The following is a 72,089-nucleotide window of genomic DNA, read 5'->3' as shown; positions in this document are numbered from 1 at the left end:
GTTAAAACGATTTTCAAAAATTCTAAAGTTCAACAAATATGGAAGCTCGAAGTGTACAAACTAATAGCTCCGCATCAAGAGCAGACATCGCGGTTCTGCATTCGACATCCATTAAATCGTTCAAAGCGGACAACCTCGATATGTCAATTTATATCTTATGTGAATTTGTTACGTTGTGTACAAGCGATCTGCAAAACCTGTAGTTCCATATAACTGACTCGTTTAGATTCAAGTGTAACAGATAAACTTTGTTCGTTTTATATGTACTATCAGATGCAATTCACAGAATTCTGATATCATTTCTTATTGCTGAGTTAGAGAGTTGCAAACATATCCGTTTCATTTTCTGAAAATGTTCGCCTATTTGTCAATTTTTAGTAAAAAATTCACGATCTAAGTGAACAATTCGAAACCAACAGTCACTAGATTATAAGTTCTTTTTCTTTTAAATGCAACAAATATCTTCAAATTTGGTGGAGTGTTTGCCCAGAAAAACGAATTCATCTTTGAGGTGTATTTAGATAGGAGCACGCGAGCTCAAGCTTCCTCTTAAGCAGTTTCCCAGCTTCTATGCCGGCCGTTCAAACGCATGTGCAACATGAACTCTTTTCACAGATAACCACTTCGTCGATTTTCATGAAATTTGTTGTACTCGAGAGACAAGAATGAAATTGGGGTGGCTGTTGGTGGAACTTTTATTTAGGGCCGGAAGCTTCCCAATTAAAGCTTGCAAAATTTGATGTGGCTGAAAAAATGAAAATAGAAGCACAAATTTTCAAATTTCTAGTTTGGCAACCAGAGCATATATCACAGATTCGTAAACTCCATCCGTCAGAGCATCTGCAGCTGCCAGAATTAATATCTTGGTGCATTATTTGCAAGGGTTTTTCAAGAGTCCTACCGACATATTACTGGTGTATTTCAGTCTTGCAAAGCACATGGAATTTGTCAATTTTAAATGTGCTATATGATTCGATTAGCACAATAGTTATAAAATTATTAACTGCAGAGTTACACAGCTTTAAACTTGATAATTTCGTTTCGGACAAATTTGCAATTTGTAATAATGTTTATTAAAAAAGTTACGGCTTAAATTGAAAATTCGCTCACCACAGTCACTATATTATGACTTTCTTTCAAAACGCGACCACTTTACTAATGTTTAGCAGTGGTTGCAAAGAAAAAGGATTTCTCTTTTCTTATGTAGTTAGATAGCTCTTCAGCCAAAGCATCTTCTCGATCACCTTTCTTTTAGGCCTCAAAAACACCTGAAACGAGTATAACCATATAAAGCCAACAGACAATGAAGACAAGGAAAATATAGCAGAAATTAGATGATGTTGAATTGTAGAAAATTGTGAGAAAGAGGAAAGTGAAAGTAAAACACAATACGTTGCTACCGGTGGGAGCCGAAGTCACAAAGTCCGCAATGATGTCGATGATGTGTGGAGTTTTAATGTCGCAAGGGTCAAAATGACGAATGAGCGCCCAGAAGTTACATGAGGCATACGACAATCTTATAGACGTAACTTGGCTTACTGGCCTACCATATTGGCTTTCATATGCGTAAAAGATACGGCATACGTGTTAAAAGAATGGCGTGTGAAGAGAACTATGAACATAATATGTATGTTGTGAACTGGTTGTCAGAATAAAATATAGAAATAGAAATCTCGCGCTAATGTCCCACGTACTTCGCGCGTACTTCACGCCTCACGTAGGAATGTGGAACATCCGCCGAATGTTCCACAACTGCCGCCAAGGTTTGCGAGTGGTGGCACTGGCTAACACTCCCAGGGTTGGTTCTAGTAGTAACATATAAACACCCCAGTGAGTGGATCGGAAGACAGCACCGCGGTAGCTCAATTGGTAGAGCATCATACACGTAATGCAAAGATGTGGGATCGTTCCCCACCGGCGGCAAATTGTTTTTCATTCACTTTCAATTGCATTAATTTATAATTTTTTTATTTCCATTATTAAGTACTATAATTTACCCTGTGTTGTCATTGTTTGTTGGCTTCTTATGATTAATAAATATCGGGCCACTCGGTTAACTCCCTCTCTTGTCATGCAATAAACAAAGGTCATTTAAAAAGCCTATGACTTATTTGCTATTAAAAAGTGGGTTTTTGCCGAGGAACGTTGCTGGATGAAGTCAAAGTTGCTGGCGGTGAGCTAAACGAAAGGCATTTTTCTTGCAGCTTCCATTTCCCGAATTTCAAGCAATACGTGCAGGAGAGTCAACGTCTCGCCACGCTTGCCAAAGATTGGGACCCACCAGCAGTTAACAATTGTGAGCGTATGCTGTATGTAAGCACGATTCTTAGTCCACGCATGTTTACTTCGGTTTGTCGTGTTCTCGACAAGGGCGGCCCCTTCGCAAACTGTGGCGGAATGACTTGAAGTTTGTTAGTACTGTGTCCCATGAGTGCTGCCAATATCATCTTAACCCGCCGTGGTTGCTCAGTGGCTATGGTGTTGGGCTGCTGAGCACGAGGTCGCGGGATCGAATCCCGGCCATGGCGGCCGCATTTCGATGGGGGCGAAATGCGAAAACACCCGTGTACTTAGATTTAGGTGCACGTTAAAGATCCCCAGGTGGTCGAAATTTCCGGAGTCCTCCACTACGGCGTGCCTCATAATCAGAAAGTGGTTTTGGCACGTAAAACCCCATAATTTAAAAAAAAAAATATCATCTTAGCTTGTTTCGAAAGAAATGTTTTAAGACTATAGGACGGTAAGCTACATAGAAATTTGTTGCCTTTTGCAGCCATTGATGTAGCGGTTTCGTCGGCAAGCACGTTGCCCTGAATAACTCTATGGCCGGATGCTTAGCATAGTGAGATATGCTTGCTAGAGATGTACAATGTACACAGAACGGAGTAAATATCGCTAAGCGCAGGATTTTTATGTTTAGTGCATGACATTATGGATCTTACGATACTTAAGGCGTACGTTAATATAACAGCTTTTTGTATTCTTCTTTTCTTGATGTGTTTGACAGCCGACAATGCTGCATACGCCTCAGCCGTGAAGATACTCATTTCGGGAAGTAAAATGTCAGATTCGGAGAGGGATTGACCAACTGCTACGTAAGACACGCCGGCATGAGACAGATGCGTCAGTGTAAAATTGTTGGCACGAATATTTTAACCGCAGTTAGTGGAAATTCAGTTGAACATGTGCCTCTGGAGCTTGTTTTGTAACGCCTACAATTGATGTCCTGCCAATGTCAAGGTGGCAATGGCGGCGCTAGTGCAATCAGGCTATGCTCCGAGTGGGGCATGCATTTCTTCACTGAGGCTCCTCACACGCAAGGAGAAAAGGCTGTCTCACTGCAGGTCGATTGTAAGAGAGTGCGACACTAGTCATATTGTTTGTGCTAGAATGTTACCTAAAATTTGTCTCATGACCTCGAGCCTACCGGAATCTTAGAAGAACGCTAACATAATCCTAATCCATAAGAAAGGGGACGTCAAAGACTTGAAAAATTATAGACCGATCAGCTTACTGTTAGTTGCCTACAAACTATCTAGTAAGGTAATCGCAAATAGAATCAGGAACACGTTAGACTTCTGTCAAGCAAAGGACCAGGCAGGATTCCGTAAAGGCTACTCAACAATAGACCATGTTCAAGCTATCAATCAGGTGTTAGAGAAATGTGCGGAATATAACCAACCATCATATATGGCTTTCATTCATTACGAGAAAGCGTTTGATTCTGTCGAAACCTCAGCAGCTATGGAGGCATTACGGAATCAGGGTGTGGACGAGCCGTATGTAAAAATACTGAAAGATATCTATAGCGGCTCTACAGCCACCGTAGTCCTCCATAACGAAAGCAACAAAATCCCAACAAAGAAAGGCGACAGGCAGGGAGATACGATCTCTCCAATGCTATTCACAGCGTGTTTACAGGACGTGTTCAGAGACCTGGATTGGGAAGAATTGGGGATAAAATTTAATCGAGAATGCCTTAGTAATTTGCGATGCCATGATGATATTGCCTTGCTTAGTAACTCAGGGAAGCAATTGCAATGCATGCTCAATGACCTGAAGAGGCAAAGCAGAAGAGTGGGTCTAAAAACTAATCTGCCGAAAACTAAAGTAATGTTTAGCAGTCTCGGAAGAAAACAGCAATTTACAATAGGTAGCGAGGCAGTGGAAGTGGTAAGGGAATACATCTACTTAGGGCAGGTAGTGACGGCGGATCCGGATCATGAGACGGAAATAATCAGAAGAATACAAATCGGGTGGGGTGCGTTTTGCAGGCATTCTCAGATAATGAACAGCAGGTTGCCCTTGTCCCTCAAGAGAAAAGTATATAATAGCTGTGTCTTAGCAGTGCACACCTACGGGGCAGAAACCTGGAGGCTTACGAAAAGGGTTCTACTTAAATTCAGGACGATACAACGAGCTATGGAAAGAAGGATGATAGGTGTAACGTTCAGGGAAAAGAAAAGAGCAGACTGGGTGAGGAGACAAATTAGAGTTAATGATATGTTAGTTGAAATGAAGAAAAAGAAATGGACATGGGCAGGACATGTAATGAGAAGGAAAGATAACCGATGGTCATTAGGTGTTATGGACTGGATTCCAAGGGAAGGGAAGCCTAGCAGGGGGCGGCTGAAGGTTAGGTGGGCGGATGAGATTAAGAAGTTTGCAGGGACGACGTGGCCACAATTAGTACATGACCGGGGTTGTTGGAGAAGTATAGGAGAGGCCTTTGTCCTGCAGCGGGCATAACCAGGCTGATGATGATAATGATGTTACCTAAAATTTGCAAAGCTCTCGCTTGTGACACATCTTCCGCCGCTTGAGGCCCCGGACGGCGCTTCTACCTCCTCTATTTTGGAGTCGGCCGCACCGCTATTATAATTGAACCTGGCCTTGGATGATCCTACAGCGTACACAGACTTCCGCAGTCGCGTTCAGGCAGTAGCGAGATTCAGTAGCGAGTAACAGACGACCATCCCCCAACGTTTACAGAAATAGAGCGTGCATATAACTGGGGAACTCGCGCAAGGCGCCAGGAGGGAACGGGATCACCGGCATCTGTGTGCAAAATTTGTTTCATTTACATGCTCAATTTTTCCAATCACACTTAATGCCGGACTCAGAATAGGGCACTTTACCTCGTTTTGGAAGGAAGGTCACATCATTTTTATACCAAAACCAGGCCGTCCTCCTCACCTCTCTCCCATTGTCATGAACTCGCTATTCGGTAAAGTATTTGAAAGATTACTAAATTCCCGACACTGTTATTTTTCACATTCTAGACACCCCATACACACTCACCAGTTTGGCTTTCTGCTTGCGCGGACCGCCGCTCTGGCCCCGAACGTCTTGAAATGGGGACTATGTGCACTGAAAGGGCCGTCCTCCTCACCTCTCTCCCATTGTCATGAACTCGCTATTCGGTGAAGTATTTGAAAGATTACTAAATTCCCGACTCCGTTATTTTTCACATTCTAGACACCCCATACACACTCACCAGTTTGGCTTTCTGCTTGCGCGGACTGCCGCTCTGGCCCCGAACGTCTTGAAATGGGGACTAAGTGCACTGAAAGGGGTGAAAACGCCGCCAGTCTTGAATTAGTTGGACTTCACTTGCACTTCTGAGAGTGTGTGGCATGATGAGTTTCTCGTCTTTTCACGGAGGAATCCATGCCCCTCGAACCGATATAATCTTCTCAAATCGTTCCCGTCAGGCTGCAGTGTTGTATTTCGTGTAAACGCCGGCGAGCTATCGGCCCGCCCTTCGATACGAAGCCCACTGGGCTCGCCGATAAACTCTTTATTATGGAATGTCGTTATTCACTCCCTTCTTCACTTACGTCTCTCAAAGGGCGTGCACATCGAAGCGTATGCACAAAACACTATTGCTATTCTTTCCGCCTCGTCGCGATTGCAATCGCAGGTTCTAGAGCAATCTGTAGTAACCTTCGTTTAGGATTGGGTCCGTGAAAACGAGGCTAATATTAGTCAACAATAGTTATTTTTCGTCTCCTCGATCAAAGGGCACATAGGCACATCCAAACGGCGTCTGTCCATTCGATTAGCGCCGCCTTCCCAAAACACAAAGATCACATTGAACTTCTCGGCGTGTTCCTTGATGGCAAACTGAATTTTTTGTCCTTGTTGGTTACCTCAAGACTAAATCCGATGTGTTGGTTACGCGACTACTGTATTTTATTCGCATGCATTTCGCGATGCAGCCAGTGATGTTACGTCGCATATGCAGACCGGCTCTGCTTCCTGTAATTGCATGTGCATCCCCAATTGGGTGGCCCGATTTCCCAACGACGCACCTTACCATCGACACTACTAGAACATTCGCACTACACGTTCTGGCTAACACTCCTCCGCACACTGTCGAACTCAACAGATTGAGTAAATAACTTTCCCTATAAACGCTCCAGAGGTAACACACTATGGCCAGAATATATTGCACTCGAATGGTATTCGACACCATTTTGATCAGCGGTCGCATCACCCACGATAAACCTGCGGATTACGGTTCGGGCTACGCGAATTTCTCTCGTTCCGGGATACCGTGTTTACACTGACGGCACCTTTCTGAGCACTGTGGTGGGCGCTGCCTTTGACGTGTTCGCCCCGCACGGTCGATTGACTGCTCTCCGCAAGTTTCGGGTGATTAATGTGACTAGAGCGTGCAACGCTCAGGTCATTGCTTTCGCCGAGGCGCTTGTGTTGCACTGATTGCCTGTCCTAAGTGACCGCCCTTCGAACCGCCGCTTTAGGGACGCGCTCGTCGGGCAGTTTAAGAAGGTGCTCCTCTCGCCAGCCTTCGGGCGGCCTACGATTTACTTCTATGACGTCCCTGGCCACAGGGACTATAATGTTGGTAATGTGCTCGCTCACTCGGCTCCATCGCCCGCGGCGATCACGGGCACATCTGGCGGCAGTCATGCCTCGCTGAAGCTGGCCCGTGCGCGTTGCTGTCAAATCGCACGAAGGCAGTGGCATGATTATTGGCAGCGCGAAGGACAAAACACCACCATTTATAACTGGGTAGGAAGCATGCACGAAATTTCAGGTTGGTTCCCTCCTAATCGTACGCTGGTTCACCTTTTCACGGGGCACGGGCATTTACCATACTGCTTACAGCGGTTCAACCTCCCTGCCTCCAACGTGTGCTCGTGAGGCGACACCTGCCGTACCTTGCTAAGAACTAAGAAATCGCGGGTTTTGCTCCTGCAGTTTCTGCATATCATTATTTTTTCCGTCCCTCCCACTCCCACTCCTGTCTCTTCGATTCTTCCAAATGCAGATTAACTCCTCCTGTTTTCCTTTCTTTTTGTCCCTTCACGTTTCTTCTGCACATTTCATTTTCACCATCTCTCCAACTATGGCGGGATTTCCCCGTGCGAAATGGCTCTAACTGCGTGCTTAATCCTCATCGTCCTCCTTTCGCTTACCTCTCAATTTCTTTTTTTCTCTGTGCCATGATTTTCCTTCTTTCGCCTGCCCTTATTGTGGTTATAGCCTCACCTCTGTGCCTAAGGCCCTCACGTAGTCGCCCCTTTTGGAAACGATTGCCTTGACGCCTCCTGCCCTGCCCACCTCCTGTCAAACAGGAAACGTCACAACGACTGGACGGATGCCTACTTGATGAGGCTGACGTTCAGCGTGTCTGTATCGGAGCAGCTTTCCTCATTTTAGTTCACTTCAATTGCAATAAATAAGCAGCAGTGCCACAGCTGCGCATCACAGGCACCGGTTTTAACCTTTGATTTCCGAGAAGCCTGGATATACGCAATTCGCCGTGCTTATTTTTCTCAAGCCAAGTAAGGTGTATTTTTGACGGTATCCTTTCGCGACACTTAGCCGGCTACGCCTTCGAATTTTCTTTAAATAGCTTGTTTCTTGAAATTGCTTTAGGGTTGCTGTTTCAATACCTATTTATTTCTTTTTAATTGCTTTTATGCCCGTTTTAGCTATAGTTGGTGTGGTCTCATGTCGGTATACATGGTTTCTGATATACACACGACGAAATACAAAAGCAATGGGTAATATAGCGCCAACACAACAATGAGTACGTTAACGGAAGAGAACGATTAACTGTTATTTCTTTTTAATTGCTTTTATGCCCGTTTTAGGTATAGTTGGCGTGGGCTTACTGCGACCGACTCGAGATCCAGCGACTCAACCGCAGGATTTATCCTCCGCCTCAAACAAAGCTCAGCACTGAAGATGCCGTAGCTCTCCGACTTGTTCAGACAAACACCTTTCCAAACCTACACAGATACAGTAAAATGTTCCCACATACATATCGCGGCATCTGCCCCTGGTGCGGTGACACACGCCCTACACTCTTCCACATCTCGTGGTTGTGCGGGGGCAAACCTCAACACTTAAAGACGCCTAGCACGTCATTTGAGCGGTGGGAGGTATAGCTGAGCGGCGATACCCTGGCGGGACAAGAAGCTCTCGTCCAGCAAGTACATCGAGCAGCCATGGCCAGTGGAGTGCTGGAATGAGACACCACCCACTCGATGGTTCGAATAAATGCTTTTTCTCTGTCTCTCTCTCTCATGTCGGTATTTATAGTTTCTGATAAACAGACGACGAAATACAAAAGCAATGGGCAACTATAGCGCCCACACAACAATGAATACGGTAATTGCAGGGAGGTACCGATGTGTTGATCGAGCCAGCACGTAAGCAAGCGGATCGCATTGCCTACCTGACAAGTCCTCAATAGATTTCCAAGTTTTAAGAAAAGGCATTTGACAGACAATGTCAGAATACGGCGAAACTTTAGCAAGCTCAACATCGGAATTATTAATTTTACATGAAGCGCGCGCCTTTTATTTCAAGGCTTTCAGAAAAGCAACGAAAAATCATTTCACCCTAACTGCGAAGTTTTGCTAGCGGTAGTAAAGTATTCACAAGCTACACGCAGTAAGTGTTGTCGGCCGAAGAAACTGCACTTCCCGCTTTGTGGCTTGGTGCGAGGCTCCTGCAGCCCAGGACCAGATGATCCTCCTTCTGTTCCGCAGCTCCGCACGCCCGGCACTTCGCCGCCAGCACTTTCGGTTTCGGGTAATCGCACCGTCGATACACGACAGTGCGCCGATACGCTGCTCGTGCCTCGAAGAGCAGAACACTCACATTGCTGTTGTATGGGTTTTACACTTAGATGCTTGTTTGGTGGCACCTGCATTTTATAGGGACGTTCGTTTAAAGAGCATGACGAACTGCCGTAGCGTCGTCTCCCCTTGCCTAACCTGAGCCCTCGCTGCCTTCGCCCTCTTGCGTTCGCAGTCTCCCTGCACGGGACGAGGGAAGAATACAAACTTTCACTGAAGACTAGAGACGTCTACTCCAGAGTGTTTGTATAGCCTCGAAATGTAAGTGCCTGAACACCTTACTGGCTTCTTTTCTATAGGCTCGAAAGAAGAAGACGGGCCGATGTTGCCCTTAATCGCCTCGACACTGATGCGCGCATAGCCAACGTATAGCACTCCACCCAACCTCGCGCTTACTGCGTTCAATTCATCCTCGCGTCTTCACTGACAGGCATACAAAAGCACTAGCACAGGTCATACCGGGTACGTGTAACGGTTCACAGAGTTGTCACACCAACGCTGGACGGCTGCAAGACCCATACATCATCTGCGCAGCCAATGGTATGCTGTTGGAGCACCTCGTTTTATGTGGTCCTCCTGCCCCTCCACAACATTTTTTGACGGACTAAGGGTTGCACAACAGTAACGGTATACCGTTTACGATGGTTGTGTGGCACCGCTGGGAAGAATCATGCCTCCGTGAGCTTGGGCGTCGGTGAACTGCAGTACCCCAGATTGCTTGCTGCGGAATGCCGTGACCAATAGCAGAATATCCTCGACACTCTTGGCGAGCTACACGATGTTGTCCGCAAAGAGCAGACCCGGTACTGTACAAGAGTTCGACAGACCGTTTATTATGTACAGGATATCGAAGCCAAGCCCACTCTGGAGCCGCCTGTATGCCATTCTCGACACATATGTAATGGCACCCACTCCCCCGCGGCACCTGACGCAGAAAGCACGCAACTTTAGCGAATCATCTCTCGTTTTCAGGCCAGTTCGTAAGACGATTTGTCTCGCCTTATGCAGGAGTTTATGTAATCAAGTTTGGGAGACGCGTTGAAGCATTTGCTCACCGCCGCGTTTGTAGTTCTTAATCTCACTAGTTTGTGGCGGCGAGATTCCGTGGTCTTCCAGCATGACCTGCTAAAGTTTGCTTGGGCGCCCATGACAGCGTGCTCGCTAACTTAATTAATAAGCGATTTTTTAAGTACTGCAACTTTTCCGGCTGACAAAACTTGCTTCGTGCAGTTGTCTAATACCGCTATCAGTGCTTCACTACTGAGACGAAAATGCGACCTTTATTTGCTTTTGTTGAAACTAATAAATAAAAGGCCTGCACGTCCAATAAAGTTCCTTCCAGTGGTTTTCAAGGGAGTCAACATTTCGCATTATGCCGACAATATAAACGAAAAACTTGGTAATATTAACCGGGAGAGCTAATGAGGACCTGTAATGGGGCAAATACGTAGAGCTGCCAGGAGAAATGGCTTCACCAGCGCCCCGACGTTCTACTCGTTGACAACGTTTTTTGGCTACGAAGCTAAAGCTACGGGGGCGGAGCTTCTGCACATGACGGTATTCGTACGCAATGTAGTCCGGGCGCGCTCGCCACCGGTTTCGGTTTCGCCAACCTCGCGCAACCTCTCTAGTCAAAGCAGCTAGAATAGCTGGGCGTGAACCAATGTTAATTCACATACGACGTGTGCCAAGTTCTGAACAGCCAGCATCGCAGGCTGTGTCGGAGTCTGAAGCAGTCGTATAGCCACGCGCCACCGAGGCTGCCGTCGGTAGAGCCGGCAAAAAAGTCAGCTCGCTCGCTATATATCTCAAAACGTTTATTTAAAAGAGAAAAAAAATGCAGAAAGCGAGTGGGTGGAGCCCCTAGTCCAGGGCCCCACTGGCTTGAGCGGTCCGCCGTGCTTGGTAGAGGAGCGCTCGTTGCATCTCCCAATCCTCGCTGGCGAGCCAAGTCTCCCACTGCTCCCTTCCGGAACGATTGCCGGCTATTTTTGGTGTATTAATTTTGGGTGGCCTATTCTGGCAGTCCCACGTAATGTGGGCGAGAATTGGCCGGCCTCCGCACCAAGGATAGCGAACGCTGTACAGCGTTGGGTGAATGGCATTTTTCAAATAAAGGTTTGGAAATGTGTGCGTCGTTATTCGGCGCCAGTCATAAGAGTCCTGCCTGGATAGGTCAGGGTGTGGTGGACTGTACTCTCTTCCCTAGCGCCGCTGGTGCTCACGGATGTCTCGTGGTAAAAAGGGGTTTTCGTCAGAGTGGTCGGCCGCTCGGTTGACAAAAGCACGAGCTGCGCCGTCCGCTCTCTCATTGCCCTCGAGTCCTGCGTGACCCGGGCACCAGATGATCATGTGTTTCTGCATTAGGTTGGATCCTAATAGGTGAGTGGTGCTGTGTGGTAGCCTCCCGGTGAGGAATAGTCTACATGCGACTTGGGAATCTGTAAGAGTTATCGACGATTGTCCCAGAGGGTCCTTAGTTTTAATAGCTAGCGCGATGGCTGAAGCTTCTGCGGTATTCGCAGATGCAACTCTAGCAGCGGCGCAAGTCACAAGCCCTTGATTTGCGACCGCTCCTACCACTGCGAGGGCGTATTTGTAAGCACCACATCGAGCGACATCTGTGTAGACTGTATCCGGGTTTCCACCAAATTGCTGCATTAACTTTCGAGCTCGAGCACTTCTACGTCCCCGGTGGTATTCTGGACTCATGTTCTTAGGGACTGGGGCTACTATGATCCTTTCACGAAGGACTCTGGGCAGAGATTCGAGTTCTCCTCCCGCATACTGTGGACGAGTAGGATAAACCACGCGGCAAAGTAATTTTCTGCCAGAGGAAGTTAAGCTAAGCCGCTCCCGTTGAGATATGAGCGTCGCTGCCCGTAGCTCCAAGAGAACAAGAACAAGTTTCTTGTCAGGGACGACCACCTTGCAAGCCATGGTGCCTACCGTGACGCCGACTCCCTCAAAAGCTCAAGTCATCGATGATGCTCTCTCACGCAACGTTCCGTTTAAGCCAGCGCGTGAGCTTGCCGATGGAACGCCGCAAGTGTCAGATTTCGCTCAACGCTTGACGCTACGCGCGAGTAGATACACATATTTTGATTAATTTATTTATTCATCCGTTCCCATCGGAACACCCATTGTACAAAAATTTACCATATTTCCCGCTCGACCATTGCCTTTACCGTCTCCGCCCGATGTCAACTGATTTGCATGCATCAATTACACCACTCCACGCGTGCAGCTGGCGCAGATTAGCGAGCATGCAAGAACCAAACTTATATTTAGCGATATATAGTGTTATACTAAACCTTTGCAACAACATTAAAATTGCAATTTCCGTTCAAATTTAGCAAAATAACTCTTATGGAAATCGCTGTAGGACAGCAACACTTTAACGGCGATGCCATAAAACGCTGGTAAAATAGAGGGTAAACAAAGAAACGAAGCAGCGATCAACAGCATCGTCCAAGCGCGTAGCTGGCCCGGCGATCTCTGTTCAACCAGCGAAACCAACACGGACACGAGGAACAGCCGAACGAAAAGAACAAAAGGCCGTGCTGTACCTGCGTATGCGTGCACCTCCCCAAACTGCACGAATTCAAGGAATGCCCGTCTGTGAAATGACTGGGTATGTGTCGCACCTTCTACTGGCGACGGGTAAACGGCACTGCCTCTGCTTCGTTAAATTTTTTTTATGTTACAAGATGTGGCGAGGAGGATATACGTCGGTTAATTATTCTTTTAAACCACAACAAGATTCCTTATCTTGAACTGCAAAATTGCCCGTGTGCTGTGCATCGGCTGCACATTAGAGAGCTCCAGGTAATCAAAATAAACCCGTACTCCCCCACCAACGCATTCCTCATAATCATATCGAGGTTATAGCACGAAAAACTGCAGATATGCATTAATTTTACTTACGAGTTCGCCAAAAGTTTTCATATTTTAAGCCCGCGATATATCGCACATTTAGATTCATGACTTGGTGTAGAAACTCCGATGCGCAAAAACGTAGGCCAAGCGCAATTAGTGGGTCAAATGGGTGGCGCCAAACAAAATTATGCGCAAAACGGTGTTTTCTCAAGACTGCAAGCACCAAAGAATGGGCAGGCAGTGAGAAAGGTCGCAATATTTTACTAGTGTCGACCAAATCTTCAGTCGATTCCAAGCGCGAGTGAAGGTAGCTCGTACACAGTCGCCACACCGTCACCAAATGCAAGTAAAAAGGATAAAACAGGTACGTCGCACGCAAACTCTACACTACGAGTTCAAACCAAACACGTTGCAATAACAGCAAGCGCGCGAATTAGCCTGAGAACGAAGGGGAATCAGATTAGAGACGGGAATATTTTTCCGCAGCACTACTACGCCACCTATGTATTGAAGAAGAGTAGACTTTCCAGTCAAATTATTTTCGGCTATGGGACTTTGTCTGATCGCGTTCGACATAGCGAACATTGCGCGAATCGCGAGACAGCCGAAGATTAGGTAACGCAATTCTATATCGACACGACACTTGTTGAGCCGTAAAGTTTAGGCAAGTTTAGGAACTCTGCCCTTTCCTACCTGGTCCGCATCTTATCTTGCTCCTCTTGCACAACAACTTGAGAAATAGTGTAATTATATTCTTGTGCTACATTATCGGAGGTGAAAAAGAGCAGCCTCACTGCATGAGTAGCAGGCGCAAGTAGAAAATTGTGCAAATTCCATGCGAGAATCAATGTTATGCGAAGCATTTTGAAAGTACCTGTCTGTACAGTGTTTTTTTACGAGAAGAAGCAACCTATATGCGTAAATTGAGTTGTGTGTGTGGGTCGCAAGTGTGCGTGTGTGTGACAAAAGCAGCAGGACCACGACTCGTTCGAAGACGATCGTATGACAGCAAAAGGAAATCTACGCCGTCCGGTGGGCGCCATCTTTCCACATCACGATTGTTAACTTGTACGTCTACTGTTCTAGGTTCTAGAGGACGAGCGCAAGTGAGAGAAACGCCTATCATGATGTCATCAGCAAGTACGCGTTATACAATTGTACGTACTTATACCTATGCCATGCGGCGAATCAAAGCGTGACCTGTCACAAGAAAATAAGTCGAAGCAGAGGCAAGTGACGCACGAGGAGAGTATTTCAAAAAAGTTGGCTGCCTGGGGAACGACAGAAATCTGCGTTACATTCCAAACAGATTCGTCATGTATATTCCTCAAGCAAAAAGCACCAGTAAATTACTCGAGTGAGTTGAACGTGTAGCACGGAAAAAGAAATATTGGTACATTCCTTTTCGTATTCTGCAAACAGCTGTAAGCTTCAATTAGCTTTACTTCAAAATGCTGCAGCTTATAACAAACGCGTGAAGAACCGCCTCATTTGGAGAAGCAGTTAAAGAGGGAAGTGGTGCTGGTAGAATCTAAACTGGTTAAGTCATCGTGTTACTGGCGTGCGTTTCTGTAAAGAAATACAAAAATTCAATATTATACCATGAACTTCTATACTCGTCGTGAGCAAACCTGTTTTAGAGGATTAAAATCAAGGTAACTGTTTTAGAAGTCATATATAGCCAGCGTTTCTGACATACTTGTTGCACCGCGGCTGGTATTGTATCATAACTGGACTCTTATATGCTATGTTTTTGTAGTTGTCGATCCGCGCATTGTAATGCTTGGAGTCGGGCATGAAATAGACGGTAGCTGGCCCATGCCGTTGTCCAAATTATGTACGCTGAGGACGTTGTTGAAGGGAGAAACTTGTGCTCATCGAGAACGAGGAGTGTGGGATTTATTGACAGTATCTACATGAGAATGTTACAGTTCTTCAGTCTAACATGACTGAGAGGGGAATGCACACTTAGGAGCCGCCAATGACTCCTTAAATAAACTCTGTCCTCCCTAGATCCCTAGGTGAGGGAAACCGACAGTTCACCGACGACCAGTTCGCAGCGTCCAAAGGCATCGTAGCTGACCCGCCTTTGAGGGGGAGGTTTTAAGCGGGAGACACATGGTGCGATTTTGGGTGCGATCGGTCGTACGACCATTCGCATCAGCAGCCGCACTCAACAGGTTTTCAACCAAATCCACCGCACGCGGCGCCGAATCGCATGCCCCGCATGCGACCAACTCGCTGAATATTGTCGTGCGACTGCCGCATCGGTCGGGCGGCCGCAGCCAATGACAGCGCCGGTAGCGCGAACGTCACGGCCACGTAGACCCGACGGGGCGGGGCCGGCGAGCAAGCGCCTCGCCGCTCCGATGTCTGTTTTTTTTTTTTTCTCCCTGGTCGAAACGAAGGCCTTTTTCGCCGGTGACGGCGGCACATAAATAAGCTGCAATTTGTTTCTGACACGAAATAACTGATAGAATAAAGTGGCCTCGAAAGAGTGCATGTTATAAAACGTTGTGCGATATAGTAAATAGTTGGCGTGATTTGCAATCGGACGCGGTCAGCGCAGATGCGCCAGCAACCGTCTATACGCAGCGGCTCGCCTGACTGGCGTGTTTACTCATCGCTACTAACGGCACCGAGAAAACGAACCGTATTTTCTCTTAAGAGAAAGACAAATGTTCAGGCATTGATTGTGCTGATGAATTGAGGCGCTTTATTACGAGCTGCGGACGCATCGGCATGGGCCCTCGTCCTCGGATAGCCGGCCGACGAGATAGGCCTACACAGTCTCCCAGCGATCGCAAGCTCGCCTGGCATGCTCGTTCGCTTCCGTCGGCGCCAATGAAATCAAATGTGCTGCAAATTAAGCGTACGATAACTGTGTACACGTTGTGCCGACTAACATAGACGCTTCGTTATACGAGCTGCAAGCGATCGTGTCACAAGCGCCACCGGTGTCGGATTCGATGGCCGAGCGAGCTGTGCCTGCCGGCTCCTATAGCCATCGGCGGCTGTCAAAGGAGCCGTTACTGTTGACGCGGCCTTGCGGAAACACGTCTACAGTGCTTGCATAGGCGTGTTTATATTGTCATCGTTTGTTTCAAACAAGAGAGCTGTGCAAATACGTTTGCTTTCACTTTCCGTTCGAAGTTACGCAGCATTCCGAGCTTCCACGCAGGGGCGCCGGTTCTGGGCGGAGCTACCCGCCGCTCGGTCATTCGTACCATGTGTCCCGAATCGCCGCATGCGGCAAGTCGCACACGACGCGCCGCACGACAGATCGCACGGAAAATCGCACCATGTGTCTCCCGCTTTACACACTTACTTCCGCACCGGTTGCACTAACCACACCGATGTGAGAGGGTTCTCGCAGACAAGTGTCATGTCCCGAGCAGGCGCCTCTTGATCCCGGTGTCGACTCCGAGGAAAGAGGCCGCCGCGTCTGTCCATTGACTGACGACTTCTAGGAGCCGTGAGACGGCGCCACAAAACTTTCCCCTGCTTCAGTTAAACCGGGAAGGAGGCGGCGACTCCACCAACAATGCATGGTCCGCCGACTGGGTCCAGACCTACCGGCCCCGCCCGCATGGTGACGCGCGTATTGTCGTCTTCACAGTGCGAGTCGCTGCAGCAGACATGGCGGCGCCAACTGCCTGTTGACTCGGCGCATCGTTTTTTTTTTCAAAGTGAGTTGCCGCAGTAGACAAGGTGGCGCCAAAAGGCTGGGGGACTGACGTATTGTTTATGTGTTCTCTCCCGCTGTCCGCGTCTTTATTTGCGGTCAATATGATATACAGTATTGTCCTCCTTTCAAAGCGAGTCGCCGCAGGAGACATGCCGGCGCCAACGGGCTGTTGACTAGGCGGTCGCTTTACCGTAGATCACCAGCCCCGCTGCTGCGGTGGCCTGGGAGAATATTGTAGGTCGGTACCTCTGCAGGCCGTTCGTACCAGCAGAAAAAACGCGCAATGAGCTGCTCGGCGCTACTTCGTCCGGCACTGTAGCGCTACCTTTGAGAACTGTATTCTCTGAAATAAGCTCTTTGAATAAATTTTTGCGAACGAAGACGTCGTAAAAATACATTTCAGGTGACCGCCATAAGTATACAAGCAGAGGGAACGAGGGCGAACAAACGAAAACACCGCAGAAGACGCCCGGACACCGCCAGAACTGCAGCAGACGACAGGCGCGAGTCCGTGCCCTAACGGGACGCGAGCGGCCTGTAGGACGCTCTCGGGGATAATACCAAGCGTTTATTAGGACAGCGCCGGTTTGGCCGATGTAACCTCTCCCAAAGGCGAGGGGAATGCTATACACCACACCAACTTAACTTTGGACGAGGGCTTTGGTATGCTTTATCTCACAGGCTGTCCTCTGCTTGTGACCGTTCACTAGGCAGCACATGCGTCCCAACTTTTCCGTGGCTGAAAACACAACTCGTACCCAGCATTTGTCAACCACCTTCTTGAGGCGCTGTGAAACCTGATGCCTGTAGGGCACAGGACAGGTCGCTGTGGCGTATAGAGGACGCTCCTGTGGTGCACAGCATTCCCCTCGCCTTTGGGCAATGTTGTATCGGTCAAACCGGGCGCTGTCTCAATGAACGCCTGCAAGAGTATCGCACGAATGCTGATATGGTTATTGCTTTATTGATTGAATAAAGACGCAAGCACGTAACTTCGTGGTCCTTATCGTCTTTAGCACAGTAGCCCTAACTTTTGTGGTCTCAGTGGTACAGCGAGATCCGTTGTACTGCTATACTAGACACGTTATTCCAAAACGTTAAATATATACAGAAACTGCGACGCGTGGTCGGCTCATTGACGTCGGTGTAGCACTCAATTCCAAATCGTTTGAACAGCAAGGACACAATCCACTCGCCGTCGGGGCGCGCTGTTTCGACGTTAAGGTCTCCCACTATGACGATGGACTCGTTATCGACGGATGAGATACAACCAAATGCATCTATTAGAAAGGTCTCAATGTCTCCTTTGCATGTAGCCGGAGGGATGTAGACCATGGCGACGACGGTTTGTCTTGCGTGTGCGCGACACACCCTCGATGGTCCCGGCTCGTCAGTCACTGCGCGTTCGGGGCCAGCGGCTTCGCGCCGCATTCTTGCGCATTCGCGCTCTTGCTCTCGTTCTCGCTTTTTGAGGGCACGTTCTTCTTCCTCAGAGCTAACTACGCGCGTCCTGCCCATAGCAAACCCCAAATGCAACTGCTTGCAACGTCGCTGCGTATGCGCCCTTTCGGAGCCCCTCTCGAAAGTGATAGAATAGCAGTCGACAGTTCGTCCCTCCCCCTCCTTCTCGTTCCTACCGCCCACTCCATTGCGCGAGGGCTCACGCAAGCAAGGTGGCTCGAGGCACTACGATTCGTGGCTACTCGCCTAACCGAGGAAATAACACGTGTACCACAGACATAGAGGAAGGTCACAACATTCTCGTTATGCACGGCCGGATAGACGCACGAAAATTTTCCCAGAACCTAACCACATTCAGCTTCCCTCTAATATATACCGAGGAAGAAGGAAAAAAAAAAAAACAGTTTCAGCCGAAATTTCCGTGTGTTTCACGTGATCACCACCCTATTCATGGCCGATTCCCCAGAGTAGCTATCGCCGGTTCAGTAGGGAACAAGAACAAGCTTCAACGTTAAGGACGTTGACCTGACAAGCCATGGCGCCTACATTGTCGCGGACTATCTCGAAAGCTCAAGTTGTCGACGATGCTTTCTCACGCAACGTTCTGTTTAGGCCGGCGCTTCAGCTTGCCTATCGAAAACCGCGAGTCTCAGATTTTGGTAAACGCTCAACTCTACCTGCCAGTGGATACACATACCCTAATTATTTTAATTATTGAAATACTTCACCGGTTCACCTCAGAACATCAATTGAACAAACATTTGCCATACGTTGCGCGAGACCATTGCCCCTACCGCCTCCGCCCGCTGTAAGCTGGTTTGCATGCATCACCTAAAGCGCGCCACAGGTACAACTGGCTCAGATAAGCGAGCATGCGACAACCAGACTTATACATTAAGTAGCAATATATATAGCGTTATGCGAAACGTTTGTGACAACTTTCAAATTTCAATTTCCGTTCCCCTCTAGCGAATAACGCTGAAGGAAATCGCTGTAGGAGAATAAAGGCATGTCCTGACTTGCCGATGTAAGAGCGCGCAAGGCGGTGCGCTTACTTCGGCAGCGCTTGTGGTGTCGTTTCCTCGTCTCGTGTGCCGTCTACGTTTTGCGCTGTTAACAATAGGATGAAAAACCAACAAGCCCAAGCTGCTATAATAGCGAATTGTTGCCGCGAATGCGCCTTGCGCGCGCTTATTTGCGCAAGTGAGGACGTACCTTTAAACTTCAACGGTTATTCCATGAAACGCTGATAAATTGACGGTAAAGAAAGAAACGAAGCAGCGATTATCAGCAGCGTGCAAACGCGTTGCTGCCCCGGCGACATCTTTTCAAGCAGCGAAACCAACACGGACACGAGGAAAGGTCGTACAAAGGCGCGCGCTGCAGGTGCGTTCAGAGATTAAGGAGATTAAATACAGAGATTAAAGAAATGCCCGTTCGTAAAATGACTGTCCGTATGTCGTAGTTTCTGTCAGAAACTACGCCACACGGACATTCATCTGCTTCATTGAAGTTTTTTTCAATGTTATAACATGGGGCCAGGACGATACTTTTCGGTTAATGATTGCTTTAAACCACAACACGATTTCATACCTTGAAGTATGTGAAACAATGACCCTGCTCATACTCTGTTATAGACCCTGCTAGAATGACCCTGCTCATACTGGTCCACAAATAACGCTCCGTCGAAGCAAATTAGCAAATTTTCTGTCATTATTTGACAAATTTCGAAGATCTAAATAAGATTGACACCCAGGTTCCTGAAAATCTCTGTCTTACTTGCGCACTCGGCAATGATACCCAAGTCGCTAATTCTCAAAGTCATTGACTCATGTGTGCTAATTGAGCGTATTGACATTTGACGGATATTTTTGTCAGCAGTGGTCGAATGGCCAAAAACTGTAAGCATAACCCCCAACCCACCCCCACCCCGCCGAAAGAAAGAAATAGGTAGAGAGTAAAGTCCTCTCTGACCAAAGTGATCCTAATTGTCAGCTACAACTAACCAATCGTCACATGCACTGGTTACAATGTGGTGCGTTATGCGTGCCCTTCACGCGGCATCATTGGTACAAAAGGTCGTCTACAGCTTAAGGGAAAGCCTGTAATCATGGAAGAAATTTCGCATGCTTTATAACAGCGTAAATCACCTACGGCATAATGCACTAATTCCCTCTTTCTTCTGGATTAGGTGAAGAACTGGTCGATACTTAGACTGAAAATCAAAATGGATAATTGACTAATTAACAAGAGTTACACGATCACCTTTCCAACTAATCACATTAGAGCACATATTGCGATACACGAACTGAAGCGAGTGATTTCAGAAGGACACATACACTTAGAATAAATTTCGAAGCTAGCACCAATATTGAGATACGCGCTGCGAAAGTTAAAGTGCACTGCTTTTCTGCTAACCTATGTAACAAAACGCATTCTTATACATTGAAGGAAAATAATTCCTCGAACAAGCATAGCTTTCATCGCAAACATTGTCAACATCTGTCTCTGAATTATTGTCTTCCTCAGAAACCGGTGAAAGTTGACATCACATTCAAAGTAACTGGCTATACAACTTGCCAGTGGAACAGTGGCGTATATTATAATTAGTTTAAAGGTTAGTTAGAATTGGTTAATTAGTCAATTAGTTGTTTTAATTTCTCGCGCAAATAATGTACGCCTCAGAGTAATTGAGCTCAAGAAGTAGAATTGTGCTACAAGCCACAAGTGAGTTTTAAAAAGTCGGGTAATGATAAAAAATAATGGCAGGCCGTGTATCAGGTATGAGCGCTCCCAAGTGGAAAATTATACATATCCCATGCACTGCGGGAATAAGTGTTATGCGAAGGATTTTTCAGGTACCTGACTATACAGCATTTTTACGAGAATAACCAACCTATATGTTTAAATTCAGTAGTTGTGTGTGTGGGTCGCGAGCGTAGGTGTGTGTGACGACAGCAGCATGACGACGACCCCGTTGAAGACAATCGTATGACAACAAAAGCAGATCTACGCTGGCCGGTCGGTGCCATCTTTCAACAGCACGATTGCCGAGTTCTACATCTGAAGTTATAGGTACTGCAAGACGAGCGCAAGGGAGAAAAAAAAGCGTATTAAGACGTCATCATCAACCACGTGTCATATAATCGTACGTACCTACGCCTATGCAATGTGAAGTGTGTCAAAGCGATGACATTTGTACTCTGGCGACGAAAGGTTAAAATGTGATGAACTTGGGCGATCATAAAATTGCTGTAACGTCACCCAGTTTCTCCATGCGCAAACTACTTGAAGGAAAGGATTGGGGAAAGTCGGTCTCGCCACGCCAAATGAAGCGCCTTGCAGTTTTAAACGGTGAATCAAAGCCTCACCTGTAAGAAGAAAATAATACGAGGCTGGGGCATGTGACGCACGCGCAGAGTATTTTGAAAAAGTTGGCTGCCTGTGGAACGAGAAATGTATGCGTTGGATCTGTTACATACATACTCCTGCAAAATTTCTGCGCTGATTTTGCTCACAGGCAGTATGTGAATGACAGCCTTATTCGCAGAAAGGAGCGACTGTACCATGAACACATGAGCTGTTGTGGCGGGTTCTGTGGAATGAACCGATGATCCTACTATTGTGCCCCCTTTGTAGTCAAAGTATGGTTTTATGTGGATCTCATCAATCATCAGGGTGACGGTCTTTTCATGGTCTTGCATTGACTTCACTCGTTCTCGAATGTAGGAAAGGTAGTGCGTTTGCTTTTGCTCAAGAAGAGGGTCAGCTTTGTAATTTGAGCAAACACGCCGGAGTGTGGAAGGATGGGGCAAGATAATTCTTGATGCAGCTCTTGTGAAGTGATAAGCATGAGGAGAAATTGAATTCATAATGCTTGCGAATACCAATAGTTCTGGACTATACACACGCTGCTTCGCAAGAAGAAGTGTTATCTGCTCACCGAGAAATTTCAACAAAGCAGAGTGTTCTTTCGGCGTATCACTGTCCTCAATGACGTCTGCAAGAAGTGAACTGACAAAGTGCAATACTTTAGTTTCCTTCGACTCTTTCGTCACTCCAGATATATCATGTAAGTGTTTCTCGATCTCCTCTAGCAACAAGGACAGACTGGAGGTGTCACATACTTGAATTGGCACAGTGCTACCCCAAGGAAGCGACTGAAGCTACACTCCGTTCAGGAAAACGGAAAGTGATAGATCTGGGAGAACTAGCAAGGCGCATTTCACATTAGGTGAAGGATCGTTCTCAATGAGAAGAAACATAACGCACTTTTCATCGACAGAAATAGTCCAAAACGTTGTGTTGCAAATCCCAGACAGCTTAGCTTTACGTTCCTCGTATGATGAAATTTTGTTTCTTTTGTGTTCTAGTTCATTAGATTCAAGGGATCTTCTCATAGCCTCCTGCAGCGCAGCATTTTCCCTTCTTGCTTTTTTGGTGTCTGGCGATTCACTGCGTGCTGGCATTGAGGAAAAATATTTTGGACAGTTTGGGAACAGAGAAGGCACAACATCCTTCTTCAACTGCAGTCTATCACGCTTCATCTCTATTGTTTTTCCTGTCTGTTCATCTTGATGAGACAACGTCATGATGAAGTCATCTGCGTGGAAGTGCAGTTCACATACCTGCGTGAGAAAATGAAATGAGGGAAGGCCATTCGTCAGAACTGTCTATTGCATAAAACGCTCAGTAAAAAGCATCTTAAGAGCGTGGACATTTTCCACATTTTCCACGCAAACAGACAAAAATTGTAGCACACAGAAGTGACGCAATTTATAGTAAGGGCGATAATCTAGGTATACGAGCTAAAATGTGAGAATGAAGTTCGTTCGAGCGTCCCTAAAGATGTTATTATTCCTGTACAGATGTACGCACACTCTAGCGCTCATCCGCGGAAATAAATGCCTGCTGTCCAATCCGTACTTTATTTAAAATGCTCTCACTGCGTACGAAGGGTACTTTCTATTCTTGGCGTCACAGTCCATACAATAGCAAAAGCTCATCACTAAAAAAAATTACCTGAAGCAAAGCTTCAGTGCCTTACCCTCGAATGCGCTGTAGGTGTGAAATCCTTCCGTGGAATGGCTCGCAACCATGCTTTCTTCAGTGCTTCGTCTCTTGGAAAGCAGTAAACACGCACTTTTGGGCCATTGTCATAGTTTCCACGGCACCCGGGAACACAGCACCGGCCCATATTTCACAAAGTTACACTCGCCGCAACAAGGCAGGCATTCAGCGATGAACTCCGGGTGAACTTTCCATTCCTACGATAGTACACGTATACAGGCCACAAAGGAACAGCCACACGGAAAAGATACTGCTGACGTTGCAGAGGTTGTCTAAGTAAACACAAGTAAACACAACAAAACACTTGTATTGCATTAGGACCATTGCACGGCGAAGAGGTGGCAGCGACTGACTGACGCCGCTGACTCTGCTAGCGAGTCAACTGAATCAGACGCTGGATGAGACGCCGGCTGCGCTCAAGTTCACTTGCGCGCGCTCCACGCGCGTTCGTGGCGAACGCGGGAACAGGGATGGCGTCGGCATTGGCGTTTGTGCTGTCTCTTGCGGGAATGGCCATGCCGGTCGAGCAGCCGGACACATGGTGTGACGTAGCGTGTGTGGAAAGGAGGGTCAGGAGAGGCCTTAAGAATATTGAGAGGGTGTTCGGCTCGCCCGGCTGCCCGGCATCACGAATCACGTGGCCCCCTTGGTCACATGATTTGACGACGGTATCGCCACCTTGCGCAAGGTTGGATCGCGTTGATGGGTTGTTGAATATTGTAGAAGCCGCTAAAGAGGCTGACGCGCCGTGGCGTGGCGGTGGCGTTTTGAGTGGTTTGCAAAACGTATTCACCCCTCGTTTTTAAGCTGTCTGGCTTCCAACGTTATCAAAACGTATTCACCCCTCGTTTTTAAGCTATGTTGTTTGGAACGTCTTTGATGCGTCGATTTTGGTCAAAAATCCGTTTCAGACGTTGAATCCTTTAATACGACGTTTTCAAGACTTTGTGTGCTACCTGGGCCGCTGTGTTGGGAAGTCGCGTGATGTGCTGGGATACCCGGCGGCTTTTAGATGCTCAAGACGGCGGCACTCCTTGAGGATCGCATCGATGCTGGTGACGTTGGTAAACACCAGTAAATTGAAGGCGTCGTCAGCAATCCCTTTGAGGACGTGATTTACCTTATCGTCCTCAGACATGGTCGGGTCAGCCTTGGCACAAAGGGCCAAGACGTCGAGGATGTAGGACACGTAGGACTCGGTCGACATCTGTACACGTGTGGCTAGCGCTTTCTCGGCATTGATTTGACGACCGAAGGGATTGCCAAAAAAGGTCACGGAGCTTCTCTTTGAAGAGATCCCAGCTCGAGATCTCCACTTCGTGAGTCTGGAACCATGCAAGTGGAGCTCCGTCGAGGTAGAAAAGAACGTTCGCGAGCATAATAGTCGAATCCCACCTGTGATTGGTGCTGACACGTTCGTATAAGCGGAGCCAGTCGTCAACATCAGGACTGCCGACTACGTTGAAAACACCAGGATCCCGAGGTGGGGAAATGGCGACCTAGGTCGGGGCTGCAGGCGGAGACGGTTGCGTAGATGAAGTGCCGCCAGCAGGAGGCGAAGTTTCACTGCCGCCGTTGCGACCGCTGCGAAGCTCCATGACGGGTACGGGGAACGTCCACCTCCACCAAATTAATGTTACGTGTAGCTGACGTACGAGTCTATTTACAATATATTTACACGTAGACAAACGGTCGCAATGATGGCGACGCTATATCAAGCGGTGGCCACGTCGTCTTCCTTCTCCTCAGTGCAGCCACACTGTGGCGGCTGTTCCGTAGCAATATGAAGGGACAAGAAAGGGAACCGAGGGGCTCCAGCTTTTATTATACCATAATAATAAGCCAACACCCGATGACACCAAGGAGAAGATAGGGGTAATTACTTGTAAGTAAAAGTTTAATTAAGAAATGATAAATTCACGCAAATGAAAGTGGATGAAAAATCGCCTGACCGCTGCTGGGATACGAATCCACGTCTTCGCAGTAAGCTTGCGATGCTCTTACCAATTGCGGTGCCGTTTCCCAGTACACTTTGTGCGGTATTTATGTTTCTGCTACTTGATATCGCCCTGGCTAACACTGCGACGTGGAATTTCGTCCTCACACGGGCGTCTGCGTCAGCAGGCGTTTGGTGCGTTGCGACACCACGTACCCGAGCAGACGAGGGTTGGACCCTCCCGCGTGTAGCCGCGCGCGGCTTAGCCGTGTGCGTTGAAAAGGGGATCCTTGTGGTTGAGCCAACGCCGGGTGTTTGGACCTTTACGGCCTCTCGGCGGCGGCAACACACCCCTTTGGTCTCAGCTTCACGTAGACGGCACCCCCGGACTGACCCACCGGGGGAAATCGGTAGTTGCCTTTTCCTGTCTCTCTCTCCCTCCTATCTCCGTCTTTCTCTTACTTTTCATCTTTCCTGTCTTCTCCTAGCTTCCGCTTACTTCCAATTTTTCCAGGCAGCAAGGGTTAACCTGTGTGAATAGCCAACCTAGGTTATTTCATATTTGGTTATAGTGGTAATGTGTAGCTGGCGTTTGCAGGCTGTGTTTCACACGCCCTGCAGCGTCCCCTTGTAGGACTCCACGGCGGGTGGCTGGCGTTACTGCCGAAATTACAATCTCCTATGGCTACTTCCTTTCTCCCACTACCTGATCGCTCCCTGAAGAGGGGGCGCACAGATGATGTCTTAGAATTTTTTGCCCGTCAAAAAGAAACTTTTCCTCGCTTCCATGTAGTCCACTACGAAACACCAAACAAACCCGTGCGAACACTCTCACCATTCCTCGTGTCCAAGTCTTTGACCCAAGTTTTTGGTCAAGGTTACAAAGCATCTAGAATCGCAAGCGGTGATCTCCACTTGGAGCTCCGCAACAAGAAGCAATAAGAACAGCTACCCAATCTAGTATCATTTGGCGACGCCTAAGTAATAGTAACTCCGCATCGTACTATGAATACAGCCCGTGGCGTAGTCTGCGATGATGATCTTTTGGAGCTGACTGAGGCTGAGCTCTTGGAGGACTTCAGTGAGCAGAATGTCATTACCATTAGGCGAATTAAGATTAGGCGTGATAATAAGGAAATACAGACCAAACACCTCATACTTACTTTTGGCACAAATGTTCTGCCCGAGTCCATCGAGGGCGGGTATATCAAGCTCCGTGTTCGCCCACATGTTCCAAATCCCCTGCGTTGCTTCAAATGCCAGCGTTTCGGTCACATCTCACACAGCTGCCGAGGCCACCAAACCTGCGCTAAATGCAGTGCTAATGAGAACACTTCTGAATCTTGTGGAAACTCTCTCTATTGTGTAAACTGTGAAGGAGAGCACGCTACATACTCGCGGTCGTGCCTATGCTGGAAGAAAGAAAAGGAAATAGTTAAAATTAAAGTAAAAGAAAACAAGTTTCAAAGACGTACGCAGGCGGGTATCCTTTCTGACAAAGCACACCTTTGCCGATGTGGTGCGTCAGGTGCCAGCGCCACAACGGTCTCCGGCGGCTGTCCGACCCACACCCAGTGAGGCGGCAGTGACGCCATCCGCCCCCTCGGTGGCTGCAGCTAACGCTGCTACGCCAACACAGCAGACCCCGAAAGTGGGCGCAGCCGAGGCTGCCCCAACCTCCCCGGCCCCTTCCAGCGCTGGCAACAGCCGGCGCAGTCAAATCCTTCAGGGAGCCCCATCGACCTCAGGGCTGGTGGTCGCAGGGGTCTTGCCTTCCGAGGCAGGACACTCACAGAAAACTTCTCGCTTGCAAGACCATGTGTCCGGCGCCTCACAAGAGGCGATGGAGCCTACACCTGTCCTCACGGCGCGGCAAGCGCCTAAGGAGCAGCGAGGCTCCCTCGAGCGCTCCAGAAAGGGCAAAACCCCGATTACAGGGCCTCGAAAGAGCTCTGTAATCTAATCTCTGAAATCTCTAATTAATACTTCTGTTTCTGTACATACAGCACCTATTTACTACCAACATGGATACACAGATAATTAAGTGCTGTGTTTACAGGAAACACACTTAAAAAACACACACACAAACTTTCTCTGACAGTATATAACTTTTCGCAAAGATCGCGATGATGCCGTCGCATCATCGGGCGGTGTTGCCATTGTCCCTCATAGAAGTATAGCGTGTATACCTGTATAACCTTTACAGGTACAAACGCCCCTTGAAGCAGTGGCGGTTCGAGTTGTCCTACTAAAAGAACTCATCACCATTTGCTCGCTTTTCATACCTCCGCATTACCAACTAAACAAACATGAATTTCAGTCCTTGATAGATCAATTGCCAGAACCTTACGTTGCTCTTGGCGATTTCAATGCGCACAGCCGCCTGTGGGGAGACTCGTATCGATGGGCGAAGTCGTCTCGTTGAACAATTCCTTTTTTCGTCCGGTGCGTGTCTGCTGAATAAGAAGACACCCACATATTATTCTATCGCAAACAGAACATTTTCTTCAATTGACCTCAGCCTAGTTTCCCCGTGTATACTGAACTCGAATGGGAAGTTACCAACAATCCTTACGGGAGCGACCACTTCCCCATACTTCTAAGAACACATAAAGAAAACGAATATCTACCACAGGCTCCTTGGTGGAAGATGGATACAGCCGAGTGGGAGAAGATCCAAACTCTCACTAGTATCTCATGGAATGACATGTCTTCTTTAGGAATTGATGCTGATGTGCACTATTTTACAGCCTTCATTATAGATACTGCTTCTAAATGCATATCAGAAGTAAATGGCTTGGCATGTAAACGGCATGTCCCGTGGTGGAACGACGATTGTGGGATCGCTCGTAAGAAACAAAACAAAGCGTGGGAGTTGCTACGCACTTCTCCCACTGCAGAGAATCTAGTCAACTTTAAAAAAGTGTCAAGGCAGGAGAGCCCGCCTACAGGCCAGAAGAGAAAGCTGGCAGAAGTTTTTATCGAGTATTAATTCGTTTACAGATGAGGCCAAAGTCTGGAACAGGGTAAATAGAATGAGAGGGCGACAAACATAATCACTCCCTCTGGTAAATACAAAGGGCGATACACTGCAAGATCAGGCAGACTCACTTGTGGAGCACTTTCAGAGCGAGTCAAGTTCAAACCATTATTCGCAATCTTTTCTCAAATATAAACAAATAGAAGAACGTAAGCCATTAACAAGAAAAAGTCAAAAGAATGAGCCCCACAACCGTCCTCTTAGTATTGCCGAATCGAGAGGTGCCTTGAGCGCATGCAAGAGCTCCGCACTAGGATCTGATAGAATCATGTATGAAATGCTCAAAAACTTACACAATTATACGCAAGTTACACTACTCACACTTGTCAACACCATCTGGGATGCAGGGTACCTTCCAACCGTATGAAAGGAAGCCATTGTGGTCCCTGTCTTGAAACCAGGCAAAGACCCTTCCTCAGTGGCAAGTTACCGCACGATAGCCCTCACAAGTTGCATGTGTAAGGTGTTTGAAAAAATGATAAATCGGCGACTCATTCATTTCTTTGAACAGAGCAAAAGGCTTGATCCCTATCATTGTGGCTTCAGAGAAGGGCGCTCCACAACTGATTATTTTGTATGTATTGAAGGAAATATCCGGGACGCATTTATACATAAACAGTGGCGATACGGGATCTTGCGAGACTTATCGGAAATCGGCATTCGTGGAAATATGTTACATACACTAGAAAGCTATTTGTCCAAACGTACCTTCCGTGTTAAAACCGGCACTCTATTGTCGCGACCTTTTCTACAGGAAACTGGTGTACATCAAGGAGGTGTGCTTAGCTGCACGCTCTTCATCGTGAAAATGAACACCCTTCGTGCTTCATTACCGCCAGCTATTTTTTATTCTGTTTACGTAGACAACATACAGATAGGTTTGCAAACCTGCAACCTTACAGTATGTGAGAGGCAAGTACAACAGGGCTTGAACAAAGTGTCCAAATGGGCAGAAGAAGACGGATTTAAAGTGAACCCCAACAAGAGTTCTTGCGTGCTTTTCAAGAGAAACAAAGGACACATTTCAGATCCCAGTATCGAAATGTATGGCCAGCGAATTCCTGTGAACAAAGAACACAAGTTCTTGGGCATCATACTTGATTCTAAATTAACTTTTATTCCACACATAAAGAATCTCAACGTCAAATGCTTAAAAACAATGAACTTACTGAAAGTGTTATGCCACACAACATGGGGCAGCGACAGGAAATGTTTAATTCATCTTTACAAAAGCCTCATTCGATCACGGTTGGACTACGGTGCCGTGATCTATAATTCTGCAGCCCCGAGTGCGCTAAAGATGTTAGATCCGGTCCACCATCTAGGAATCCGACTGGCCACTGGAGCTTTCAGAACAAGTCCCATTGAAAGTTTATATGCAGAATCAAATGAATGGTCACTTCATCTGCAGAGAACATACATCAGCCAAACATATTTTCTGAAAGTCCACTATAATCTGCAACATCCGTGTTTTAATACCATTAACAATACGACATATGCTACACTCTTTCATAATCATCCCTCCGTAAGACAGCCTTTCTTGCTGTGTGTGAGGGAGCTTAGTGATGAAACGCATGTCCCACTCCTCGAGCTCCGCCTAATGCATCGAGCCAAGTTGCTACCTCCTTGGGAGTGGCAGCTGATACAATGCGATATATCTTTCGTGCAAGTCACAAAGCACGCTTCAGAGATTGAAATCCAAATCCATTTCCGGGAACTACAGTACAAATACTCCTGCACGGAGTTCTACACAGATGCATCGAAGTCACGCGACGGGGTGTCCTATGCAGCCGTCGGTCCATCCTTCTCGGAATCCGATTTACTACATCCGGAAACTACTATCTTTACGGCTGAGGCCTACGCACTATTGTCGGTTGTAAAGCATATAAAGAAGTCAAAGCTCCAGAAATCAGTTCTTTGTACGGACTGCCTTAGTGTTGTGAAGGCCTTAATGTCATTCTGTAACCACAAAAATCCGGTACTTAATGAACTCTACACTGTCGTGTGCAAAGCATATATATCTAACCAACATGTGATTGTATGCTGGGTGCCTGGACATGGGGCCATCGATGGTAACGTTGTAGTGGACCAGGTGACCACATCAATTTGAATGCATACAGTTAATCCTACTGCTTCGGTCTCTGTCACAGACCTGAAGCCTTTTTTAAGAAGAAAACTGCGAAACTACTGGCAACGCTTGTGGGACCTAGAAACAAATAATAAGCTGCATGTAATAAAGCCACAATTAGGTTTCTGGCCTCCTGTAACGAAATCACGCCGGACAGATGTCCTATTCTGTCGTCTAAGAATAGGACACACATTTGGCACACATAACGTTTTACTCACGGGAAGCGAACCTCCAACCTGTGGTAGATGCGGGGAGGGGCTGATTGTCCTCCACGTCCTACTGGCGTGTCGGGAAGCCTAATCTAAAAGAAACATTTTCCCTTAGTATACCAGCAGCACATTCCCCTTCATCCTGTTATGTTACTTGGTCCAGAACCACTCTTTGACACCAACGCAGTCCTAGGCTTTTTGAAAGATGTTGTGCTGCATGTTATTAGCCCCCCACGTTCCTAGCGCCTCCTCTCTTCAGAGGATGCCGCTGTGAGAATTATTTTGAATAGCACATGCCTTTAGGCCCTTGTGTTTCAAGGGCTCTGGCGAGGCACTAGTGCTCTAAGCAATTTAACATCTCGCATATTTTATATAATGCATCATTCTTTCTTAATGCATATTAGTGATCATAGTACACGTCATTAATCATTGCCATAATTTTATTACGTGTACATTTTATGCAATTTACACCAACTTTTTCAGGCCTTTCTACAGCCACGTCACTATTAACTCACAGAACCCATCAGAGCACTGCATATTCATTACCACTAGGATGGCGCTCTTTTGTCGTAACGGGCCCTTGCGTCACTAAACCTCAAACATCATCATCATTATGGAATTCCGTTACGATGGCGTAACGATTAGTGCATAAACAAGCTTTTGGATAGACACGAGGACCAGGTGAAACGGGATGTCCCTAGAGCATGGCATTCACTGCGCAGATGGTGTGTGTGAGGTTGCAGCCGTCCAGTGTTGGTGCGCCAACTATGCAAACCGTTACACGTGCCAGGTGTGACTTTTACTATAGCTGTTGTATGCCTCCAGGCACTCAAGGATGAATTGAACGCCGTCAGCGTGAAGTTGGGCGGAGGGCAACAGGTTGGGTATCCGCGTGTCTCTGTCGAGGAGATTAAGGGCGACATTGACTGGCCTTCTTTCGAGGCTGCAGAGGAGCAAGCGGTAAGATTTCATTCGATGGGCGTCTAAGGCTAATGAACGAGGACAGAGGTGGTTGTTAAGATATCTACATTCCAAGGCTGTACAAACACGGTGGAGCAGACGCCTATAGTGTTCAGCGGAAGTTTCGTTTATTTCGCTCGTCCCATGGAGAAAGACAGGCAGCGAGGGCTCGGGTTAGGGAAGAGGATACCGCGCTGTGGTAGTCTCTCATGCTCTTTAAACGAACCCCGCAATTATACGGGACCCACGAAGGAAGGATTACAGTGTAAAATCCACACAACTGCAATGTGAGTGGTCTGCTTGCCGTGGCACGCCCAGGAGCAGAGCGCACTTTCGTGCATCGACGGCGCTGTGACCCGAAACTGGAAGTGCTGGCTGCAAAGGGTGGTGCGTTCGGAGATGCGGAAGAGAACGAGGCTGATTGTTGCTGGGCTGCAGAGGGCAGCAAGTGCAGTTTATTCGGCCGACAAACTTGCTTCGTGTAGTTGTCGAATACTTTCTATCAAGACTTCGTCACTAGGACAAAAATGCGACTTTTTTTGTTGCGTTTCTAAAAACACTATAATAAAAGCCCTGGGCAACTGCCGGAAATAAATACAGCTGCTTTTTCATCGTATTGCCGTTTCGCGATATGCCAACAATATCAAACACAAACTTTTCCTTGTTGTCGGGAAACCTGGTGTGGACGTGCAAGGTGGCGAATAAGAAGCGCCTCTTGAAGTGCTGGCTCCAAAGCACGTCCCACACCACTAAGGCTTTATCTGGACGCCGTTGCCAATCGACCCCTCTGCTTTAGGCAATATGTAATTCGTATTACTGGTTTATCGTCATCGAGAGTAGTTCTTTTGGTGAGCGGTGCATATGTAGGCATCCTGATGGAGCCACAGAAATTCTACGCCGATCAAGTGCTATGTATATATTGTATATATAGGCGTTTCAAGACCGGCTTTCCAAAAGGCGTATTAATTGAGAAAACTCGAATCCGCGCGTAGAAAACGACAACAATCGAAAACACACACAACTGGACGAGCGCTGTGCTGCCAACTGGAAAAAAATTTCCTGAAAGATCAGACAGCTTTAAGAGCATGCCAAAGAACAGCAACCAAAAGGTTGAAATGCGATTTTTAGATAAGCACCTATACTTGTAGGCAGTACGAATGCGGTTTAAACCTTTTGGTTACTGGTCTTTTTTGACATGCTATAAAAGCCGTGTAATATTTCCATATCTTTTTTTCCATGTGTCAATACACCGCTCATCGTGTTGTGGTACTTTTCGATCACTGTCATCGTCTTCCTTGCACTGCTTCAAGTTTTACTCAAGATGATCCACCTCGCGAAAATTGGGCTGTTGCAACCATTTATTATGACAATGAACCAGTGTCATGGATTGCAAATTGCGTAAAGCAGCAGTTGGAGTGGATACAGGACGCAGATAAAGCCGCGCATTCTATATATATATATATATATATATATATATATATATATATACACACACACAACGGGTACTTCCATCTTCTTCTCGGTGGTGACTACCGTCTTGCAGGTCTGGCGCCCCTATTGCAGGGCACCACTGAGCGTGCCTTGAGCTCAATACATGAGTTAAAAAACCGTTATTCTTTGGAAATGTAAGTGGATCATGATGTGTGTGTATATCTTTATATATATATATATATATATATATATATATATATATATATATATATATATATATATATATATATATATATATATATATATATATATATATATATATATATCATTTGACCAGGTTATATATTACACCACAATGCGACCACGTAATGCGACCACATCTTCGTGCACAAATGTTTGAAGGAGTGCGTAATGTCCGTAATTTTACAACGTGGATGCCGATTTGGTCAGTTAGGGCCGCTTCGTCCAATTCGCCCTCTCTCACTACCACAGAATGCCTGGTTGCCGTCCTCATATGTTTGTAAGAGCTCGAGGGGCGGCCTGAGAGTGGCCTTAATGGCGTTTACCAAGTGAGGCATTCAGCATTCGGAAGCAATAAAGCTTCATACAATTACCACTAGAGGGAACGGTGGCGCTAGTGTCTACGGGAGCTGCACGCAGGGCAGTTCAGCCAGCGCGCGAATAATCGGAAGTACATGGATTTGCTCAAACTGCGTCCGTATCACTTTGGATGGATTCGTTACATTGCAAAGTGATGATTATAAACAATGAATAAATTTTAAACAATCAAATAAAAGATAACAAAATTGACCGACAGCAAGATTAGAGCACAACACTTGTAGCACCGAATCCCGATTTGGAAACATTTACGCCACGGACACCAAGACAAGCGGAACCACTGTACCAGAGTCCTTTCATTTTTCCAAACACCAGCAATCGAATGACATTAAATACAGAATGCATAATCGATTGTTTCTATAAACAAGAAAGTGCGAAGCATAAGCATTTGATAACACATCGCAAAACAACTCTGAAACGAACACAAGTCGGCACATCACAAATACAGCAATTTTTTTTAAATGGCTTGTTAGAGATACCACCATTCTTCTTCTTCAGCTGTTACTTAGAACACGTGTTCGGCATCGTTGTCCCACACCGCCACTTCAGCTAAACAACCCAGCACTCGAAAAATAGCGCAGCACATGCACAGAACCCACCAGATCACTCAGCTCGCCTCGCACTGCGCACGCGTTTCGGTACGCGAACGATGCCCTCTGTGGCACAGTGGCGCCGCGTCGCGGCATCATTGGGTAGCATATGAACACTCTCCCATAGAGTGACGGCGGAGTTTCGTGACCAGAAAAACATGGAAGGACTCTGACTGTACTTAGCAGCGATTTTGCGTGCTTGTTGAGTTTTAATACCAGCTCCTATAAAAATATATAGCTTGCTCCGAAATTTATGCTCAAATTAGGCGCAAAATGAAGCGCACTATACAAACTCACAAGAACAATTGAAACTCCAAGTGCGAAGATGCAACAAATTCAAGACAAATACAGGAACAACACATCATTCCTATGATGGCTGACTAACATAGCTATGACGAACATAGCTCCAGGGCTCCGTCCAGTAATTGTGAGAGGAATCTCTATGGTCGGAACATTTAAATCTATGGCGCGTTTGTAGATTGTTACAAGTATATGTACACACATATATATATATATATATATATATATATATATATATATATATATATATATATATATATATATATATATATATATATATATATATATATACATATATATAGATATATATATATATATATACACATAATTCGTGGTTAGCTACGATTTATTTGCCCATCAGTTTCGCTCGAATGATAAAACTTTCTGTTCGGTGACCGGAGCTGTTTGGTAAATGACAGAAGACAACGGCGAAATTCTAATTCTAATCTTTCTGAATATACTTGCCAATAAAAAATCAAGCCCCTACATTTTCTTGTGATCCCTCTCTCCTTCAATCCACTGGCCGCGTGTCTCCATCTTATGTCTTTTCATCTCCGTAGCAGAGCGCGTTAGCATCCTGTGCGCCGCCGTTCTAACAGTCGACAGTAACGAATATCTTCAAAACTTGATGGATGGATAGGTGCATGTTATGAACGTCCCCCTTGAAATTATACCAATTGACAAATCTGGAGATGTTCACTCGCCTCACATCATTAACCTGCACATGTTGCAAAATACTTGAACGCGTAATCACTTCTCACGTCTACAACCACGTAGAAGCTCACAATTTTTTTGTTTCTAATGAGCATGATTTTAGGAAAGGATTTTCCTGTTACACGTTCATTTGAACTAACGACTAACTTGCACTTTACCACGGACTGCAACTTTCAAACTTAGTGTATCTTTCTTGACTTTGCTAAAGCTTTTGACCGCGTGCCCCAGTGCCACTGTGATGTTGTTAGGATCGTCACGTTGCAAAGCGTGTGACGGGAGGAAGATGGAGGCGACGGTGCAAGATGAGCACACATACAATTATATTAGACGGCACGTAGACAAGTAAAATATCTTAAGCTAGACCCACACATACAAGGTTGTTCGTAAATAGAAAAAAAAAAATGTAGTCTCACGAGGTTGCGGTTAAGTCCGGAGTGTGGTGACACGTAGAGTCCTTGAGGTGGAACACTTGTTCGTCGAGTGATGACCGGCGCGGAATAGCAGACGCAGCAGCACGGGGCAGGAAAAGGTGGACGGCCCACAGCTCGGTAGACGAGAACAGGCCACTCGGTCGCCCGGCCACCCGAACCTCGCGCGTAGAAGCGGGTTCCACGATGCCGGCAGGCCGACCTGAGGCCTCGTGCAAGGCAACGACACGAGGCGCTCCTCGTCTCGACGACGGACGCTCGCTCTCCCAAACCTCGCGCGTAGATGCGGGTTCGAGGCTGCAGCAGGCCGTTCCGGGGTCTCGTGCCGTGCAACGACCCGAGGCGTTCCCTGTCCCGAAGACGGACGCTCGGTCAGGTGAACCTCACCGGTAGATGTGGGTTCCGTAGGCCCGGCGGCCCTAGTCGTGCCGGCGTTCCAACGATCCCCGTTGCGCGAGCCCCTTTTCATGCGCTCCACGAGCCTCCCTCGTCTTTCTTTTCCTCTTGTTGAGGCCGGCCGCAATGTCGTCTGCTCCTGCACTCGGTACTTTGTGTGTACTTCTTCAGAATCACCCCCTACTTAAGAAAGTTCTTTCGTTCAAAGAACTTGAGGCTACTTGATATCTGCGGGTCCACCGTAGCACACACGCAACACAAGGGCATTACCACTGCACCACAGATCCGAGCACCGCACACTCGGTACGTTTGAGTACACATAAAAATTACCACAGTGCTACAGTTCCGAGCACCGCACACTCGGTATGTAAGAGTACACATAAAAATTACTACAACACTAGAGTTTCGAGCACCGCACACTCGGCATGATGACTACATTAACAAGGCACAACACCACGATAGAGGGTGAAAAAAAAAATCCACAATACTAACATGCCAGGAAATGTTTGTTGTTCGACATTAAAGTCACACCGGTTTAACGTTCGTGCTTTTGAAATACCATGTTTCCGCAGACACTCTTTTATGTGCTTGGCAACCGGCTCATATAGTCTGCGCCTACATTCTCGCTGCCTTTAATATACTCAACCGAGAAGTCATACTCCATAAGTATGAGGCTCCAACGTAAAACACGGCTGTTGATGTGCTTGGCCGACTTGATGTAAACAAGGGGCTTATGGTCGCTCTGTAATATGAACGTGCGTCCAAACAAGTAGATGTGGAACTTTTGGACGGCCCACGTAAGAGCTAGGGCTTCTCGCTCAACTGTTAAATATGCAATTTCTCGTGGTTGTAGTCGGCGGCTTGCATATGACACCGGGTGCAGAATTCCTTCATGGCGCTGCATAAGTATGGCACCTATACTTGTTGATGATGCGTCGGTGCGGAGTACGAAAGGCTTGGAAAAATCTGGTGCTCTCAATATAGGTGGTGTAGACAGGAGGATCTTGAGTTCATCAAAGGCTTTCTGTTCACGTTCTCCCCAAACTACTTTATTAGGGCCTCTTTTCTTGGTCAGTTCAGTGAGCGGGTAGGTTACTTCGGAATAATTGTGGACGAAGTCTCGGTAATACCCCGTAAGTCCGAGAAACGAGCGTACTTCTTTTTTCGTCTGCGGACGCTTCGCAGCCTGTATTTTGTCTAGTGTTTCGACCTGCGGTTGCATGACACCGTTTCCAACAAGGTGGCCGAGGAATTTCACTGATCTTTGACTAATTTCACTTTTTCTTGGACGAATTGTCAACCCAGATTCTCTCACTCGTTGTAGAAATGACTCAATTGTACCCACGTGTTCGTCCCACGTTTCAGTGGCAATGAGCACGTCATCGAAGTAGTAGTAAATATGTGGTATGTCTGCTACTACTTTTCTCATGAGGCGGTTGAAAACAGCTGGTGCTGTTTTAATGCCAAACGGCATGAAGCGGAACTGATATAGGCCTGATGCCGTAGCAAAAGCTGTCATTGGTTTCGACTCTTCATCCATGGGCACCTGCCAGTAACCCTTAGAAAAGTCAAACTTTGAAAAATACTGTGCGTTCCCCAGTCTCCCAAAGATAATATCCACCCGAGGTATAGGCTCGTTGTCATTGACCAGTATCTTGTTGAGTTGCCTGAAATCAATGCATAGACGCATCGTCCCGTCTCTTTTCTTCACGATAACTATAGGTGATTGGTAGGCGGACTCAGATGGTTCTATGATGCCTTGTCGTAGCATTTCTCCAATTTCTTTTTGTACCGCTTCTTGGGTAGCAAATGGTATTGGATAGGGCCGCATGTTTACGGGTGTATTCGTGGTAAGTTTCAGCTTACACTGGACGAGATGTGTCTTGCCGGGAACCTCGGTGAATACATTCTCGTATATACTCAGTAGACCCGTGACTTGAGCGCGCTGGTCAGGAGAGAGCGATCCCGATAGACTCACGTCGGCCACCGATTCTTTTCCTTGAAATGGTACACATGGTAGATCGTCATTTTCGGTATCATCAGTGTGACAAGCAGCTGACGCTTCCGGTAATGGCGGTGATATAGGTGGCCGTTCCTCATACTTTTTCAGTAGATTTATATGGAACAGTGTCGTCCTTGTCCCGAGGTCAATAACGTAATCGACGTCATTTCTCCTCTCAAGTACAGTGAATGGCCCTTTCCACGTAAGAATCAATTTGTTGTTGTCCGAAGGTAGCAGTAGCAAAACCTTGTCTCCAACAGCTAAATGACGTGGTCTGGCCTTCCGGTCGTAGTGTTTCTTCTGTAAAAGTTTTGCTTTTTGAAGCTCCTCCTTGGCTAAACGACAAGTGTCTTCAAGACGCTTCCGTAGCTCGACTACATACCCGTATGAGGTTTTTGCGTCATCATCAATATGATCACCTGTCCATAATTCTTTCAATATCGCCATGGGTCCTCTGACATAACGGCCATACAACAAGTCGAAGGGTGAAAAACCCAGACTTGACTGAGGGACTTCGCGATAAGCAAAAAGCAAGGGTGCCAAGTACCGGTCCCATTTTTTCGGGCTCTCTTGACACATTCGTCTTATCATTTGTTTAAGGGTGCCGTTGAACCTCTCCACAAGGCCATTTGCCATCGGATGATATGGAGTTGTTGGCAACTGCGTAAAAGAGAGAAGACGGCTTAGCTCCTTCATCAGGCGTGACGAGAATGATGTGCCTCTGTCACTGATTATCTCCTGTGGGACTCCCACACGAGAGAACATCTCTAGAAGTGCCTCAGCTATTTTTTCTGTTTCAATGCTAGGCAGTGCCACAGCGTCAGGATACCGCGTTTCCATATCGACCATTGTAAGAACGTACTTATTCCCTTTCTCTGACGTGGGAGATAATGGTCCCACAATGTCAATGGCAACTCTCTTAAACGGGGTATCAATGACGGGAGTATTTGCCAATGGTACTCGACCTATTAGATGTTTGGGAAAAGTCCTCTGGCACGTATCGCACGATTTAACAAATCGCGTGATGTCTGATTGGAATCCAGGCCAGTAGAACTCTTCGCTCACACGGTCTGTGGTTCGCTTTATTCCTTGATGTCCGGCAAGGATCCCTTCGTGAGCCATCTTCATCACAAAATGACGAAGGCTTCTGGGCACGACAAGCTGTTCCATTTGTTTCTTTGACCGCAGTGTGTACTTTCGGTAAAGAATTCCCTCCTTTACAAAGAATTGGACGTCGGCGAACCTCGTCTTCATCTCTTTGTCCACTGCGTCAAAGCATTTACGTAGACTGCTGTCCTCCCTTTGCCTGCTTTTCATATCGATTGGGCTGATGTCTAGGGGGTTTATAGCTGGTACTGGTAACGAATGCGAACCTGATCTCGTCTGTCTGGTTGTCGCTGCCACTTCCGACTTGCGCCTTGTTTCACTAGCAGCCGATGATAAAATGTCAGCAGAGGTGGATTCATTGGTAGAACAGTTTCCACATTCTGCTCTAAGTGATTCATCCGCAGCGCTTGGTGTATAAAGATGTCTTTTCCATTCATTATCAGGATTGGAGGCATTTCGTACGCCTTTCACATTTCCCAGGACAACATCATATAAGGGATTGTCCATGCATAAAACTCTAGTCTTGCCTTTTAAGAACGGTGACGCGATCTCCACGGTTGCTTCAGGTAGCTTCAACAATCTTCTATCCAGAAGACAGATCGAGGAAATTTTTCCTGTCAGCTTACTGTCTGGTACGAAGGACCTTTTGACAATAATAGAGTCGCATCCTGTATCTCTCAGGACAGTAGCGGGATGTCCTTCAAGCACACCTTCGGCAGTAGGCATAGACTTTTCATCTCGTTTGTACGTTTGCGTTCTCCCGCGTTCCGAACTTCCGGGAACTCGACGCAAGGTCTTTGTCTCTTCGGTTACTGCCTTGGACATGTCTACTTGCTGCATCGAGCACGAAGCCTTCTCGGTACTGTTCGGTTTTTTGGGGCAGTCACCTGTCTTGTGCCCAGTGCGGCGGCACTTTCCACAGACAGACGTATTTGTATTTGTACCCTTCGTATTGGTCCAGCAATCAGCAGCTCTGTGACCGCGTTTACCACAAAGAAAGCAGCGTGGTCTTTCCTTCTCTTCTTGTCGCTCAGGAGTTCGAGCTTGACCTGGTGGCTTGGTATGTTCTCTCTCGTTTTTACCTTTGCCAAGGTTGACTAACCCTTGCGCCTCCAGGTAATGATCAGTAGCTTCCGCTAGTTTGTCAAGTCCCTGACAGTTCCTTTCTCTCAAAAAGACTGCCAGTTTCTCATGGCAAGTCATCAGAAACTGTTCTGAGACAATCTTGTCCCGCAGAGCATCGTATGTCCGGTCCGTATTGGCCATTTCTTGCCAGTGATCGAAATATCCCAGTATACGACCGGCAAACTGTCTACCAGTTTCGGAATTATCGGGTTTCGCCGACCGAAACTTCCTTCGGTAGCCTTCCTCCGTGAACCTGAAGCGTTGCAAAAGCGTCTGTTTTAGTGTCGCATAGTCCATGGCATGATCCGGTGCCATTCTGCCGACAACACTCAGAGCTACTGCTGTCAAACAGAGGCTTAGCGATAGGGCCCATTTGTCTTGTGGCCAGCCCTGGCTCGTTGCGACGCGCTCAAATCGTCGAATGTATGCATCCAACTCATCGCGTTCTTCATTAAATGGTGGAATTAGTTTGTGAGGACTTTGGTAGCTCTCGGTAGCATTTGCGTGCACACTCTCTGTAAGCTGCCCAGCAGTCATGCCACCCGCTGTCGCATCTAACTCCCTCAACTTTAACTTGAGCTCGAGGACTTCCCTTTCTGCCTTTAATCTAGCTAGCGCTTCGGCATCAGCTTCTTTTGCTGCATTGCGTTCAGCCAGACGTGCTTCACGCGCTTCCCTTTCGCGTGCGCGCTCTTCGTCTACCCATTGCTTTAGTGCCTGGCCGGTCAACCCCAGTTCTTTTCCAATTGCCGTAAGCTTGTCTGTCTCCATCCTCACCCGTCAGACACGCATATGCAATGTGCTGCTCTTCTCTATAGCGTAAGAGCAGTCCTGTTCGCGGACGCCAGATATGTGATGTTGTTAGGACCGTCACGTTGCAAAGCGTGTGACGGGAGGAAGATGGAGGCGACGGTGCAAGATGAGCACACACACAATTATATTAGACGGCACGTAGACAAGTAAAATATCTTAAGCTAGACCCACACATACAAGGTTGTTCGTAAATAGAAAAAAAAATGTAGTCTCACGAGGTTGCGGTTAAGTCCGGAGTGTGGTGACACGTAGAGTCCTTGAGGTGGAACACTTGTTCGTCGAGTGATGACCGGCGCGGAATAGTAGACGCAGCAGCACGGGGCAGGAAAAGGTGGACGGCCCACAGCTCGGTAGACGAGAACAGGCCACTCGGTCGCCCGGCCACCCGAACCTCGCGCGTAGAAGCGGGTTCCACGATGCCGGCAGGCCGACCTGAGGCCTCGTGCAAGGCAACGACCCGAGGCGCTCCTCGTCTCGACGACGGACGCTCGCTCTCCCAAACCTCGCGCGTAGATGCGGGTTCGAGGCTGCAGCAGGCCGTTCCGGGGTCTCGTGCCGTGCAACGACCCGAGGCGTTCCCTGTCCCGAAGACGGACGCTCGGTCAGGTGAACCTCACCGGTAGATGTGGGTTCCGTAGGCCCGGCGGCCCTAGTCGTGCCGGCGTTCCAACGATCCCCGTTGCGCGAGCCCCTTTTCATGCGCTCCACGAGCCTCCCTCGTCTTTCTTTTCCTCTTGTTGAGGCCGGCCGCAATGTCGTCTGCTCCTGCACTCGGTACTTTGTGTGTACTTCTTCACAGCCACCTAATTTCTAATTTATCTGCTTTACGACTTGACTTTTTGACATTATCCTGGATTCGTAATTTTCTTTTTTTTTCGAGAAGAGTTTCCTGTTGTTAACAATTTCTCTTCCCCACCTTCTTCTGTTAGCACTGGTGTGCTTCAAGGCAGCGTCTTCGGGTCCTAACTTTTATTAATCCACATTAACGACTTACCCACCCAGATTACTTCCAGCATGCGCCTTTTTGCCGATGACTGCATAATCTACCGTCCTATCCACACGACTGACGGTCACTTGAAACTTCAAGCAGATCTTAACCTTATCGATAACTGGTGTAACAGATGGCTCGGTCATGACACTAAAGTTTACCAAGTGCGGGGTTATGTAATTCAGCCAAAAATGTGTAAATTTTAAATTTTCATATCACCTTAATAACACTATGCTTTCCTACGCTTCATCATTCAAGTAGCTTGGTGTTCTTCTTACGGAGAATATTTCATATCTCCCATAAATCACTTCGACGTGTGCCAAAGCATCACGTTCTCTTGGCTATCTACGACGCAACTTGCGAAATTCCCCGACAAACATTCGAAAACTCGCTTTCCAAACATTCATTCTGCACAGTTGCACGCCTCCTGAATTTGGTCCTCTCATCAAAGTTACTGAATCAATGTGACAGAAACGACAGAAAATAGAGCATCCCTGTTCATATCCCGTAACTAGAATATAAACTCATACATTACCCAAATTAAACTAGACCTTCTGCTGCAGCCATTAGGCAGCCACCGCAACATCGCTCTTCTGTGCTTATTGCACAAATATATTTGCCCTAATAAACGAACCCGGTTACAAGTTCAAATACCACACTGCTTTTCACGCAGATTATATAATCAGTTGGATTTCATGCAAATATGCGGGAAAACCAACGCACTTAATTCATCTGCCCTACCTCGTGCCATTCGTCTCTGGAATGGCCTCCCTGTCAACATAGCGTCTATAACTAACCCCGACACGTTCAGCTGTCACTTAGTCACGCTTTACCCATTTATTACCGTTCACGAATGCCCAGTCTAGTGTATTTTATCGCGCATTTTCGCAATGTTGTGTACTATTTTGAGAAACAGTATTCCGTTTGCTCGGTTAATGGCAACAAGTGTTCGTGTGCCGTCGGGTATTGATTTGTATTCCCTGTGCCTTGAATATTGTATAATACAGCAATCTTTATAGAGGACTGTTCCGCTTGGAAACTGGTACTTTTTATGTCTTTAACATTCGAAATTCTCCCCTTGCTTTCTGCACTGCCATAGGGCATGTGAGGTTCTTATGAATAAAAAATAAAAATAAAGTGTTCAAATAACTTGTGTGTTTTGATTCGACAATCTAAACAAACTATAGCTGTGCTTCCCGCTGCCGAATCACGTCATTGTTTGAAGTGAACATGCGCTGTTGAATACGCCTATATACCATGTAGAGAAAGTAGCCGAACGTGGAGGCCTCAGAGAAAGGTCCAAAATGCGTAGACTTAAAACATTTTATTGAGGAAGGTAACTTATTAAAATAGGTTCACAAATTTTATTAGTATACGCTGACCATGGCCCTCCCATCAACATCATGATTGCGTGAATATTTTCGTCATTGTGTACGACACTCATAACCTCAAAGATCATACGAGGCGGACACCGTGGCGAAACTCCGGACGCGGCCGACCAGGTAAACGGAGGGGCAGTGACGTCGGCAATGGGTGCTTTCCTTAATTTTTTATTCTTTATTGTTTAGGCTTCTTTGAGAGAGAGAGAGTAACTTTGTTGATTTTCTTTCTGGTTGTCGCTGCCACTTCCGACTTGTCCCTGGTTTCACTAGCAGCCGATGATAAAATGTCAGCAGACATGCATTCATTGGTAGAACAGTTTCCGCCTTCTGCTGTAAATGATTGATCCGCAGCGCTCGGTGTATAAAGATGTCTTTTTCATTCGTTGTCAGGATTGCAGCCATTCCGTACACCTTTCGCATTTCCCAGGACAATATCATATAAAGGATTGTCCATGCCGAGTCTTGCCTGTGAAGAACGGTGACGCGATCTCCATGGTTGCTTCAGGTAGCTTCAACAATCTTCTATCCAGAAGACAGACCGAGGAAATTTCTCCTGTCAGCTTACTGTCTGGTTCGAGGAACCTTTTGACAATAATAGGGTCGCATCCTGTATCTCGCAAGACAGTAGCGGGATGTACTTCAAGGACACCTTCGGCAGTAGGCCTACATTTTTCTTCTCGTTTATGCGTCTGCGTTCTCCCGCGTTCCGAACTTCCGGGAACTCGATGCAAGGTCTGCGTCTTTTTATGTATACTTGCTGTCATGTCTACTTGATGGGCATGTCTACTTGCTGCATCGAGCACGAAGCCTCTTCGGTACTGTTAGTTTTTTTTTTGGGCCATAACCTGTCTTATGTCTACTGCGGCGGCACTTTCCGCAGAAAGATGTATTTGCATTTGGACGCTTCGTATTAGCGCAGCAATCAGCAGCTCTGTGACCACGTTTACCAGAAAGAAAGCAGCGTGGTCTTTCCTTTTCTTCTTGTCGTTCAGGAGTTCGAGCTTGACCTGGTGGCTTGCTATGTTCTCTCTCGTTTTTACCTTTGCCAAGGTTGACTAACCCCTGCGCCTCCAGGTAATAATCAGTAGCTTCCGCTAGCTTGTCAAGTCCCTGACAGTTCCTTTCTCTCAAAAAGACTGCCAGTTTCTCATGTCAAGTCAACAGGAACTGTTCTGAGACAATCTTGTCCCGCAGGGCATCATATGTCCGGTCCGTATTGGCCATTTCTCGCCAGTGATCAAAATATCCCAATAGACGACCGGCAAACTGTCTACCAGTTTCGGAATTATCAGGTTTCGCCGACAGAAACTTGCTTCGGTGGCCTTCCTCCGTGAACCTGAAGCGTTGCAAAAGCGTCTGTTTTTAGAGCTACGCCTGTCAAACAGAGGCTTAGCGATAGGGCTCATTTGTCTTGTGGCCAGCCCTGGCTCGTTGCGACGCGCTCAAATCGTTCAATATATGCATCCAACTCATCGCGTTCTTCGTTCAACGCTGGGATTATGTTGTGCGGACTTCGGTACCTTTCGGCAGCACCTGCGTGCACACTCTCTGTAAGCTGCCCAGCAGTCATGCCACCCGCTGTCGCATCTAATTCCCTCAATTTTAACGTGAGCTCGAGCACTGCCCTTTTTGCCTTTGATCTAGCTAGCGCTTCGGCATCAGCTTCTTTTGCTGCATCGCGTTCAGCCAGGCGTGCTTCACGCGCTTCCCTTTCGCATGCGCGCTCTTCGTCTACCCATTGTTTGAGTGCCGGGCCAGTCAACCCCAGTTCTGTTCCAATTGCCGTAAGCTTCTCTGTCTCCATCCTCACCCGTCAGACACGAATATGCAATGTGATTCACTTCACGATAGCGTAAGAGGTGTCATGTCGCGGACGCCAGATATGTGATGGGTTAGGATTGTCACGTTGCAAAGCGCGTGACGCGAGGAAGATGGAGGAGACGGTGAATGGTTAGCAAGCACACGAGAATTATATTTGACGGCACATAATCACGAAGAATACCTTCAACTAGAACCAGGCATGTCAGGCTGTTCGTAAAGAGGTAAAAAAAAAAAGAAATGTAGTCTCACGAAGTTGCGATTGAAGTCCGGAGCGTGGTGAGATTCCAAGAGGGTTTGAGGTGCAACGCTCGCTGGTAGAGTGATGACCGGCGTGCAAGAGCAGACGCAGCAGCACGGTGTCGGAAAAGGTGGATGGCTTACAGCTCCGTAGACGCGAACAGGTCACTCCGGAGTCCCCAGCAAGAAGACGGCCCAAGGCGCTCGTTTCGATGACGGACACCCGGTCACCCGGTCACCCGAACCTCGCGCGTAGAAGCGGGTTCTGAGATGTCAGCAGGCCGACCTGAGGCCTCGTGCAAGGCGACGACCCGAGGCACCCCTCGTCTCGATGACAGACGCTCACTCTCCCGAACCTCGCGCGCAGATGCGGGTTTGAGGCTGCAGCAGGCCGCTCCGAGGTCTCGTGCCGTACAACGACCCGAGGCGTTCCCTCTCCCGAAGACGGGCGCCCGGTCAAGTGAACCTCACCGGTAGATGTCGGTTCCGTAGGCCCGGCGGCCCTAGTCGTGCCGGCGTTCCAACGATCTCCGTTGCGCGAGCCCCTTCTCATTCGCTGCTCGAGCCTCCCTTGTCTTTCTTTTCCTCTTGTTGAGGATGGCCGAAATGTCTTTAGCTCTTTTGCTCGGTACTTTGTGCGTACTTCTTCACAACGGTGCAGTACACGCCTCTAGCGTTCAACGAAAGTTTGGTTTATTTGCCTCGTTCCGTGCAGGACGACAGCGAACGCAAGCGGGCGAAGGCAGCGAGGGCTCGGATAAGGGAATAGGATAACGCGCGATGGCAGTCTGCCATGCTCGTTAAATGAACCCCGCAATTATACAGGACCCACGAAAGAAGCATTGTAGTCTGAAAGCTGTACAATAGCAATGTGAGTGGTCTGCTCGGCGTGGCATGCAGGAGAACACAGCGCACTTTTGCGTGCATCGACGGCGCTGTGACCCGAAACTCGAAGTGCTTACTGCGATGGGCCGTGCGTGCGGAGACGCGAAAAATAACGAGACTCAACTGGTGCCGGGCTGCAGAGGGCAGCAAGTACAGTTTATTTGGCCCACCAAATTTACTTCGTGTAATTGTCGAGTGCTTTCTATCAAAACGTCGTCACTGTGACAAAAATGTGACCTTTTATTTTTTTCCTAAACAAGTAAATAACTGCATGTATTATCAACAAAAATAATAATGGCGGTTCTGAGCGTGATCTATTGTCGCAAGGTTCTAACAATATCGGCAGAAAACTTTTCTCAGTAGCCGGTACAACTAATGTGGACTTGTAAGATGGCAAATACAAACCGCTTCATGGGGTGCTGGCTCCGTCAGCATTGCCGCCTCCTGGTTATGGCGTCTTACGCAACATGACAGGCTTCAACGCTGGCATATGGTAGCGAACGATCAATGCATGCATGTAGTAAAGGAGTGCGTTGTAGCACACACCTTCTGGAAGCTAGTTGCAAGAATGTTTGGAATATCCTTCGTGCGGCCAACACATCGCCGAGATCGGTTTGCGAATTGCGCCTAGTACAGCGCTTGCTACGCTTTGTGGTGTTTCCGCAATATTGCAGAGCGATCTAGACAGTCAAATAGAGCAATGTACTCAAGAATGCGAAAACTACAGGTGATAGTATGGGGTCATCTTGAAGAACAGCAGTTCAAACTCGGTGAAGCGGAGTTTTTTCGCCTCTGGTCTATGCGTTACCTAACCGTCTCCCAAGGCAAAGTCTTTCTACAGCCAGAATAGTGCTCAATTCTTGCCTGAGTTGAGACTTTGTATTTGTATGTGCCCCGGGTGTGTTTCGTAAATTTTAGGCTGACAATAATACTATTGCATGGACGCTGTAATGTTGTTTTGTTGTTGTTGTTGTGTGTGGCAAAGCCAGTGTCAAGCAGACACCATTTATTATTTCATTTGCTAATCTGTTTTGTTTACATCAAGTATGATGTATTACATTTGCTATACCTTCTATTGTATTTTAAGTTCATACCACAGTTGTAAGCGTGCCTACGGGTCAATAAATTTCCATGTCAACATGTAATCCGCGTTACTGCATGGTTTACTGTCATGATGAATAGGTCTTTTGAAAAGCGGCGATGAGTAAGTCTTTTGAAAAGCCTGGTAATGATCAGCATTACTACCCTCTGATATATGGTGTCTTACGCAACATGTAATACTTGTTACTGGTTTATCGTCATGATGACTAGGCTTTTTGAAAAGCGGCGATGATGAATAGGTCTTTTGAAAGGCGGCCGGAGATTTCTCTTTGCGCAACTTAATCAAACAAGCGCATATGTTTTAACAGAAGCACATGCAAAGTAAGAGACGCCTCAACAAGAAATTATATCAAGAAATAGTGAGTAACATTATTCGATGAGCGAAAGATGTCTTATAGTGTTGTCAGCGGAAGCTGAATGAGGTCAGTACTGTTCTACGAAACTTTGTTTAACATGCGTGGGATCGTGTATGTTCTTGATTGCACGTAATAGTTGTTCCCTGGCGTAGAAATAATCTATTTTTCTGGACAAAGGTAATTGTGAAAGTACTGCCTTTTTTTTAACATCGACAGGTCGATATACAATGAGATAGTGTACCTAGTAGCTACGAAAAATCACTGCGCTCGCAGTAAGCTGTATAGACGTGATCATTTTTTTCATTCCAAGGTGATCAAATATTTGCGTGTGGGAATTAAAAGAAGCATTTCTTCTTGCCTCATTGATTTCGATTTCAATATTCCCTGTCACTATATACCAGTGACAATTGCGATTGGGAATAGAATTACTGCTCGTGATATCGCATAGAGGATGGAGCCAGTACCTAAGGAAGCGGATCGTTTTGTTTGACTGTTTGAAGAAAGCAAATGAAAGGCCATATTTTCGTCCCAGTGGTGTAGCAGCGAAAGCGGTAGCAAAGTGTTCAACCACTTCAGGAAGTGAACTTTGTCAGTCGAATAACTACACTTGCCACGCTCTGTGGGGCTTCGTGCAAGGCTCCTGCAGAGCAAACCTACAAGCAATTGCTGTTTTGGTGGTGGTGACAACAACAAAATTTTGATCATTATTTCCCGCCAAATGTGTTGAGCAACAATTCTGGACCACACTTTCGCTAAAAGTCGCTGCGCGCTCCTGCTTTTTTTTTTTTTTTTGTCGCAGTCGCATGTACGCATGTTGGCGCGCGCTTAGTTTAATACCAATACCAATTTAGTTTAATACCAATGCATGCACGAAACCTGCCTATAAATTTCATATTATAAACGCACTTTTTTATGTTTTAACACATCAAACTTCCTTTCTTCTATTGCTTTTCATGCGACATGTATAAACCAACAAGTTATAAGTAAAGTTAGCGTGCGCGTAGTTTAGTATTGTCGCACGCCAAGTATGTGAAGTCAATTAAACATCGTCGTTACCTTCCGGAAGTACATAATATATATATAGGGCGTTTCTCGAGCTGCGCTGTAATAAGGACTCTGCTTACTAACCTGTTTAACTAAAACGCCGACATGCCGTCTACTGCACACCGACACGGCATATGTGTGTGGCTGCTGAAGCCAAAGTTTATTAAAAAAACTAAATTGTTTTACTTCACGAAGGCTTGCGGGAAACGTGATCTGTCGACTGGTATTTCACCATGTTTGCTCCCATATCTTATAATTTGTCGGCAAGTATAAGACACAATTTAGCTTGCCGCGGCAAGTACCCTCAAAAAGGCTGTCGCGGCCATTAATCAAAGCATACATGTAGGCTCCCTGCTCCCGCAGCCGAGGACCAGATGATCCCCGTCCTCTTCCGTAGCTCCGCACGTCCGGAACTTCGCAGCCAGCACTTCCGCTTCAGCGTGCGCTGTGCGCTGCGCTGCGGCGCATGTCTTGCAGAGAAGACCACTCAAATTGCTGTTGTATACATTTTACACTCCAATGATTGTTTCTGGGGTACTGTATAATGGCAGCATTCATGCACAGAGCATGACGGACTGCCATAGCGTGGTCTCCTCTTTCCTAACCCGAGACCTCGCCACCTTCGTCCTCTTGCGTTCGCTGTCTTCGTGCACGGGACTTACATTCCAAACTTACAATCAATAATGTAGAGGCGCCTACTCCATTGTGTTTGTACACCCTTATAATAGAGATCCGTTAACACTCGCCGGGCATGCCTCTTGCCGCTCATTAGCATTAGACGACCGTCGAACAATATTTAATGGTTGATTCTCTATAGCCTGGAAAGTAGAATCCCAGCGAATGTTGCCTTCAATCCACTCGAATATGACACGTAAATAGCCTACCTAAAGCTCTCGACCGAATTTCGCACTGACTGCGTTCCATTCATCCTCGCGTGTTCGCCGAAAGGCATAAAACAGCGCTAGCAAAGATGACACCGGGCACGTGTGACGATTTGCAAAGTTGTCGCACCAGCACTTCATTGTCGCACCAACACCCGACGTACCTCGTCTGCGCAGCGCAGGGCATGCTCTCATAGTGTCCCGTTTCGCCTGGTCCTCGGGTCCCTCCACAACATTTTTTATGCATCAAGCCTTATATCAAGGTAACCATATTGTAGACGAAGAAGTGGCTCTTGTGTGGAACCCCGTTTTCTACTGCTCTCATTTTGCGAGTATTTCTGCGTGTTTTTGGGAGGCGCCGCTTCCGAGACCTTCGGCGATGGAAGCGGAGTCAGCTAGACCTCCGGAGGAGACAGACGTCACAGCGTCGAGCGCTCCGAGGAAGCGCAATCACCTGATGAGCGACACAGGCAGCGAGGACACCTTGCTGTACTACTCTGCTTCAGAAGAAGATCTGTCGGATGACGGTGACTACTTGACAGTTGTGAGGCAGAAAGGAAAGAGGAGAATCGTCACTGCATCCTCGTCTTCAACAAGGACGACGGCGGCAGCAAAGGCCCATGACACGGCTCATACCATCCTCTTCTTGCCCGAGACGCCGACCGACAACCTGAATCGGTTAAACAGGCAAGCCATATCTGTAACACTAGAGGCTCTGGTTCCAAATGAGATCACGGATATGAGAATTAGCACCCGGAAGAACATTCTCGCGGTTGATGTCAAGAACAGAGCAACATTGGATATCTTGAGTACAGTGAAAATGCTGGGCAAGATAAATGTTCGCACCATAATACCACAGGATAGCAATACTATATCAGGTGTGATTTATGATGTCGATGAGTCAATCGACGACAACGATCTGCCTATTTTGGTCAAACCCGCCAGTGCAGGTGTAACTATTATTGAAATCCGTGGCCTAGGAGATTCACGCTGCGTGAGGATAACTTTCAAGGGAGGTAGCTTGCCGTCCCACGTGAAAGTTGGATTTTTTCGTCATCCAGTGCGACCGTTCGTTCCAAGACCACTTCAGTGCCGCAATTGTTTGAAGATCGGGCATGTCAGCGGCATATGCACAAATTCGACCGTGTGCGCAAGATGTTCTGAGCAGCACAGCGCTGATGCCTGCCGTGCGACTCATTTCAAGTGTGCCAATTGCTCCGGTCCCCATGAAGCATCGTCGAGAGACTGCCCGAGACACAAGACAGAGCGGAAAGTCCTAAAACAAATGGTGAGGGACAACTCAACTCACAGAGAGGCCGCCGCCAAAGTGCGACGGCGTAGTGTCCGCCGTCACCGTAGACGATCGTCATTTACTAGAAATACTGATACCGTCGCAAGACAGACAATACTTCCTGAGGCTGGTGCTCCCAAGGCGCTCACCCACACTAACAACACGGTGTCTGATGACGCAGTGAATACCTCTACTGCAAACGACTGGCCTGCACTTCCGACATTAAGTCCTCCAGCCCAACAAAGGTCGACGGTGGACTACCGACGAACCAATGAGGGCACAGATCACGTGCGAGGTCAAGACAAGCAAGTAATCGCCATAATAAGATCTCTAATGAAAGTCATTCGCGTATTGATAAATGACATGCAGACGCCATCTGCTCGAGGTGCACTACAAGTGCTGAACGGCCTGGATCCGGTTCTTGCGAGCCTCGAGTAGCAAGCGCAATGGCTCTACCGCGTCAGCCGTTCTTCAGACAAGTCAAGGAAGCATCTCTTATGCAATGGAATGCCCGTGGCCTGAAATCCCGCAGTGATTTTCGCCATTACGTTTTCACCAATCGATTCCCCATTGTTGTCGTCTGTGAACCGAAGCTACAGAAACCCGTCCGGATCTCAGGCTATGAACCTCATGTGTCATCGACTTGTACTGACATTAGCAAAGTGATCATCTACATACGGTGTGAACTGACTTACGTTGTGCATCCAGTGCCGCCACATGACACTAATCAGTACGTGTGTTTGACCGTGAAAAAACAAAAACTCGCGTTTACTTTAGTGGGCGCTTACCTTTCTCCATCAAGTCGTTTCGATAGGCAGAGACTGAGTGACATTATAGATGCGACACCTGGTCCATGGATTGTTGTTGGGGACTTCAACGCGCATCATTCACTTTGGGGAAGCAACAAGATAAATTCCAAAGGAAGAAACCTCGTGTCCTTTGCTTGCGATCATGAACTTTCTTGCCTAAATGATGGTAGTCCCACGATTCTGCGCGGCCGGACGTACAGTAGTTGTTTAGACTTAGCATTTGTTTCGCGATGCCTGACTCGCTGCGTCCATTGGTTCGCAGATATAGAAACCCACGGAAGCGACCACATTCCTACCTACCTGAGGATAAAAGGCCTCACCAAATCCGTTCCATCAAATTTTAAACAAACAATAGATTGGCCCGTGTTTAAATCACTTATGGAAGACGCATGCCACGAAGGCATTTCGTCCACACTAGAATTTGAGATCGCCAAGGCTATGCAGGATGCTATGCGCTCATTTCGGCCATTAGAGAAATACACAGATTTTGATTCGGAAATACAGAGCCTCCGTGCAATCCGCCGGTGAGCAGAGCGACGGTACAGAAGGACTAAATCATTCTACGACCTTAGAGAGGCCAGACGCATTCAAAAGAAAATTCAGCGTCGCCTTGCTGTACTGCAAAATCAACGCTGGAAATCGTTTTGTGAGTCTCTCGACCCGCGTAAACCTCTGTCGGTTGTCTGGAGAACAATCCGTGGACTTCGAACAGCTCCTCAACAGCGTCGTCCATTTAAGTCTCTAGCCCTACAGCAAGGACGCCGAGAAGTCGAGGTAGCCGAAGATTACTGCGCAAGGATCGCGGGTCCGGCGCTCACGTATTCACCTTGCACACCTACTCCCATTGTGCCCCCTTGCTCCCGAGATCCTCGTATGGACGCTGTTTTCTCCATCGAAGAACTGGAGGCCGCTCTTGCTGGGTGCAGGCGATCTTCGTCACCAGGACACGATGGCATCACGTACTCTGCGCTTGCAAACCTTGGTCAAGAGGCCAGAGATGCCCTTCTTGGCCTATACAACGCATCATGGCGTGACGGCCTGGTCCCTACAACGTGGAAATCCAGTCGGCTTGTTCCACTCCTCAAGGCTGGCAAATCTCCGTTGGAATTGTCATCTTACCGTCCAATAGCACTGGCCAGCTGTGTCGGCAAGGTAATGGAGCGAATGATCCTTACACGGTTAGAATGGTACTTGGAATTTTACAACGTCTATCCAGAGGTAATGGCTGGTTTTCGACGTGGCCGCTCGTCAATAGATAGCGTTATCGACCTGGTAACATACGTACAACACCAGAAACATCTGAAACGAATCACTGCGGCCCTATTCCTTGATGTTAAAGGTGCCTACGACAATGTAGATCATCATGCAATTCTGGACGCCTTAGAGGCTGTAGGGATTGGTGGACGCACCTTTCGCTGGATATGCAACTATTTGAATGGAAGATCTTTCTTTATTTTGACTGAAGACGGACCAACGCCACCTAGGTATACCAGTCGTGGTGTACCGCAAGGCGGAGTTCTCAGCCCTACCCTTTTCAACCTGGTGCTCGTTGGTCTCGCTGATTCGTTGCCGCAAACCGTTCAGCTCTCCGTATATGCAGACGACATTTGCATATGGGCTTCAGGCATGACACGTGTACAAGTCCGCGCACGACTTCAGAAAGCTTCAACGGCTGTGGCAACATACCTAAGAAGACAAGGCCTGGAGCTTTCCGCTGAGAAATGTGCAGTCGTTGCTTTTACTCGCAAATCGATGGCCCCGTATTCTTTGCGGATAAATGACCAAATTATACGATATAGACGAACGCACCGATTTCTTGGCGTCATCATTGACAGAGACTTGTCTTGGAGCCCTCACATCTCGTACATGACGAAGCGTTTGGCCGCCATTGTGGACCTTCTTGCATTTCTCGGCGGGAAGTCCTGGGGCGCAACAGTACCGTCAATGTTGCAACTATATAAAGCACTGTTTTTGGGCTTCCTGCGGTACAGCTTACCTGTACTAGGAAATACTTGCACTACGAATATTCGCAAACTCCAGAGCGTGCAAGCCCAAGCACTCAGGAATTGTCTCGGTCTTCCTAAAACTACGTCATCGATTGCGACAGTAGCCATAGCCAGAGACGCTCCTTTGACAGTCTACATTGATACAGATGTCCTGAGAGCGCACATCCGACACCTGACTCGGAGTCCCTCACACCATCTTGCTTGCTTGCCAGAAAAAAGGCCACTTTCAACTTTTGCCAAAACTATTCTAAGACATCAGTCGTACTTGCCATCTGAATTTACGCCCGCTACTCGATTGTCAGATCCATTGTGGTGTCTGCACCGGCCGCAAGTGCAACTGACAATTCCAGGAATCAGAAAGAAAGCTGGAGCGCCATTGCAAGCTTTAAAACAAGCAACTTTGGAGCACATTCACCACGTGCACAGATTCCGGCAACATGTATACACAGATGGTTCAGTAAAACTCAACAGCTCTGCTGCTGCAGTCATCATCCCGGCACAATCTGAGGAAATCAAATTAAGAACTTCACGTGTGACCACATCGACGGGTGCAGAACTCACGGCGCTCCGTGCTGCACTTGATTTCATTAAGCAGCAGCCACCGCAACAATGGACAGTCTTTAGTGACTCCAAGGCAGCCCTTCAGTGCATACGAAGCCCAATGCGCCATGGACCCAATGAACAACTGGCCTCAGAAATTCGACACATATATCATCAAAGCTATGACAAGGGACATAACATAATCTTTCAGTGGCTTCCAGGACATTGTAACATCAGCGGGAATGACCACGCCGACGAAGCCGCCCGATCTGCACATCAAAGTGGTCAACGAGTATTCATTCCGCTTTCGCGAACAGACGCTGCGGCTGAGCTGCGATTGATGTCCCATGAGTGTACTTTGCCCTTGTGGGACTCAAATGTTTTCACCATGTGTCGGTTGCGTTCGTTGTCTCCGGACATACGGATGCACCTCCCACCTGGATTACCACGACGTGAACAAACCATGCTCTACCGTCTGTGGCTAGGCGTTGCCTTTACAAACTCATATGCTTTCCTCATAGGAATGGCCAACAGCCCCACGTGCGACACATGTAACATCGACGAGACGCTCCCACACATTATATGTGTCTGCCCGCGATACAGTGCTGAGAGACAAGCGATGTGCAGAGTACTGGACCAGTTGGACAATCGCCCACTTTCAGAACTAAAAGCTTTAGGCCAATGCTCCCAAAGAACATCCGCGTTGAAGGCCTTACTCGCGCTATTAAGGTTCTTGCGGTCTACGGGGCTTCACGACAGACTCTAAGAATGCCGCCCCCTACCGCTCTGTAGTGTACGCGCTTTGTTCGTGCTTGTCTCCCTTTCTTTCTATCTCCCCCTTCTACTCTGTTTCTCTTTTTATCCCCCTTAACCCTTCCCCCTGCGCAGGGTAGCCAACCGGAACTACCTCTGGTTAACCTCCCTGCCTTTCTCTGCATTATTCTCTCTCTCTCTCTCTGTGTTGACAATGTTAGTGTGGTACCGCTGGAAAGAGTCACCTCTGCATCAAGTTGAGAGCTGGAGAACGGCAGCGCCGTATATTTCTTGGCGTTGAACTGCACGACCAATCGTCACGGATTTCAACGTGCTCTACACACTCGACGAGCTGAACGAGAGAGAGAGAAGAAATTTATTGCGTGCTCGCGATGGGGTCAAGGGAATGGGAACAGGTGGGAGATCCTCTTCTTTCTTCGTCCCCGTTTAGGCGGCAGCCAGGAGTCCTTGTGCCCCGGCGGCGTCTTCAGCCATACGGGTGAGTCGGGCTAGCACTTCGGGATCGCAGCTGAGCAGGGCGTTCTCCCGCTGCTCCATACACCTGATTTGCAAAGACGACTGATCGTCCTGTTGGACATGACTGCGTTTGAGGGGCGCGGCCAAACTATGTGCTGAATGTCTGCCCTGCCTTTGCAGATTTTGCATTTGGCTGTATACATTCCTGCGAACAGCGGCTGTAGGCTACAGGAATAGGGAAGGTGTTGGTCAGGAGCAAACGCCATGCCAATTATTTCCGCTTAGTTATAGTTATGTGTGCTGCAGGATACTTGGCCATCACTTGTTCATGATGATCAACCATGTCATGATAGGACACCAGCCTGCACCGTCCCGACTGGCGAAACGAGTAAGAGACAGCGGTGGAAATATCGGCAAGGTCGAAAGGTTGTTGGACCTCGAGCCGCGTTGTGCACGTTCTCGTTTTGCGGGAGGCTGGAGTGGACCGGCGCCCAGATCACTTGAACCACCCCTGACTCGGTTGTCACGAAAACCGGTCCGCAGAATGTTGAGTACTTCGAACAACCCACGCCTCCTTGTGAAATTTAGGATGGCCCACTTGGAGTCGCTCACTATGAATTTGGAGGATGCCGTCACCACCAGGGCCATTGCCGCCTCCTCCCCAACTTCCGGTGACGTCGTGAGGATCGTGCCGGATGCGACCGAATCGCCCTCTCGATTTACTGTTGCGATGGCCATGGCGTCGCGATCGTCTTAATCAGCGGCGTCCACGTAGACCACGTCCTCAGACCCCTCGAATCTTTTCTGCATTGTCTGTGCTCTTGCCCGTCTCCGTTCCGCGTTGCATACCGGGTGCGTGTTTTTGGGTAGCGGTGGAACGTAGATGTTTGTCCTGATTTCAGCACGGACGAAAATAACAAAGTAGGCGTCATTATCAGGAAGGCCTTCCAACAGGCACTAGGCATACCTGTCACAGCCTCGAATGACCGGTTGAAAGCACTTGAGTTGCGCAATACCCTAGACGAGCTGATCAAAGCTCAGACGACGCTAACTGGAGAGGCTCTCCAATAGCCAGACAGAGCGGCACATCTTGCAACCCCAAAATATTAATCACGAATCCCGATCCGCAGCTGAATTGGACATCACAGCGGGGCTGCACGATGTCGATATGCAAACAGCACACCTGGCCCTGTCGAAGGTTTTGGCTGACAGTCCACCATGTACTGGAATTCGAAGCCACAGTCACTCTGTAGCAGCCTGCCTTTTCACACACTTCTCATATTCTTCAGTGGTGTTGTACATAGTCTGCGACTATGTAGGTGAGCCGATATGGCTGGTGGATTATTCTTCGCGGCGCTCTCGCGTCTTATGCGGTAGCTTGCGCAATCAAGTTTTGGAGAAGCGTTGAAGCGTTCGCTCGCCGCTGCTGCTGCCGTTCTTCATCGTACCAGCGTTGTGACAGCGAGTTTCCGTGGTCATCGAGTGAAACCTGATAAAATTTGCAAAGTGCGCCCGTGACAGCGCGCTCGCTAACTTAATTAATAGGTGATTCTTTACTGATAGTTTCTCGGCTGGTAAGTCTTGTTTCGTGTAGTTGTTTAGTATTTTACTACCGCTATCAGAGCTTCACTGTTGTGGCGAAAATGCGACTTTTCATTGCTTTTGTTAAAAGAATTGAATAAAAGGCATACACTTCCAACAAAGTACCTTCCAGTGGTTTTCTAGGAGGTTAGCATTACGCAATATAATGACAATAATAACGAAAAAGTTCCCAATTATAGTCAGTACAACTAATGAGGACCCGTAATGAGGCAAATACGTACCGCTGCCTGACGCAATCATTTCACTAGCGCTCATAAGCCATCACCTTCGATAAAAAACACTTTCAGTGCCCGTCCACGTATTGAAGAAGGATAAACAGCGAAGCTGTATTGCGAAGACTATATCGACAACTATATTGATTTACATGATATATTGCTATAATAATTGAATTCAGAAACACACGTTACAGAGTGGTTGTTATTGTCTTTATTTTGTCTTCCTCGTTACCCCACTGTTCTTTTATGCTAGAATCGTTCTTGCCAAAAGTTCGATCCATACGCGATCGGTGACGTGTGGTCGGCACATTGGCGTACGTGTAGCATTCAATTCCAAACCATTCCAATCGGAAGGATATAATCGATTTGCCGCCTAGGCGCGCTATGTCGACATTAAATTCTCCCACTGCGACGATCGACCTTGTCTTCGACGGATCAGATCCAATCAAAAGCCTACATTCGAGAGGTCTCATTGTGTCCTTCGGACGTAGCCGCATGGACGTAGACCGTCCAGACGACGGTCCCATCTTCCATCGGCGCGGCACATACTCGATGGTCCTGGCCATGTCTTCTCGTCGCTTTCGTGCGCATCCGTGATTTCGCTCTCGTTGCCGCTCTTTGACGGCACGTTCTTCTTCCTCAGAGCGAACAGCGCACGTCGTGCCCATAGCAAGTCCAAAGTTCAGCTGCTCACAACGTCGCTAGGGCGATGCTCGCTTGCCCAAGTGCGCGCGCCCTTTCCTAGCCCTCCCCGCGACAAACAAAGGAGCGAAGTAACAATCGACCGTTCGTCCCCTCCCACTCCTTCTTGTCACTTTTGCGCAATCCTTTGCCCCAACGCTTATACACGCACGATGGAGCGAAGCCCAACGATTGGTTGGTAGACTATGGCATTTTATTATTCTTTTCAGCTCTTCCAATGGGGAGCGAAGGAGCGCTGCCGGCGCACAAGTGCTTTGACGAGCGGCGCGAATGTCCAGTGTTATTAAAACGTCCAGTGTGACAGGGCATGGCACCTTGTAGCCAAGCCGCTATAATTGCCAAAGTCATTCCCTCATGTGCACAAATGGAGCTTATGGACAACTCCCTGCATTAGATATGTTTTTGTCTACAAAGATTCAATGGCCCAAAAAGTGTAAGCAAACCCCCCCCCCCCCCCCGCCCCTAATAAACAGAGTAACATGATCGCTGACATAACTGATCCTCATTGGGAATTAGGACGAACCGGTTTTCAATTCCATGCAGCCACATGTTACAATGGGGTACGATATGCGTACCCTTCACGTCGCATCGTTGCTATGCAACCTCGTCTCAGGTAAACAGAAAGCCTGTAATCATAGAAGAAATTCCGGATGTTTTATAATAAGGTAAATCACCTGTAGAATGGCACTAATTCACTTATTATGCGGGATTCGCCGAAGAGGCGGACGGTACTTACAGTGAAAATCAAACTGGATAATTGACTAATTAGCATTCGATAATCACCTTTCCATCGAATCACTTTAGAGGACATATTGCAATACACGAAGTGAAACGATTGATTTCACAAGGCACGTACACTTGGACCAAATATTTAAGCTAGCACAGGTTTTGAGATACGCGCTGTCATTTTTACAAATGCGTTGTCAGATACAACGCATTGTTATGCGTTGAAGGAAACAGTTACAGGAACACCAATAGATTTCGTAGCAAACATTGTCAACACATATCTGTACATTAGTGTCACGCTCAGAAATCGGCTGAAGTGGATATGAGGCTCAAAGTTACCAACTACAAGTTGTCAATTGCAACAGTACCGTACTATATAATTCGTTCAAAAGTTCATCAGAAATTGTTAATTCTTGAAGTATTTATTTTGACTTCTCGTGCGAGTAATGTCCGCCTCTGAGAAATTGAGCTCAAGAAGTTGTATTGTGCCACAAGCCACAATTGAGTTTTAAAATTTCTAGTAAAGATTAAAAATAATGGCCCGCTATGTATCAGGTATGACAGCTCCCACGCCGCCATGGAACTATTAACACGCGTTTCTAGTGCAGAGTGCAAGATCGGCATTAGCTGAGTTCAAGGCGCCAAAGAAGCTGCCGTACGGAACGGCCGACCTGCAACTGATCTTACCACGAGCTCGTCTGCAGAGGGCAGCAGAGGAAGTTGATCCTGCAGGGTGCAGGATCAACTTCCATCCGCGGCGGCCTCATTTCATTGGACGAGAAGTGCAAAAACGCCCGTGTGCTGCGCATTGGGTACAGATTACAGAGCAGCAAGTGGTCAAAATGAATCCCAAGTCCCCCACCAACGCGTTCCTCATAATCATATCGTGGTTATGGCACGAAAAACTCAAGATATGCATCAATTTATTTACTTGTTCATCTAAAGTTCAGATTCAGCACATTCAGATTCACGATTTGAGGTATAAACGCCCATGTGAACAAACGTAGGCCAACCACAATTAGTGGCTCAAATGGGTGGCGCCAAAGAAAAGTATGCGGAAAGCGGTATGTTCTCGGGAATGCAAGCACCTAACAATGGGCAGGCACTCGTGAAGATCGCAATATTTTAGTAGTGTCCACCAGTTGTTCAGTCGAGCGGAAGCGCGAGGGACTGTAGCTCGTACACATGCATCATACCGTCACCAAACGCAAGTAAAAAGAACAAAACAGGTACGTCGCACGTACCCGGTACAATGTGAGTTGAAACGAAACACGTTGCCATAACAGCAAGCGCGCGATTAAGCCAGAGAACGAAGGGTAGCACAGGACGTGCCCGCTTTTTAGCACTATATATGTTTTTTGGCCTCCTAACTTCACTAAGCCCTATTATATCCTATTTAGTGCCCTCTAATTCTTCCAATAGCACTGCTAGACTCGCCTCACTAGATAACGTTCTAGCGCTAAACGTTGCCAGTTTCAGATTCCAATGGAGGCCTGTCCGGAATAAGGGATTCTTAGCACCCTCTGCTGCGTCGCAGGTCTGACCGCCGCCGTGGTCAGGTGCTTCGCAGCTGCTGGGGACCGAGGTTTGATTGTTGTATTCATATAGGAGGTTGTGGCCAAGTACTGTACCGGGGTGGCAAATCGCGCTCCGGTGAGGTAGTGCGTTACAGGTTCTGGTCACCGGGATCAGGCCGCACTCCAGGCCTCTTTATGCAATTTTATCAACGCGTGGTATTTTTTTAATCCGGTGGAATAATGCGCGGCACCGGGATTCGATCGAACCACGGTCCTCTTGCACGCGAGGCGGATGCTCTACCTCTACACGACCGCTGCGCCCTAGACGTCTTCACATTCTAATAAAACCTGCCTCATCGTTTCCCTAGCTTTACCGCAGCAAGCACAAGCTTATTCCCTCTTGTATCTCCCTTTTAGGTACGTGTTCTAAGACATCCCGATCTCGCCTCGAAAAGTAATGAGCTTCCCTTTGAGTTATTATAAATTGTTTCTTTTGAGTTATTATACATTTTTTTCTTTTCTGATTTCGTTCTTTTCCTCTTAATTAGTTACTCATGACAGGCTTCTTTTCCACTGCTGCTGCCCATGAGATTATTTCAGCCTCTTTGACTTTCCGCTTGACATTCTCTGTTGCTGTGCGGCCCACCCTACAGGCCACGTACTTGCTGGTAAGCTTCGTAGTTCTTTTCGTCAACTGTGTATCAATGTTTTCTCTGTACAGATACCTCGACGCTCTCCCAGCCCATTTACTTTATGCCATATTTCTCAGTCATTCTTCATAGTCAATTTCAGTTCGAGCTTCCCTCACTTCGAAACTAGACCAGTCCATATCTCCCTGAACAGCTTCATTTGTAGTCTTCCCGTGCGGGAACAATGCGAGGCGAGCCACTGACCTTTGTTTCGCTTCGACTCCTGATTGTAGCCCTGATTTAAAACAAACAACCGCATTTCCAAAAGTAAGTCCTGGAACGAATACACTTTTCCACATACCTCGGAGCACCTCGTACCTTTTGTATCCTCGCGGCGCTCGGTGCTTCATTATGGCTTCATTTCTCTTCCCCTTCACTGTTCAGAGCCCAACCACTGCAAAGCACGTGGTGGGGTTCCAATCGGTGGCCAATTTACTACATGGCGAGTGATTGCAGGGGCGCCACTGTAGCCGTCAGCTAGTCTTAATCATAATAGGCATATATTATCTATATTATTATTAGCGTCTATATTATCATGGTAGACAGAACAACGTGGCGTGAGTTCACTGCCGATAAACAACAAGGTTTCTTTACTTTTTTACACTTTGACGCGCGGAATGCGTTACGCGCATTAAAACAACTATTCGTCATCACGATGACCCAGTGACTGCGATTTATTCCCTATAGCTTCGTGGGCATGTTGCCGCGTTGCTTGCCTTCTGCTGCTTAGGCAATGCACGCAAATCAGCTGGTCGCGGGCGGTGACGATAGGGCCAATGGTAGAGCGGCAAATGTGGTAAATGTTTGTTCAATCAATGGTTCGATTTCAATCGGCGAGGCAGTTGAATAATCAAATACCTTGCGGTATGTATATTCGCAGGTAGCGTCAAGCGTTCAGCAAAATCGGAAACTCGCAGCGTTTCGTCGGCAATTTCAAACGCAGGTGTGAAGAGAACGACGCGTGAGAGAGCGCCAACGATGACTTGGGTTATCGAGGGAGTCCACGACACTGTAGGTACCATGGCGTGAGACGTGGACGTTCATGTCGTCAAACGTGCAGGGACATCAGCCGAACTGTCGCTTCTTATTCTTTTTCGGGACAAACAAAATCTTAAATTTCCTGATGGAACACTACGTTAATTAGCGGAACTTAAAAAAAAATACGCAAGCACCTTTATCCATACCGAAATAAAGACCACTGTATTATACCGCACACACGTTTAATTATGAGTGAGCGTAAGTTATACCAAAGCCTCTCCGAACGTTTAAGCTATACCTGCTGTAACATAAAATATATGTGGCGTTGACGAGTAATAAAACGTTGAGAAAGTTTTTCAGGTGTCTTAAGTAGAGAATACCAGTGAACAATTGTTATTCTCTTGTGATTATTTTGATGTGCTTTTATAGCGTTTTCTTGCATGAGAATTACGATTACGCCCATCGAGTGACCTTATGTGAAATATAAAACGTATTGTTATGCTGTCTGCCTAGTAAGGGGGGCCCGAATCTGTGTAAGTGAAGAAAGATTCACTTTTTGTTCGGGTATCCTCCATTCTTTCAAGTGAAAATGTGGAATGGAAATGAAATAAGTTGAATTGAACATTCATTTATCTAAGGTCATGGAGTTGGAGCACTGATGGAGGCAGTATTTTAGGCAAAGGTACGTGTTTGTGGACCTTAATGGTGCTCATTAGTTTTCCCGGTAATTATAAAGAAAGATTTTGTTAATATTGTAAGCATATCGCGAAATTTCAACTCGCTCAAAAGGCACTGGAAGGAACTTTGTTGGAAGTGCATGCCTTTTTAAAAAATATTTTAACAAAAGCCATGACGAGTCGCTAGTAAAGTATTAGTCCACTATTGCGCGTAAATTCTGTCCACCGAGAAACTTGCAGTAAAGAATCTTTTATTATTTATGTTAGTGAGATGGCTGTCATCGGCGCACAAACAAACTTGATCAGATCTCACTCGATGACCGCGGAAATGCGCTGTCAGAGAGCTGGTGAGATCAAGAGCGGCGGCAGCAGCGGCGAGCGAACGCCTCAACGCGTCTACAAAACTTGCTTACGCAAGCTACTACACAAGGTGAGTGTGAACACTGAAAACAACAATCCACCAGCCACATCAGTTCACCTAACTTTATACCCGCCGCGGGTTATGTGACACGTTTGAACATTAAGTGAGGCGTTTGAAATAGATTGCAAACGAGAATAAAGATTCGATAAAGTTGCGTGCTTTCTGCCAGAGGTGGCGCGGGTGAGCGGGCGCCATGATAAATTTGTCGGTGATACAGGGAAGGGTGCTACAGAGTCGCCTAGGCTTCGAATTGCAGTACATTGCGGACGATCAGCCAAACCCTTGGACAGTGCCAGTACTGCTGCTTGCGTATCCACAAGTGCAGCTCGCGGAGTGTGAAGAGCGCGTTGAACACCGTGACGGGTGATGACGCATTTCAACACCTAGAAATTTACGGTGCTGCAGTTTCCCAGCTGTCAACCTGACGCAGACGCGATTCTCGCCACCTGTGCCACACTAACATTGTCAACGGAATACTGTTAGCTTCCTATACGGCTTAATGCGTGACCAGGTGAAACGGTATACTACGAGGGCATGACAATCACTGCGCAGTCGATGTATGCGGGGTTTCAGGCACCCAGTGTTGGTGCGACAACTCTTCAAACCGTTACACGTGTCTGGTCTCACGGATGCTAACTCGGTTGCATTCTGGTCGGCCTAAACGCGAGGATGAATGGAACCCAGACACCGCGGAGTTGGAAGCACAGCTATTAGCTGGCTTTGTGGGCGTCATTGTCGAGGTGATTCAGGACGACATCGCCTGGTCTTCTTTCTAGGCTAGAGAAGAATCCGGTAAGATTGCATTCGACGGTCCTCTGAGGGTAACGCATGACGAGGGGCTGGCCCGACGAGTGTTCAGATACCTACATTTCAAAGGTGTACAGGCGTAGTGGAGGAGACGCGTACACATTATTGAGCGTTAGTTTGGTTTCCTCACTCTTCCAGTGCAGGAAGAGAGCCAACAGAAGGAGGCGATGGCAGCGAGGGCGGGGGTTGGAAAGAGGAGACCGCGCTGTGGCAGTATGCCATGTTCTTCAAACGAAAGCCGCAATTATACAGGACCCACGAAGCCGCCATTGAAGCAGAAAACCTATAGGACAACAGCAATGGGAGTCGTCTGCTCTGCGGGGCAACCGCAGGAGCACTGTACACCCTTGTGCGTCGACGTCGCCATGAACCGAAACCAGAAGTGCTGGCTGCGAAGTGCCGCGCATACGGAGAATCGGAAGAGTACGCGGGTCATCTCTTCCTTGACTGCAGCAGCTTCACGCCACGCCACACAGAAGGCAGCACATTAGCTTAAGCGCTGGGATTTGCCGTTTCCGTGGGGCCAACATCTCGCGAGGAAACCGGTGGTACGTCAGACGCGTTCGCAATAATAGACTCCACCACGAAGAAAAGGCTGCATCAGTTGTGAAGGGTAGCGAGTGGACGTCTAGGAACCGAAATTAGTGACAATGTAGACTTCTTCTGTTTTTTTTTTAATTATATAAACTGTTATTTTATTGTTTTTATTTTTTCATCACGTCTAAGGTGAAGCACAAATGCCCACCAATTCTAAATGCTGCAGCCACATCAACATGAACGTGCGTCGGAATCCCGCCGGCCTGGCTATATTGCGCCATGAGGGCACGCTTAAACAAAACAACTTTTAAAACGTGTTGCCAACATTTTTCTTGTTTTCGTATCTTCTGCTTTTCAAATGCCGATTGTCGGCTGCTTTTTCTGAGTGAAACTTTCCTGTGAATTCTATGTTCTCAATAACGGACTTCCTTAAAGCTTTCTGCGCAGCCGAGCTGCTGCTGTATTCCACATCTTGTACCGTATTATACTGCAACCGCACAATAAGGCCGCGAAATTAGGCAACAAGGATTGACTCAAGTTGTCAAACACCTAGCCTTCTTTCGATTTAAAAGGTCGCACACGTTCTTACACATATCAGTGTAACACGCATGCGGCGACAGCATCATCATCATCATCAGCCTGGTTGCGCCCACTGCAGGGCAAAGGCCTCTCCCACACTTCTACAACTACCCCGCTCATGTACTAATTGTGGCCATGTCGTCCCTGCAGACTTCTTAATCTCATTCGTCCACCTAACTTTCTGCCGCCCCCTGCTACGCTTTCCTTCCCTTGGAATCCATTCCGTAACTCTTAATGACCATCGGTTATCTTCCCTCCTCATTACAAGTCCGGCCCATGCCCATTTCTTTTTCTTGATTTCAACTAAGATGTCATTTACCCGCGTTTGTTCCCTCACCAAATCTTCTCTTTTGTTATCCCTCAATGTTACACCTGTGGTGAAGAGGAAGACGAAGAAGGCGCTCTTGTGTCGGCTGTGCGCGTGATCAGCGTTCATCTACTGCCAGTGCTACTAGACTGTGCCTAGTGCCCCGTAATAAATCATCTTATTACATTTGGTGGAAGGTGCTGCACTCCCCGACCTCACCCTGGAACTTCGCAGCCGAACTTTAACATCTGCTCCAGCCGCTACTATGAACGACGCTCCCAACAATCCGCTTGGCGCATCTGCCGCTCCTGTCATGTGCGGCGCCGTGCAACGGCAGCGGGACGCTCCTGTTTTTAGCGGATCAGGTGAGACTGACGTAGAGGATTGGCTCTCTACCTACGAGCGCGTCAGTGAACACAACAAGTGGGATGACCCGACGAAGCTCCGTAGCGTCATCTTCTATCTTGCTGACGTTGCGAACCTCTGGTTCCACAATCACGAACGGGAACTACAAACCTGGTCCTCTTTCAAGACTGCATTCGCGGAAGTCTTCGGTCGCCCAGCCTTGCGAAAACTCCGTGCTGAACAACGCCTCCGCCAGCGCGCTCAACAGCCCGGTGAGACTTATACTAGTTACATAGAGGATGTCGTTGATATTTGCGCCCGCGTCGATTCCACGATGACTGAAGAAGACAAGGTGAAGCACATCCTCAAGGGCATCGAGGACGAAGCATTTCAAATGCTCCTGGCGCGGAACCCTACTTCTGTCGCAGCTGTCGACACTCTTTGCCAGAGCTTCGATGAGCTGCGTCGACAAAGGGTCCTTGCGCGCAGCGCTCTCGCACCTGGCGACTCTCTCTCGGGCCTCACGCTTCGCTCAAACACCACGCCAGCAGCATCGCTCTCTGTTGAGGTTAAGCATTTCATTCGTGAGGAGGTGGCGCGCCAATTGTCTATACTGCCTCTCCACGATGGACCTCCCCAGCCTGACACATCTCTGGCTGCTCCCATTAGGCGGGCCATTCGCGAGGAACTTGCTGGGTCTTTACCTTTCGCCCAACCCTGCCCTCCCGTGGCTGCACCTCTGACCTATGCCGAAGTCGCCGCGCGACGTGCGCCGCCGACGTTCTCGTTTCCGGCGCCAGTGCGACTTCAAGCTGCACCTCCTCCCGCGTCGCCTCCCGTTCCATCTCGACGCCCAGTTCAGACCTCTTGGCGCACACGCGACAACCGACCCATATGCTTCGCTTGCGGTGTCGCCGGCCACGTTGCGCGCTTCTGCCATCGTCGTATGCCACCTGCTAACGCTACTGTCGCACCACCTGGATATGCCTATTCCCACGATACCAGCGGGCATGCGATGCTTCCCGACCACGAGTTTTCGCCGCCTCCTCGACGCCCTGTCGGCACCCATCGTTCGCCATCCCCTCGTCGTCGCTCACTTTCCCCCTTACGTCGCCGCCAGTCCCCTAGCGAGGGAAACTAGTTGCTGCAGTTCCGCAGGCACGAACTGCAAGCTTCGCGACTTCTACAAGGCCTGCAGAGTCGCCACGCAATTTATTGGACGTTTTGGTCGAAGGAACCGCCGCAATTGCGCTTATTGATACTGGGGCTGCAGTTTCTGTTATCGACGAAAAGCTTTATCGCAGCCTCCATAAGGTCACAACGCCGTTGTCTGGTATGCTTCTAAGCACCGCGAATGCGCAGCATATAGCCCCGCTCGCTCAATGTACTGCAAGGGTGGTCATCGCAGGCATTGTCTACGTTGTTGAATTTCTCGTGTTATCATCATGTTCACATGACATTATACTCGGCTGGGACTTCTTGTCTCACCATCGTGCCGTCATCGACTGCGCCCGGGCCGAAGTAGCGCTTTTCCCGCTTGCCTATGCCCCGCTGCCTGACCCCTCTGAACAAAAAGCCTCCAAGTTCACTATTGTGTCCGATACGGACATACCACCCGACATGTGTGTGCTTGTGCCCGTCTTTTGCTCTACCGCGCCAGACGCTACAGTACTTTTTACACCGTCACCGATTTTTCTACGTCGCAAGGCCCTACCTCTCCCATTTGCCGTCCTCACCACTGTGTCTGGATTATCCTCAATGCTTGTGTGTTACCCGTCTCACTACCATGTGACGTTACTGCGCGGCGAATCACTCGGTCGTGTTCAGCCCCTTGACCCGCTTCACATTCTCGATGTTTCCGACGACACGGCCTGTTATGAACTCGACGCCCTCACTTCTCCCGTGCCGTGCACATCATCATCATCATTGTCGTCGTCGTCGTCAGACGTTCTTGAATCTGTCGTAGACGCCGATCTGCCGCCTCCATATCGCCAGCAAGTCCTCGCGCTTCTTCAGAATTTTCGCTCGTCGTTTGACTGTGACCAACTATCTCTGGGGCGTACGGCAACCGTCACTCACAGCGTACACACTGGTTCCCATCCTCCTTTACGCCAGCGACCATACCGCGTGTCGACAGCTGAGCGACAGATCATTAACGAGCAGGTCGACGACATGCTGCACCGAGGCGTCATTCGCCCTTCCCACAGTCCTTGGGCGTCTCCTGTAGTATTAGTACGCAAGAAGGACGGGTCAATACGCTTCTGTGTGGATTACCGTCGACTCAATAAGATCACTCGTAAAGATGTCTATCCGCTGCCTCGGATAGATGACGCCCTCGACTCCTTGCAAGGCGCGGAGTACTTCTCATCTTTGGATCTTCGCTCCGGCTATTGGCAAGTGCCGATGGCAGATGATGACTGTGAGAAGACAGCTTTCATCACGCCCGATGGCTTGTACGAATTTACCGTAATGCCATTCGGGCTCTGCAATGCGCCCGCTACTTTCGAACGTATGATGGACACCATCCTTCGCAACTACAAGTGGAAAACATGTCTGTGCTACCTTGATGATATCGTGGTGTTTTCGCCAGACTTCCCGACGCACCTCGTTCGCTTGCGTGAGATACTGACCTGCCTTACCTGTGCTGGCCTCCAACTTAACATCATAAGTGCCGTTTTGCTGCTCGCAAGTTAACAATATTGGGTCACGTTGTATCGAAGGACGGTGTGCTTCCTGACCCAGCCAAGCTTCGCGCGGTCGCAGAGTTTCCGACGCCCACTACTCTTAAGGCACCCCGCAGCTTTATAGGGCTCTGGTCTTACTTTCGGCGTTTTGTGCGCAATTTTGCGACTATCATCGCACCACTGACCAATTTGCTTACCGCTACAAACGGCATCTCCGCGTGGTCAACTTCCTGTGACGAAGCCTTCCAGCAACTACGTCGCCTACTTACTTCGCCACCGATTCTTCGACACTACGATCCCACAGCGCCTACAGAGGTACATACGGACGCCAGCGGTATCGGACTTGGTGCAGTCCTCGCACAACGGAAAGACGGCTATGACGAGTACGTCGTCGCGTATGCGAGCCGAACTTTAAAGAAGGCAGAAGCCAACTACTCAGTAACAGAAAAGGAGTGCTTGGCCATTATTTGGGCGCTCGTCAAATTTCGTCCATACCTATATGGTCGCCCTTTTGACATTGTCACCGACCACCATTCATTTTGCTGGCTGTCCTCGTTGAAGGATCCGTCAGGTCGCCTAGGGCGATGGGCACTCCGCTTACAAGAATATGATATCCGCGTTGTCTACCGATCGGGCAGAAAGCACTCTGACGCCGATGCGCTTTCCCGATCGCCGCTACCTTGTGATGTGGCTTCAGTGTCTCCGCTCTTCGCATTCATGTCAGCCTTCAACGACGCTGATATGCCGGACGAGCAGCGTAAGGATGCCCTGCTTTCAACTATGCTGAATTTCCTCCACGACCCATCCGCCACACCCTCTTCTCGAACACTTCGTCGCCAAGCCGCTCACTTTACTGTCCGCGACAACGTTCTTTACCGCAGAAATTATTTGCCTGATGGTCGCAAATGGCTGCTGGTGATACCACGACACATGCGTTCTGACATATGCGCTTATTTTCATGCTGCTCCTCATAATGGTCACGCCGGTGTTCTGAAAACGTATACTCGGCTAAGGCAGCGTTTCTACTGGCATGGCATGTATCACTTCGTGCGCCAGTACGTACGCGCTTGCACGGCGTGCCAACGGCGTAAAATTCCCCAGCGCCCTCCTCGTGAGCTACAGCCGCTGCCCTGCCCGGCTCGGCCCTTCGATCGCGTCGGCATAGACCTATACGGGCCACTTCCCTGCAGCTCCTCGGGTAACCGATGGATAATTGTAGGTGTCGACCACTTGACGCGCTACGCCGAGACTGCCGCACTCCCGGCTGCCTCTGCGCGCGAAGTTGCGTTCTTCATCTTGCGGAACTTCGTTCTTCGACATGGCGCACCACGCGAACTGCTCAGCGACAGGGGACGTGTCTTCTTGTCCGAAGTCATCCAAGCCTTTCTCGCTGCATGCAGCATCGTTCACCGCAAGTCTACAGCCTACCACCCGCAAACGAACGGCTTGACAGAGAGGTTCAACCGCACACTCGGTGACATGTTGACAATGTACGTCGCCTCGGATCACAGTAACTGGGACACTGTTTTGCCGTTCGTCACGTATGCCTATAATACGGCCACACAAGCTACCACTGGCTTTTCGCCTTTTTTTCTGCTGTATGGACGAGAGACACAATGCTCCCATACCGACCCGACGCTTCCGAATGCACGCCTGTGTCTGAAGCCGCCAAATACGCCGAGGACTGTAGGCAGCTCGCGCGAACACTTACGACCGCTGCTCAAGGTAGTCAAAAGCTGCGGCGTGACAGTGACGCGCTTACACCAGTTTTCCCGACTGGTTCCCTTGTTTGGTTGTAGGTCCCGCCTCACAGCCCTGGCCTTTCGACCAAACTCCTTGCACGCTATGATGGCCCCTACCGCGTCATAGACCGTACCTCCGCTGTCACCTATGTTGTAGAACCTGTGACATCTTCACCCGACCATAGGCATCGCGGGCGTGACACGGTTCATGTCAACCGGCTTAAGCCGTACTATGACCCCCTCATCCTACCTACGCCGTAAGTCGCCAGGATGGCTCCTCTTCTCTCCCGGGGGCCATTGTGGTGAAGAGGAAGACGAAGAAGGCGCTCTTGTGTCGGCTGTGCGCGTGATCAGCGTTCATCTACTGCCAGTGCTACTAGACTGTGCCTAGTGCCCCGTAATAAATCATCTTATTACACACCTATCATTCTTCTTTCCATAGCTCGTTGCGTCATCATCAATTTAAGTAGAACCCTTTTCGTAAGCCTCCAGGTTTCTGCCCCGTACGTGAGTACTGGTAAGACACAGCTGTTATAAACTTTTCTCTTGAGGGATAATGGCAACCTGCTGTTCATGATCTCAGAGATGCCTGCCAAACGCACCCCAACCCATTCTTATTCTTCTGATTATTTCACTCTCATGATCCGGATCAGCAGTCACTACCTGTCCTAAGTAGATGTATTCCCTTACCACTTCCAGTGCCTCGCTACCTATCGTAAACTGCTGTTCCCTTCGCAGACTGTTAAACATTACTTTAGTTTTCTGCAGATTAATTTTTAGTCCCACCCTTCTGCTCTGCCTCTCCAGGTCAGTGAGCATGCATTGCAGTTGGACCCCTGAGTTACTAAGCAAGGCAATATCATCAGCGAAGCGCAAGTTACTAAGGTATTCTCGATTTACTCTTATCCCCAATTCTTCTCAATCCAGGTCGCTGAATACCTCCTGTAAACATGCTGTGAATAGCATTGGAGAGATCGTGTCTCCCTGCCTGACGCCTTTCTTTATAGGGATTTTGTTGCTTTTTTTATGGAGGACTAAAGTGGCTGTGGAGCCGCTATAGATATCTTTCAGTATTTTTACGTACGGCTCGTCTACACCCTGATTCCGCAATGCTTCCATGACTGCTGAGGTTTCGACAGAATCAAACGCTTTCTCATAATCAATGAAAGCTATATATAATGGTTGGTTATATTCCGCACATTTCTCTATCGCCTGATTGATAGTGTGAATATGATCTATTGTTGAGTAGCCTTTACGGAATCCTGCCTGGTCCTTTGGTTGACGGAAGTCTAAGGTGTTCCTGATTCTATTTGCAATTACCTTAGTAAATACTTTGTAGGCAATGGACAGTAAAGTGATCGGTCTATAATTTTTCAAGTCTTTGGCGTCCCCTTTCTTATGGATTAGGATTATGTTAACGTTTTTCCAAGATTCCGGTACGCTCGAGGTCATGAGGCATTGTGTATACAGGGGGGCCAGTTTTTCTAATACAATCTGCCCACCGTCCTTCAACAAATCTGCTGTTACCTGATCCTCCCCAGCTGCCTTCCCCCTTTGCATAGCTCCCAAGGCTTTCCTTACTTCTTCCGGCATTACTTGTGGGATTTCGAATTCTTCTAGACTATTCTCTCTTCCATTATCATCGTGGGTTCCACTCGTACTGTATAAATCTCTATAGAACTCCTCAGCCACTTGAACTATCTCATCCATATTAGTAATGATATTGCCGGCTTTGTCTCTTAACGCATACATCTGGTTCTTGCCAATTCCTAGTGTCTTCTTCACTGCTTTTAGGCTTCCTCCGTTCCTGAGAGCTTGTTCAATTCTATCCATATTATACTTCCTTATGTCAGCTGTCTTACGCTTGTTGATTAACTTTGAAAGTTCTGCCAGTTTTAATCTAGCTGTAGGGTTAGAGGCATTCATACATTGGCGTTTCTTGATCAGATCTTTCGTCTCCTGCGATAGCTTACTGG

Source organism: Dermacentor andersoni, chromosome 9, assembly GCF_023375885.2.
Source record: "Dermacentor andersoni chromosome 9, qqDerAnde1_hic_scaffold, whole genome shotgun sequence".
NCBI lineage: Eukaryota > Metazoa > Arthropoda > Arachnida > Ixodida > Ixodidae > Dermacentor > Dermacentor andersoni.
Note: the sequence above shows the minus strand (reverse complement) of the source record.